The sequence below is a fragment of the Lolium rigidum genome, chromosome 5, assembly GCF_022539505.1.
Source record: "Lolium rigidum isolate FL_2022 chromosome 5, APGP_CSIRO_Lrig_0.1, whole genome shotgun sequence".
Classification (NCBI taxonomy): Eukaryota; Viridiplantae; Streptophyta; class Magnoliopsida; order Poales; family Poaceae; genus Lolium; species Lolium rigidum.
The window spans coordinates 241,883,991-241,956,079 of NC_061512.1; the positions used below are offsets into that span (position 1 = coordinate 241,883,991).

At 45.8% G+C, this 72,089-nt stretch overlaps 3 protein-coding genes across 3 annotated transcripts; all 3 read left to right on the forward strand.

Moving 5' to 3' along the window:
* Window positions 1-1,602: 1,602 nt before the first annotated feature.
* On the forward strand, window positions 1,603-2,436 carry LOC124652409 (dehydration-responsive element-binding protein 1H-like). Its single transcript, XM_047191419.1, has one exon. It carries the CDS (start codon window positions 1,603-1,605, stop codon window positions 2,356-2,358), a length of 756 nt encoding a protein of 251 aa, XP_047047375.1. The 3' UTR covers window positions 2,359-2,436.
* A 6,626-nt stretch (window positions 2,437-9,062) lies between these two features.
* On the forward strand, window positions 9,063-9,897 carry LOC124652410 (dehydration-responsive element-binding protein 1H-like). Its single transcript, XM_047191420.1, has one exon. It carries the CDS (start codon window positions 9,163-9,165, stop codon window positions 9,886-9,888), a length of 726 nt encoding a protein of 241 aa, XP_047047376.1. The 5' UTR covers window positions 9,063-9,162; the 3' UTR covers window positions 9,889-9,897.
* A 27,493-nt stretch (window positions 9,898-37,390) lies between these two features.
* LOC124654247 (dehydration-responsive element-binding protein 1H-like) lies at window positions 37,391-38,435 on the forward strand. Its single transcript, XM_047193263.1, has one exon. The coding sequence runs from the start codon at window positions 37,400-37,402 to the stop codon at window positions 38,153-38,155; it is 756 nt and encodes a 251-aa protein (XP_047049219.1). The 5' UTR covers window positions 37,391-37,399; the 3' UTR covers window positions 38,156-38,435.
* The last annotated feature ends 33,654 nt before the right edge of the window (window positions 38,436-72,089 follow it).

Below are 72,089 nucleotides of genomic sequence, written 5' to 3' on the forward strand. Positions count from 1 at the left end.
TTGCAAGATTTTAATTGATCCTGAAACTATAACTTAACTTCTAATTGCAAGCAATAAAATCTTAACTATCCTAATCTTAACGGAATATTTGCAGCTCATCAAGTATATATAGATACAGAAATGTTAGTGTTGCAAGCAATAGAACAAGAATTCTCTGACTATCCTGATAATCCGCATCTTCCCGTGAGGTTATCTCATGAACCATTTACTAGCCATACGAAGAGTCGATCCTTTTGAAGCAATAAAATCTTCGTGGCCTTGATTTTGCATATATAGATACAACTTCCGTGTATCACACAAAGATTTGGTTTGATGACTTCATATATACTAGATGATTCCGCGCGCGTTGCGGCGGACATAGTAGCAAAATGTTTGACTGCAATAAAATTTGAAACATATGTGAATCATATCACAAATGAGGTTAACCAAATTTCTCATCGCCGTAAGTAGGGATTACTTTACCATTTCACTGTGAAGTGAAGTATACACGTGGTTTCGATCATGTCTAGCTACGGATTCTGAACTTCGTCAGACATTTCATGCATGCATGGACTAAACAGATTAATTTGTAGAGAAAATGGTATGGGCCAGATACTCAAAACCATTGATTTGCTTGTTTTGGTCTTGATTCTGCAGCATATCACAGTCCTTGTCATCTGCAAAAGGGAAACAAAATACATGATTGTTTTTGAAAAAAAGACACTCGCTAGGGTATATCTATCAGTACAATATTTACTATTGCTGTTGTTGAGAAAATTAAATAAGCAGGCCTGGCTCATCCCCCGCTAATCTGCAAACGGAAAACACAACTATGATTAGAGCAACCCAAAAACTAATAGCAATGGTTTAGCTTGCGTTTGTTTCTCTAATAAATAGATCGGCCACGCTATGTACATGTGTATCCATTAAAACAAATAGGAGGCAGTATGTTTTATTTTGAACTCCTACAATGATTTAAAAAAATGATAATAAGTTTTAAAAACAATACGGAGCTGGGTTCTATATTTTAGAACATACTACAATGTCTAGCATAATTTTAAAAAGAAAAAATAAAATCAAGTGGTTTGGGGGTTTGAACTCAAGACCTATAGGTTTGCACCAAAGGGTTCATCCAACTAAGCTACCACTATGTTCTGTCAGCTCTAGACAACGTTTATTAATAAAGAGTAGTGTGGCGCCCTTGCCATGGGCGCCACACATGTTTCCACGTTGGCAGCTGTAGGCCACGCACGCTCATGCACGCCACGCAGGCAAGATGTGTGGCGCCCGTCTCATGGGCGCCACACAGTGCAGATGCGCTCCCTCGCATAGGCGCCACACAAAAGGGTTAGATGGGTGAAATAGTTTCGCCGGAGGGTCAGTCTGTGCTTTTCTTTCACTTTTGGGTTATTTTTGTGCAAATCGTCGCCGCCGCCCGCCGCCACGTATATGTTTGAGCGCGTGAGGCATAAACTATATAAGACCGCACCGATCACACAGCAATGAGTTACCCAACACACTCCGAGCTCGGCCTCAGCAAGATCGCCAGCAACCTCGCACTCTTCTCCAGACTCCACATCCAGCATAGCATACCTGACCAAGCTAAATCCAGCACCCAGCTACATGGACATGGCCAGTGAGCCGTCCTCCTCGTCAACCTCGTCATCGTCGCACGAGCACCCGGTGGCGTCGCGGGCGCCGGCGCCGCCCAAGCGTCCCGCGGGGCGCACCAAGTTCAAGGAGACGCGGCACCCGGTGTACCGCGGCGTGCGGCGCCGCGGCAGCGCCGGCCGGTGGGTCTGCGAGGTGCGCGTCCCCGGCGGCAAGCGCGGCGAGCGGCTCTGGCTCGGCACGCACGCCACCGCCGAGGCCGCCGCGCGCGCGCACGACGCCGGCATGCTCGCGCTGCTCGGCGGCCGCTCCGTCTCCGCCTCCGCCGCGCGCCTCAACTTCGCGGACTCCGCGTGGCTCCTCGCCGTCCCGTCCGCGCTCGCCGACCTCGCCGACGTCAGGCGCGCGGCGCTCGCCGCCGTCGCGGACTTGCAGCGCAGGGAGGCCGCCGATTGCGTCGCGACCGTCCCCGTTTACGAGGCTGACACCTCCAGCTCGTCCGCGTCGTCGTCCGTGGACGACGCCGGCTCGTCGGCGACGTCCCTGTCTTCTGAACTGGACGGATTGTTCGAGGTGCCGGCGGCTCCAGCACTTGGCATGCGAACCGACATGTTCGACTTCGAGTTCGGCTTGTCCGGGGAGATGGACCTGGGGTCGTACTACGCGGACCTCGCCGAGGGGATGCTCATCGAGCCGCCGCCGCCGGAATTCAGCGAGGTGTGCTGGGACAGCGGAGCTGATTACGCCGCGCTCTGGAGCTACAACTGAAACTGAAACACCGCCATCTGGAATGAATCTACTCAGCCTAGTAAAATGTGTGCAATCCTTATCTGAACTCATCAAAGAAACGCGAGCGGAATGACAGTGCTCCTGCCTGTCGATCGGTTGAAGGTCAACGGTTTCAGATTTCAGGCAGGTCGCAAAAAAGATTTGCTTCCAGAAAAGGCCAATAGAAAAGAAAAAAAAGATGGAGCAAGCACGATAATCCAGAAGAAGATGCGGCCGAGAACCCATCCCAGGTCAGCCGGTTGAAGCTTACCGAAGCTACTGGCCTTTTCCTCAAAGTTCAGGTAGCCACGCGAACTGACGCGGCGATTTGATGTGCCTCCCTCGCTCTTTGGTGGCGCCTTCCTGAATCCTATGGCCACCAGGGCAAGATGCCTAGATATAATGTGTCACCTTTTTTAGATGACATGCCACCTTAGATATTTAGTTTGGTGGAGTAGTGCAGTAGGTAAACACCGTTGCATTTGTTGTTTGTAAGCGTTAGAATTTTGATCCGGTGAAATGAAGGAAGGAAGTTCTTTTCTCATGTTGTTAACTCTTAAGTTTATAGCCTCTCAATAATAAGCAATTTCCATATATTAATTTAACTCAACTAGATATCATGACACCAAGATTCACGGGATTTGCCTAGACGGCATCTTCGGTGGCAAACTCGGTGCTTCTTAATTTCTCTTGTTTATCCGTGATCTAATTTCAAGAGGAATTCCTCATCAGTTTGTATCGGTTTGTCCGTTGGCATTTGTTTATAAAAGCGGTGCGAAAGCATGTTTCGACGAGACTAGATATACGATCAAAAAATATGCAATAACCTAGCACATATGTCTTAATTGCACATGCAGTAATCACAACGGGAATTAACAACTAAAATGAATAGATGTCCTTTCCCCGCTAGCGTCATCGCCCGTTCCGGTAGCCGTACGTGAGGGTCCCCATCCTCACCTCCAACTCCGCCACTCCACGCGTAGGCGCGCTCTCAGCTCCGACCTGTGGTATGGATGATCTGGGTGACCTCTTGATCTCGATGATTAGGGGATCAGGCGACCTAGTGCTCAGCATCGCAGGAAACCTGGGACTCTAGATTATCAGGGGATGAGCGACCTACGGCGGAAGATAGCACGGCCTAGGGCAGAGGGGATGAGGCAACTTGGAACGAATGAGAACATGCTACTTGGGGCGGATGGGATCGGGGGAGCTAGATGTCGCCGAGGAGTGCTCGATCTTTGCGGAAATGGAAGATGACCACCTGGGTCGAGGCGGAGATGGAAGACATGCGTAGCGATGTCATTTTGCCCGATTTTTCACCATGTCTGAAGCTTTCTTAAACGTCGTATATTTTGACATGGAGTGAGTATTAATTATTTTTACTGAGAAATTATGTTACTAAGGAAAGATAAATGATACAAAAAGAGAAAACAACAGTCTCTTATTCTTTATTAAGAGATCATCTCTTAGGTAAGAAAATACAACATCCTCATTTTTCTCTCTTTTAAATAAATATAATGTCTATGAGGCAACTGTAATAGATACTACGTCACATCATTATACTTGTCCTAAACCTTCACTGCATTAGCAAATATATACAATCAATTAGAAGTTTTGGCGGGAGTACTGCTACTTAAAAGTAGCAGAAGTACAACTTAAAATTTAGGGGACATGTCGTTTTGCCTCCATGTGCATTCCAAGCTAACCCTGCCATCCAAATATATTTTAGAAAGATATGGCCACCCTTATTACGGTCAAATGGAATAGGGTCACTGGTGGTATGGTTTCTGGTGATGTATCTGACAAGAAGCCAGAATTAGATGGTGAGAGTGAGGCTGAGGTGATTGGTTTAGACGATGATGATGACGAGGAGGAGGCAACTATGAATTGTGAGTCTGCTGACTCAGTGGATGATCCAGAACTGCCACAAGTACTCAGGGACGATAACGTCACCTTTCTGCTGACTGATGAAGATATCCAGCTCGTGGATGCTGCATTTCCTAATGAAGTACGGCGGTTTCAGGCCCAACAGGTGAGCAATTGTTACTTTCCTCCCTGTGATGTGAGTAGAACTGAAAAAGAGATGATGTCCTGGACATTATAATGAGCCACTGATGTATAAGCCGCCGGGAAGAATACGCAGGCCGAAGCGGGGCAGTCGTCGAAACCTGGCTCAGAAAAGCCTCGCCCGTAGACTTGAACAAAAAAATTTCCTAAGTCTGGGTTGGTTCCATTCCTGTGTTTGTGTTTTGTTGAAGAGTGGAATATGACTGATTCTAGAAATAGGGTACGTGGGTGTGTTTAGCAGAAAAGTTGTAAGAGAAGAGAGGTGGTGGATGAAGATGGGTGGCTTTAGCATACAAGAATGAGTTGAGAGGTGTTGGGTGAGCATGGGATGGCTTTACTCTTTAGCATAGAGGAACGGAGAGATTCCACCAATTTTAAGGTATGAGTGCATTCTAAATCTAGAGGGTATATTCTCTTTTGAGGAACCACCTCGTTTCATTCTATTTCTCAACTAAACATCGTAACGGATTGTAGGTGTGAAATCATTCTATTACATTCCACTTCATAGCCCCAAGCAAACACATCCTTGACAACCAGACATCGCTTTTGGTTGAAAATGATGGTTCCATTCTTTCAGACGACCTGCTGAAAGGATCATCAATGGAGAAGAGTGGACAAATGGAGGCCGAGCTACAAGTAGCACTTTATTTTTAAAAATTTAGAAATCATATTTTTAGATTTCAGAAAAGTTTGAAAAAAAATTCTCGATGAAGCCAATGATGAAATCTACTAATAAAGAAAATCTAATGTGAAATTCTTTATATTGTAGGCTACACAAAAATGACAAATGTGTAGATCTGAGCATAATGAATAGTGATCATTTCAAAACTGTAAAACTCGTCAGATTTTGTCATTTTTGTGTAGCTTAGAATACATAACTTTACATTGAGATCTTGCAGATTGCATCATTGGTTATAACCAATATTTTATTAGATTGTTTGAAAATTTTGAATATAATTGTGAAATTTTAAAATAAAAGGCTACATGTAGCTCGGCCTACATTTACGGTTTCTCAATACTACGTTCACGTGCGGTGACACGAGCCAAAAGGGCAACTGTCGTCATCAACGTATCATCATCCATTACGAGTAAACATGTGGTGCTTGCCCCCAGCTACTACCACATCCAAGTAGTCTTCCTGTTCCTGTCAAAATTGTCGTAGTCTCGTCTCGTAGATGCAAGCGTAGCGTGCTTTCTGCTGTCGCTTCGCTGGTTCAGTGGGCGCGCAAGTGGTTGTGGAGGAAGCAGCCGCAGAGCTCTCACGCGCTAGCTCAGTGAGCCGCTGTTTCTCCTACCGTTCCTGTCGTCGCTTCGCTGGTCCAGTGGGCGAGCGTGTGGTGGTGGAGGAAGCAGCCGCGCTACTCTAACGCGGTGAATGATCGACGCACAGTAACGCGCTAGCCCAGCTAGCGTCTCCTCATCCGATTAGCGTGTACTGCTGTGGCCAACATGGCATCGATGTGATGTGTCCCCAAATTACGTACATGCCCGGGCGATAGGGACTTGGCTTCTAGTTGCATTGATCTTTGCCTTGATGTGGGCAGGTGGTAGTGGCGCCCATGTTCTTTAATCTTGAAGATTCAGAAAACTGAGAGAAAAGCAACATATGGTAATCATGAAATATTAAGACAACATCGGAACGAATTCTCCTGCAGAATTTAAATCTCCGTTTTTCTTCTAGAAGAAAATAAATTAATGTAGCGTAGATATTAATTACACACAGTCTCTGCGCCAACAAGGATGCAATAACCAAGGAAAAAAAAAGCAGAAAACAAAGACCCGTCGCCGTGGTGACACACTGGCAACAACATCCCTCTAACCACCACCAAACAGAACACTCGGACTACGAAAGAGAGTCTCCAAAAGCAACGCCCCAAGAAGAAAACAATGCTCAAGCGTTCTCGTTGCTCGATCGAAGATCTTAGGTTTCACCATGGAGGATGTCCGAGTTCACAAAACAATGCCCTTGGAAAGGCCATTGCCAGGTACAACCAATAAAGACCAGACATTCCCTTCTCACTTGGAAAATCATGACTCGGGACTCGATCACCAAAAATGTAGTCCTCCTGAACTGCCAACCCCTTTTGCAAAGGCCGCCGCTGCAAGTCACCAAACTCCCGACACACCAAAAGATATTTTTCTCCATAATCTTCGATGAAAAATGTGCAAAGTTGATCAATTTTTACAAAATTTGAAACACCGGTTTTTTAAAGTTCAAATTCTGACAATTGTTGGCTCCCGTGCAGCTCCCCATGGCGGCACCGGGGCCAACCCTAGCCGCCACCAAAAGCTCATCTCCGTTGTAGATCCTCACCGCCGCTAACGCCGACCTCGTTTGCGACTGTGGCGGGCACTAGTGCCAAAGGAGATGGGGTAGGGGGTATATCACGAGGACACTGTTCAAGACGGCTGGGGCGGCGCGAGCACCTCGCGTCAAGCATGGCGGCCGAGGCGGAGTCATCTGGTTGATGCGACGACACTGATCTTCTTCCTCGATGATGCACTTCGGTACGATCCTAAGGAAGAGGCGATGTTGTGGGTGTTGGGTCCCATCTAGATCCTCCGTCCTCGATCTACTGGCCTAGTTCCAATGGGCCTGGCCGCCGCCGTTGGTGTGGGGACTACCTGCTCTCACGCCATGACGAATATCTACTTGATGTATTTTTTTTATTGATCTCGTCGGAGTGTCGAGTTTCGGAAGGCTCCGCTGGCGAACTCCAATGGGTGACATGCCTGGAGATTGCCTGATCAGATGTGATTCGGTCTTGCGCAGCTATGTTTTTTCTAACCGTTTGGTTTCAGTGAGCGATGCAAAACTTTGCAGTTTGTTGCCATGGCAATGCCTATTTTGAAGATAGTTATGGTGGTGTTTTGGTGGTGTTTGGTTCGGTGTTATAAGAAATAGATCCATGTATTAGGACTTTCCTTTTCTATAATTTTTTTTATCATGTGCATCCACATTGCTGTTAGGACATTGCGTTGTTGCAGAGCCTATGTATAATTGGTATCTTTACGATATTAATACTAATAAATTTTATTTTCAAAATAAAATAAAAAAAACTCTTCACCAAATTTTCAGAACTTCTTACAAAATACTCCCTCCGTCTATAAATAGATGTCTTGAATTTTTCTAAATTTGGATGTATCTATACTAAATAGTGTCTAGATCACTGGCGGACCTTAGTGGGGGCGAAATGGGCCATCACCCCCCCAGCCCATGAAGAAACAGATTATTTTTTACATGTATTTGGCCTTTTTGTTCACTAAAATCAGTTTGGGCCTCTATTTTTCGCCCCCCAGCCCATTTGCCCTCCTAGGAATTTGCCCCAAGGTCCGCCACTGGTCTAGATACATCCAAATTTTGACATATCTAAGACATCTATTTATGAACATAGGTAGTACAAAACTTCCAGTGCTCTGTTATCTTTCTCAGCGGTTTTGTTGAAGGTGGCACTTGGAAGATGGTGGAGAAGAAGAAGGAGACTACTAGACTACGAGATATCACAGGATTACAAAAGTACAGATATCACAGGCAGGGCCGGCTCAAAGATTTCGAAGGCCCCAGGGCAAACTCTATCAGTGGGCCCAGCGGAGAAAAAAATCGATTGCTATACATGGACAGATAATTTTTGTGTGAACTAATTAACACTGATCATTCTTCGGTCGTATCAAAAATCTGATACGCCTTTGTTTCAAACAAGGGATCCCTTCAAACAATGTTCATAGATGCTACAGTGAATAAAAAAGAGAAAATTGTGCCAACAAACCTTCAAACCTCGAGTAATCATGAGAAACTAGACTTACATCGGTGCATTTGTTGACACAGCAAGGTTGTCACCTCCACAAATGAGCTGAAAGGAATGAACTGCTGAACGGAAGCAGTTGTAGCCTGCTATTGTTGTACAAAGAAAGAACAAGCTGTCACAGATTGATAATTTGGATCAGCACAAAAACTATAGCCGGCCAGCTGCGTCTTGTTGAGTTTTCGAATCGAGATTTACTTGCCGATCTTGATCTCTCCAGCAATCCCGTGCTTCCGTCTCAGACTATCTATGACCGTATGTGATTAGCAAAACAGGGACTAGGGATTTCAGGGGTGGGGCGAGGGAGGCGAGATGACAGACGATGTTGAACTCCGTGCGATGATTCGATCGAGGGAAAGGAGTCGTCAATCGCGATCAATGAGTATGTTTCGTTTCCTGGACGGAGAGATCCTTACACTCTCTCGCTAGCTTATCGGCTGGCCTTGTTGTGTGCGATACGTAAGAAATGGGCCTTTTTACCATCTACTATACACTGTACCTAATACGTAGCAGATATGGGCCCCTGTATTGGATGGGTCCCGGGCCGTCGCACCTCTTGCCCTGGGCCAGAGCCGGCCCTGATCACAGGGACAAACGGAAATCCTGTCATGTCGTTTTATCCCCTGTGCTGCATGTGGCTTTACAGCGCAGAGCCCCTCGAAATATAATATGGGTCCCTGCTTTGCTTAACGCTGCAAAACAAGGACACGCGTCAGCTCCTCACCGGAACGGCGCCGCCGCCCGCCGCCACGTATATTTTTGAGCGCGTGAGGCATAAACTATATAAGACCGCACCCCGCGCACAGCAATGAGTTACCCAACACACTCCGAGCTCGACCTCAGCAAGATCGCCAGCAACCTCACACTCCACATCCCAACCATATCTGACGAAGCTAAAGCCAGCACCAAGCTAGTGATCGATCGGCAGCCAGCAATGGACATGAGCGGCTCATCTTCCTCTTCAACGTCGTCGCACGAGCACTCGGCGGCGACGTCGTGGGCGCCGCCGCCCAAGCGTCCCGCGGGCCGCACCAAGTTCAAGGAGACGCGGCACCCGGTGTACCGCGGCGTGCGGCGCCGCGGCAGCGCCGGCCGGTGGGTGTGCGAGGTGCGCGTGCCCGGCGGCAAGCGCGGCGAGCGGCTCTGGCTCGGCACGCACGCCACCGCCGAGGCCGCCGCGCGCGCGCACGACGCCGGCATGCTCGCGCTGCTCGGCGGCCGCTCCGCCGCGCGCCTCAACTTCGCGGACTCCGCGTGGCTCCTCGCCGTCCCGTCCGCGCTCGCCGACCTCGCCGACGTCAGGCGCGCGGCCCTCGCCGCCGTCGCGGACTTGCAGCGCCGGGAGGCCGCCGATTGCGTCGCGACCGTCCCCGTTTACGAGGCTGACACCTTAAGCTCGTCCGCGTCGTCGACCGAGGATGACGCCGGCTCGTCGGCGACGTCCCTGTCTTCTGAACTGGACGGGCTGTTCGAGGTGCCGGCGGCTGCGGTACTGGGCAGCGACATGTTCGACTTCGAGTTCGGCTTGTCCGGAGAGATGGACCTGGGATCGTACTACGCGGACCTCGCGGAGGGGATGCTCATCGAGCCGCCGCCGCCGGAATTCAGCGAGGTGTGCTGGGACAGCGGAGCTGATTACGCCGCGCTCTGGAGCTACTGATGAAACTGAAACACGCCCGGAACAAACTGAACCTGCACCTGCTTGCAGTCAGCATAGCAAAATCTGTGGAACCTTTAACCGAAGACGCCAAATTACATGACCCGAAGAGAAAGAAACACGATTAGAAGGACACTGCTGCTCCCCATCAATCGGTTCAAGGTCAACAGGTTTCAGATATTTCAGACAGATCGCAAAAAGATTACTCCGTCTACAAAAGGGCAATTAAGAGAAAAGATACGCTAATCCAGAAGCTGTGGCCGAGAATCCATCCAAGATATGGGTCTTCTCCCGGTTTCCTCAGAGTCCAGCCACGCGAACTTCTGACGCGCCTCGCTCTTTGGCGGCTCCTTCCTGAATCCTATGGCCAACAGGGCAAGATGCCTAGATATAATGTGTCACTTTAGATGACGTGCCACCTTATATATTTAGATATCTAGTTTGATGGAGTAGTGTAGTAGGTAAACGCTGTTGCATTTGTTGTTTGTAAGCGTTAGAATTTTGATCCGGTGAAATGAAGGAAGGAAGTTCTTTTCTCACGTTAATTAACTCTGGAAAGTTTATAGCCTCTTAGTCTTAATTATGGACAGATATTTCCTGCATATGGGCACTAGTGATCTCGTTTTCTAAATAAATTAAAAATCATATTTTTGAGTTTTAAAAATTCTGAAAAAATCTACATATAGCCAATAATGTATCCCACAAACGTGTAAAATATAAATTTCAAGTACTTTCTATTTTAAGCTACAAAAATGACAAAAGTGCAGATCTAAGTAGTCTATTTCAAATCTCTAAAAACATGTCAGGTTTTTTTTTATTTTTATCTAGCACAAAGTAAAACGAATTTTGGGTTGAGATTTTACATGGTTGTGAGATGTATCACTGAGAATCTCCAGAATTATTTTTCAATAACTTATAAACATTTTGTGTCTGTAATTACCTACTGTTGATGGTAATTTTGTATGGTGAGCTCGAATACAATAGACGTCTGACCGTAATAAAACCATGAAGTAAGAGCATGTAGTCTTTGGAACAGAAGAGGCTTTCAGTATAACAAATCCGTACTTGAACAGTTTAACACTTGACAACCAGACAGACACAATGATACATGGAGGGGCGTCGCTTTTTGGTGAAACTTGAAAATGATGGTTCCAGTCTTACAGACGTCCTGCCGAAAGGATCCTAAAAGAAGATAATATGGGTGTGTTTGGTAGCCTGGGTTACCCCAGAAAATCTCTCCTCATCCCACTTTTACCAACTCAGATTGTGTTTGTTACCCCGGTCGGACGAGTAGAGTTTAGCCCACATCGTGCGAATAAGGGCTCTCAGCCTGGCCAGGTTGTGAAGCTCAAATTGAGCTTCACAACCGAGCTTAGCCGAGTCCATCCCGCAAACTGCCTCAAGAATCCCGCGACGCACCCCCCAAACCCCAGCCCGTCCATCGCACCCGCTCCCGCATGTTCCATCGCAGCTCTCCCGCACTCTGTCCCGCTCCCACGCCCCTCCTCAGGTCGCCGGCCGCCGCCTCCGTGGACACCGGCCACCGCCGCCCCCGTGGCCGCCAGCCTCTACCACTCCCGCCATGGTCGCCGGCCTCCGCCGTCTCTCCCCTGGCGCCCCTCCCCTTGCGCATGACCGGCCGCCAGCGACCCGGCCGACCTTCCATGGATGCTCGCCGGCGACCAAACCCTTCCTTGGCCGCCGACCATCGCGGCTTCTCCACTGGCCGCCGGTCGGCTCCCAGATGTAGGCTGTAGATAAAAGGGACTTGATTGCATTCCGTTTTCTCTTCTCCAGGATCTTTTTTGCAAAATAGCTAGACTTCTTTGTAAAACTGCTATGTAGTACTATTCTCAGCTCAGCACAAATGCCGCCAAACAACATCTCATCAAAGCATATCTCAACATATACGAGCTGCCAAACACGTGATAAAATCTCACCTCAACTTGGCTAGGGTCAACATGTTGAGAGGAGATAGATATTCTATGTTGCCCCGGGCTACCAAACACACCCTATGTTTGACGTGTGGTGACACGAACAAGAAGACCAAGGGTAACTGCTCCGTCATCAACTTATCATCATCCAGTAGCAGTAGACACATGTGGCCCAGGTAGGTGCGTGCCCCCAGCTACCACATCCAAGTAGTCTAGAAATGGCAACTGGATCACTGAATCTTGTTGCTGTCAACATTGTCGTAGCGCAAGCGTAGCGTGCGTGCCTGCCGTCGCTTCGCTGGTCCAGTGGGCGCGCGAGTGGTTCTGGAGGAAGTAGCCGCAGAGCTCTCACGCGCTAGCTCAGTGCTGTCAAAATCGCGCTAGTGGCAAGCGTGCCCTGCCGTCGCTTCGCTGGTCCTGTGCGCGAGCGTGTGGTGGTGGAGGAAGCAGCCGCGCTACTCTCACGCGGTGAATGATCGATGCACAATCACGCGCTACCTCAGCTAGCGTCTCCTCTCCTCCCCAGTTAAGCGTGTGCTGTGGCCAACATGGCATCCATTTGATGTGTCCTCTTGTTACACTAGGGACTTGGCTTCTAGTTGCATTGATCTCTGCCTTGATGTGGGCAGGTGGTGGTGGCGTCCATGTTTGCCTGGGTCACAGTCGAGTGAGAAAATCTTAGAGCATCTCCACTCGCGTCCCCCAAACTATTTCCCAAACAGCGCCGGATTAAGCGTTTGGGGGATGCGTTTCTTTCTTGCCGTGTTTGGAGGACGTAGCTCCCCAGCTGCGTTCTCCAAACGCCCGCCCCCAAACATAAAAATACTCTTTTTTATGTTTTTTTGCATTTTTATTTTAATAAAGAGAAGAAATATTCCACAAACTAATACATAATTTGGAACGTGGTTTACATGAAGATATAGTTTGGAACATGGTTTTCCACAAACTAATACATAGTTTGAACCATGGTTGACACAAATATAAAACATTGCAAAAAAAACTAAACCTAACTAGGCCGGACATCGAAGGTTTCGTGTGTTCGCTGCCAAGAAAGAACACTCGAGGGCACACCTAGTCACCCAAACTGGAAAATCCAGCTGGTGAGGGTGCCCCTGTTGGTTCTTCCGAGGAAGAACAACCAGAGAACTTCGTGCATATATTCGCTGTGAAGAAATAACACTCTTCAGTCGTCATCATCCTCGTCGGTGTTGTCTCCGTGGTAGTTCCGACGGCAACGCGTCTCGTCGAACACCTTGACACTCATGTCCCTGTCGCCAAAGTAGGAAAACATGAGCACGAAGCCGGCTTGGAGGTTGTGGTGGCGCACGAACTTCTCCCGGCCGATGTGGAGGTACATCTTGCCGCGCGCGTTGTAGATCACGTCCACGATCCACCGGTAGTAGCCGCACGAATCCTCCCGCAGATGCAGCGCGCCAGGGCGGTCGTCGCCGGCGACAAAGTCGGCGAAGCTGTCCGATAGCCTCTGGATACCGCGTGGGTCGCCCTTGAGGACGAGGACGAACTCGAACAGCACGGGCCCCTCCGTGTCCATCTTCGACGATGAAGACAATGGCGTCGCAGGCGATGGCGTGCGTGCACCTCTGCCGCGACCGCGGCCACGGTCGCGAGCTCGACATTCGCCTCTACCAGTCATGGCGTCGACTCTTGAGATGGTGGTGGCTAGGGTTGGGGAGAGAGGCGCTAGGGTTTGTGTGTGAGAGGGACGATGAGAGGCGGCCCTTTTTATAGGCCGGAGGGAGGCGGGGGAGCGGTGGCGCTCATTAACGCTGGCACACAAAGCAAGGCGCGACGAGACGCTTCGCTGCGCGCCAATAACTTCGGTCGCGAGGTAGGCAACGGTTAGGTTAGTCCCGGCCTCGGTTTTCGCTGTGTCCGGCGTCCCCGGTTCGTCCCCTGTGGGGCGGGAACGGCGTCGGGGCGCCGGACACCGTATCGGGGCGCGCCGGACAAAAGCGGATTTGGGGGACGCGGCTGGGAACGTTTTTTCGTCCGGCGTCCCCCAAATCCCTTCGGGGGACGGTTTGGGGAACCACAGAGCCATTAGGGCGCCGCAGATCCGGCGTTTCCGGAACCATTGATGAGGACGAGGACGCGGAAGGGCGCCTCGTCGCCGAGATCTGGAGGCTCCCGAACCAGAAATCCTCCGGGAAACTTGCCAGCGAGTCAAAGCCTGGGGGAGATGCAATGAGGAGGAGGACGAGGCCTAGCCTACCTAGGCCGAGGGAGCGGAGGCGTGCGGGGAGGCGCGGGCGTGTCGCATGAGCTCCACCATTCTGTCTCTAGCTCGCAGAAGTATTGTGTTTGGGGCAATAGACCCCCCTAAGTTTCCCCTAAGTATGAAATACCGGACACATTACCCCCTCTAGCTACCGATGGTGGTTTTGCTAGCTGTTTTGGTGACTAATGAAACGCAGAGGACTGAAGCAGCGGAGCCCTCCAAATATATTTTACAGAGAAATGACGCGGTTAAGATACATAATATATCCAACTATTTGGGCCACCAATGGGCTGCGTGGAGCCCGATTAGTCGATCACCACCACTCGTTAACTCTTGAGCACGAAGCTGCCTTTTTGAACGCCACGCGTCAGCTTGGCACCGGCTGTTCCGTTCCAACGTGGCAGTCGGCAGTCGCCCCACGCAGATTTTGAACGCGTCACGCACAAACTATATAGGCGGGCGCTAGCCGTCGGTCGGCTGATACGGTGTCAAAAAATCGGTTGCTTCCAGAACGGTTGGATCATGATCGTACGACAGGCAATTAATCTATCTCTCCTAACGTCGCTTTCCTCCACTGCTGTGCTACAGTACGTCTGCAGGCCCTAGTCCTGCTGCTTTGCTTTTCACGTGAAGGTCATGGGCTTTTGCCTGTTGGGCATCTGGTAGAGCCTACGGTGATTACTGCTGAGTAAACAATGATTTCAATAGAAGGACAATTCCATAGCTTTACAATAAAATTGCTGGTGTGTTTACAACAATAATTAAATATAAATACAACAAAAAGTTACGTGTTCACAAAAAATCGTAAACAATGATTTCAATGATAAAGGCAACAATTTCATATCTTTACAACAAACCACTAATGTATTTACAACAACAATTAAAAACAAATTCCACATAAAATTTAGGTGTTTACAACAAATAGTAAACAATAATTTCAACAAAAAATCTCAAATTAATATTTTTTGTGCCAAGATATTTTTACAACAAATCGCTAATGTATTTACAACAACATTTAAAAACAAATTCCACATAAATTTAGGTGTTTACAACAAATGGTAAACAATAATTTCAACAACAAAAATCTCAAACTAATATTTCTGTTTTCATGATATTTTTACAACAAATCACTATTATATTTACAACAACACTTAAAAACAAATTCCACATAAAATTTAGGTGTTTACAACAAATAGTAAACTATAATTTCAACAAAATAATTTAGCAGCCAGCCAGCTATATATACGTGCATGCGTAGCAGCAGACCTAGCAAAGCCAGCAGCCGAGCTAGCAAGGTACTAGGAGTATTAGCGTGCCGCATGCAGACATATTTATTTTTTTCTTATTTTCTTCTTCTCTATTTAAACATAGTTCTAAATATTATATATTGGAACATGATTTTACACAAACTAATATATAATTGGGAACATGGTTTACACAAACTAATACATAGTTTGAACCATGGTTGACACAAATAAAACATTGCAAAATGAGAAAACCAGTTATGTTGATTTTCGTATGTTCGTTGCCAAGAAAGAATATTCGAGGGCACACTCAGTCACCCAAACTGGAAAATCCAGTGGGAGATGGTGCCCTTGTGGGTTCTACCGAGGGCGAACATCCAGAAACCTCCACTACTGGCTTCGTCTGGCCCGTAGCCAGATTCGCTGCAAAGAAAGAACACTCTAAGTTCTAACTATCGGTATCCGAGCCGGATTCGCCGGTGTGGTAGTGCCTGCGGCACGCCGTGTCGTCGAACACCTTGACGATCATCTCGCCATCACCCTCGTAGAGGAATGTGAGCTGGTAGCCGCGCTCGAGCTCGAAGTCGCAGGCGAACTTGTCCCACCCGTGTGCAGGTATATCTTGCCCTGCTCGTCGAACAAGACCTCCACGGTCCAGCAGCAGAAGTTGCAGCTGGCCTCCCGTAGCTGCAAATGCGACGGCTCGACGCCGTCGACGAACTCGGCGAACTTGTCCGGGAGCCGCTTGATGCCGAGTGGGTCGTCGTCGATGCAGAGGAGGAACTCGAAGCAGCAGTCCTCCTGCGAAGACGAGGAGGGCGCAGGCGACGGCGAGCGTGGGGTCGTAGCTGCTCCACCACGGCGGCCCCTTCCCCGGCCCCGGGGGAGCCAGGGGCCGCGGCCTCGGCCGCCTCGCCGGCCACCAGGACCGGCCATGGACTTCCTCGCGGGCCTAGCTGCGTCGCAGATACACCTAGGCGGCGCTACGGTCGAGCTTTGTGGCAGTTAGGGTTTCTTCGGAGGAGTGGATGAGGAAGAAGAACACGCACCCCTTTATATAGACGGAGGCATGCAGTGGCCACGGGACGTGTGGCGTCGCCATTAACGTGGTTGGCGGAGGTTGGCTGCGGCGGCTCGGCAGCCGAGGCATCGTCATTAACGTGACGCAGACTGCCGAAGCGACGCAGCGGCGCAGTCGCTAGTGCTTTTGAGAAGATGCATCGACGCATGGTATCTGCTAGGCGGGCCCGACGAAACGTCCGCCAGACGCGAGCGGACACTTTGCGCGTCCGCGTAGCGTCCGCAGAGACGCATCCGAGACGCATATTTGGACCAGGTTTGCGTTTCCGCGGACGGTCCGATCAGTTTACGTCACCCGGTGGAGGTGGTGTCAGACGCATTTCCGGTCATGGCTGACGGCAAACGGTCGCTTTGCGCGCCGCTGGAGATGCCCTCACGCTCACTCGGTAGCTGCTGGGAACGTCGCCCTCTGGGCGGGACCTCCTTCATCCTATGGCCAAGTGACAAGATGCCAATATATTTCTTTCCTGTTTTGGAAGCAAAGATTTGGGCGACGTCTCGCTTCAGCTAGATATTGCTGACTGTGATGCGGAAAAGGAAGCAAGGCCATGAAGCTGCCACGCTGCTCGCTTATGTCAGCGTGAGCGTGACGGGGCCTACCCTCGGGCTGGGCCTGTGGCGCTTGCGCTGGCACGGCCCGTGGGCCGTGGCGGACTAGCCGCGGGCTCGGGCGTGCGTGGATGCGCGCGAGGCGGCTGTGAGCGAGGCCTCGCCGTCGCCGAGGTGACGCTCGTGCGCCGGCGCGCATCGTGATCTACCTCGAACCACAAGTCCCAGTTGGGACTTGTGTCCCTGTAGGCGGGGTCCTCCCGGAGGTCCGCCGGTAGCTGATCATGCTGCCGCTGGATCTCCGCGATGCGGGCGCGGCCGAAGCCCAGGATCGGTGACACCGGAACTCGATATGGGCTCAGGTGCCAGCTGTGGGGGAGGTGCACGTCGCCCCACGTCATTGGGATGCCGGCCTCCCAGAACATCTGCGCCACCGCTAGGGTGACGTAGATCCAGTCGCGGATGGGAGCCGGCGGCCCCATGTCATTGATTATAAAGAGAGACACATTAATGCACAAGAATGCACTCACAATTTGCAGGAACCTGTGGAAGAGGAAATTGATGAACCTGAAAGCTCATTGGAAGAAAAAGAAGAGGAGAGCGACGAACAAAAGGAGGAAGAATGGATTAGCTACCCATGCCAACCTTCTAATGAGAGTAACTCTTTAATTATGGACAGAGATTTCGTGCATATGGGCAACAGTGATCTCATTTTTTAAATAAATTAAAATCATATTTTTGAGTTTTAAAAAATTCTGAAAGAAAATCCTCTCTAGATGACATGGCATACTAAGAGAAGACGTGCCTTTCCTACCATTGGCGGCACCTCCCACTTGCTACTAATGAGGAAGGCTCTATATCCTTTGATCATCATTATCTGGAAGAAAAAAAATTCAACTATTTCATGGGAAGTTGCAGTTCCTCATTTTGAAAGTACACAAAGTTATAGCCGAAAGGATTTTGAGAAAATTTTAGTCATTATTCCCAGATCACCTTTTTGAGTGTATGTACGTAATTGTGAGCATTGGAGTGATGTTATTTGCGGTTTCCTTGTACATACAATTATTTAATTTTTGTTCTATTTACATGTGCTCCATTTTTATCTTCCGAATCGCCTTTTTTATAGGAAATATGCAGTGCTTGAATAACAGAAATGAGAAATAACACATCATGCAACATCTCTCTGAAGGATTTTAGGATAATTTGAATTTGATGATTTTGGTAATTTGGGTTGTTGCGATCCCATTTCACTCCTATATTTGTGTTCAAAATTATATTCCCCAGGGATTCACTCTACCAGAGAAGCTGGGTAAATTCAGACAAACAAAGGCAGCCGAGAAGATTATAGAGGGGCAATGAGAGGAAAAGAGATTAATACGAGTCAATAGAAGAAAAAAGGGACGAATGATCTCACCTGGTCGTCCATGTTCGTGCAGCTAGCATGTGTCGTTCACGACCTCAAACTTCCGTCTGCAAGATTTGTTCAATAGCTGAGATGGGAACCAAGAGAAGGACGGTGCCTGTGGCGGCTGCAACCCGAGCTGTGGTCACACCTGCAGCACAGTTGGCCGCTGCTCTGCGGCTCCCCGCCGTCAAATCCAGTGCCCTATATTGTTTCCAGCAAAGGATGGATGGAGAGATGGATCAGAAAGCCAAACCAAAGGAGCTAGTTTCTTCCAACACCCGTCGATGCACACACAGATGGAATTAAAGCACCAAACCAAGCCAAACCACATACATACCTCATGGTCTCCAGCCTCTGACGGACAACACACCGCTCGACTAACAGATTGAGATGAATCTACCAGTCTTGCCGTCGGGCTCAAGCTGGTTGGCCATGGTGCCCTCTTTCCTCTCCTCTCCTCGACAAAGTCAAAGTCTAAGTCATAGTCACACGCGCAATCCGCACGCGGTGTGTGACGAGTGACTCGTATATATAGAACCAAGGGAGACTGAAACAAAATGTGAGGTACCGGTGGATGTGATTGAGCAGATGGATGAACGGTTCAGATCAACTGTTCCACGGATCGCTGACTTGGCAGTGGGTCTTGTTAATCAAACCGTCTCTTGGTAGACGATACGAGAGCATCTTAATTGTAGTTGTGGGCGGGATGGTACTTGGAAAACCGATCCCATTTGCTCCATTAATTGCACTTGTGGGTGGGCTGGTAGTGTTGCGTGCTGACTAGGGAAGTGGGAAGCTAGCCTTAATTAAAAAAGCATGCATGCAGACTTATGGGTGATTTCTCTTAAGAGATTCCTTCCGTACTAGTAGCCCCCTTAGCCTTAGTCATGCATCCCATGCATGCAGACTTACGGATCCTAAGTTCTTTGTGTCGTAGTCCTTTCCCTCATGACTCTAGCTCTGGCAAACCTGTGCCGTCTTCCCCGCGCCAAAGAGTTGCAACGCGAGCGTCGCCGTCGATAGCGAACTCTAGTATTGTTGGTCGGGGCGAAAGCATGTTTTCTTATATCGCAGTCCACTCCCCGAAGTCGCCTCTGGTCAGTGATACTCCTCACATTCAAGCTTTGTTGAACTTAAAAAATTCTAGCATTTTATTTTTGGAAGTTTTTAAACACCTCTATTTCAGAACTTGGCTTAGTGATGCTTAAAATTCCCTAAGACGCGGATATGTAGAGTCTAGAGACACATGTACTAGCTAGTACGTGATTGCCAGCCATGCATGCAACCAAGACCACTAGACCACCTAATGTTAGGAAATTTTGACATCAAGTTTACTATTTCTTTGACATTTGATCACACGACAGAATAATGGATAATAAAAGAGATAATGTGCAGAAAGCATAACTCTTGTGCTATTTTAAATATAGAATTCAACCACAAGTTTCGATCATGCCATTCAGCGCCTTCAAACACACAAGGTGTCTAAGTAGCTTGTCTCTCATAAGATGCTCCAGGCCAATTGATCTAGCAGTACTGGTAACGTAAGATGAAATAGAAGTGCAAATAACCCACTGTATCAGTCAATCCCTAAAAGCTCACATCGGTGGAAGAAATAAACAATGAAAGCATGATTGGCCGGACGAAACCGCATGGCTCCCTACATCCTTGCCACCACCTCCGATCCACTTCTCCCCTACACGACAGCTCGTGCTTCCCTGTGTACAACCTCCAACGCATTGGTCGGTGGAACCAAGGCTCGGCGGCTTGACCGTCTGTCCATCACCTCCATGACAGCTGACCAAGAAAAAATACATCAATATGAAAGAAGCAGGACAAGCAACAGGGCATGGCATCTCCTTGACAATTGGGACATGGAAAGGAGAAACAAAGGAGAATATATTCAGTATGTCATCCAAAAATCTTACATTGACATACAAATAGCTCAACCGGAGAATCACATAACATGCAATTTGTGTTCTTTTATGCTACTAACAGGAAAACATATATGTACGGCTTATCAAAATTTGTGTTATCCTACTATCACTACTACTTCAGCAAACTTCTATTTATCATCGTTAGATAGGACCATACATAAAAAAAAGACAATCCATGCTGAAATTCTAATACCAATTTACCATCATTACCATCATCTAAGTACAAGTGACAATAATGTCAACAATACTATTCTTCCAGGGAAGAATATTAGTTTCTAAATCAACACAACAATAAAGATACACCTATATATTCTTCTATTTATCAATCAAAAGAACAAAATGTTTATGCTCCAGGAAAACAACTTCATTGAAATATTCCAGACTTTCGTAACTAGCTACCATACTGGAGACACCTACAAGACCATCGTGCAAAGATAGGTGCCACTTAGCACACAGTTCAAAGAAGTTACGACCTGTTGCATCATAACCAGAGTTGGCATAATATGTATGGATAATATAGAGCTACTCACACAATTACACACTAGTATTACTACACGCAAATCCAGGAATCACCACGGGAAAAAAGATATGAAGCCATCAGCCACCCAAGAGCATATGTTTCGATATTTTAAAAAAAAGCATCATTTGGAGAAAATTGCGAACTGTTCTTTCTACTCTTGAAACATCAATCAAACAAGCTCTCCTACAGCCATAAAGTTGTGCTGGAAACAATGAGATCATCCATGAAATTAGGGAACTAGCATCTGTGTGTCTAAACGATGAATGTCAAGAAAGGAAGTTATTGTTGTGAAAAAAAGATTAACTCCGCGTAATCTATGGATACTAGTATGTTAAACCTTGTTGCTAAACGACTACCAGACAAGTGATAGACGGAGTGCAAAACTTCAAATACATAAAGGTAATAATGTTGGTAATAAGCATGGTTGCACAAGTTTATCAGATGGACCATTTAAAAGCCACTCTCACTCCACTTTACTCCTGGTCCATAACAGCTTAGAAAACGTTCTAAAAGAAGAAAAGGGCAGGGAATCTGACAATCCATCACAAAACAATCAATCAAGAGTCAACTCTTGATTCAACATACAATAATGAAAGAATTATATACCATGGCATGTCTTCTCTAATGGTTAGTAATCAACTGCAAATTCACTCCTTATTTATTAGACACCTTCAATGCGATGTGTTTAATAAGTTGCCATTACAGATATTGGTTGAAAAGCGCACCAAGTAGAAAACACTCTCAGCTAGTCAGAAAACAGCAACAACTTCTATACCAAAACATGATCCTTCTAGTAAACGGATCAGCGGAAAATACATAGCAAGAAACCGGCATGCTATCATCAATTCAAATGGATACATGTTGCTCTCATTTTTTAGCATATCATACGACTAACTATGAGTATTGTTGATACTGTGTAATGATTTGAAGAAGTAAAGGCCGTCGTGGCCTATTAGTTTGGCAAATAAAAAAGAGAGTTTCTATAACCAGCAACCGCAGATCACAAAACCTAATACTTATTATAGACACCAACACTAGAGCCAGTAGGTACCATAATAAGCCTAAATAATGTCATTGAACACAACAATCAATACAAGGCATACCAGTGAGCCAGTCAGCCTAGACATATCAGTGAGCCAGAAGCAGATACCTGCCTAAATCGTTAACTCGAAGAAGAGGCCAGCTCCAGCTCCACTTCTTCTGTGCTGCTGCTGCATTAGTGTCATGCTGCCTAATCTCCTCTTCTCAAATGCCACGGCAGTCAACTGCCGCTCCATGTACAGCCCTAGCGACTACCACGGGATGAAGAAGCTCAGCTCGTGCATAACCTGCACGACAACAAACAAAGATAGAATAACCTCCATGGCACAAGAAATGTCGCAGCAGCGAATTATATCAATATCACAAGTTATTGATGTCTGTGCATGAGTGGATTTCTCATCAAGAGAAGGAAATGATATTGCTACAAATGATTTCAGCAGTTTAAGGGAAGCAGCACAGACATCAATTAGGGAACATAATTCACCTTATGCAGCATTTTGTTGAAGCACAAAAAGGCAACCAACTAAGCCACTTGGACCCAGTCCAGATCGCTCCACACTATAGAAATACCCAATTTGTTGACTTACTATTTGAGAATCAAGAAACTGATTGAACAGACAACATCGAAACTGAATGAAGAACCTGCTGATTTCCGTTACATAAGAGAGGTATTTTTGACATTGAGGGTCTCGTGCACATCGAGTTAGAAAAATAGACAACAATTGCCTGGCTTTCCAGGCCCACGTGACAAAGTGTATGTTACATTGTTCTAACCCAATCATACAAAGTAAAAACAAAAAAACATTTCAAGCTGTACTTTCCTGGATAGCACAGTATAAATATGTTCTTGTACAACAAAAGATTTTATCACAATACCACATAAGCCATGAGCAATTCAAGCACAGAACAGAGAACAAGAAAACATTGATTAATGAGAAAGGTCGCAATAAATATGATAAATGTTCATCAAGGCGTATCAGAGTAAAGATATACTTACCAAATAACACAAAAACTCGTATTCAGACAGATTTGAGATTGATAAAATGGCACAACAACACAACTCGTATTCAGACATATTATCTAGCTAAAAATTGATTACTCCCTAGATATCAATAATATGCACGTAATCAAATGGCCAGCAACTAAAAAAGTAACTTTTGGTCCAGAAAATCCTCTACTCTAACAAAGAGAGGAATTACACTAAAGAATATTTCTAGAAGATGTAATAGATCTGATTGCTTGGTGTTTGAGTGACCTGGTTACTTGTTTGAGCGAGTAAAGTGTACAACAAAGAGAGCGCTAAAATGGATCAAGCTGGGTATAGACATTATCATTTGACAAATAAATTGCTCAACTTCAGTAGCATATATTTAGGTTTCATCAAACGAACTACAAGCAAGAGAACTTGTGTCATAGTCGTAAAAAAAGGTACCACAAAGCATGTACAGGATGAACAAAATCACCTAAGTTTCGCTTTCTAGCTTCAGTAGACTCTTAAGCATCACAGGAGGAGATGACCAGCCTCTTCTGGTTCCATTAGTTCTTCCAGGTGCAAGTACTGATCGCCATCATTCAGAAACAACACGTCACCCTGTCCACATTCCAGGCAGCATGTAAGATAAGTGTGTCTAGCCACGAACTCATCTACCACACATTCAGATTAGACAGTGGCAGATCTAAATTCCAACCCGAGCATTCTTGTTTCATTTAGCAAATGTTTCATACAACAAACTTTAGGATGCTCTGCTACATGACAAGTATACATTGAACATGAACTAAGACATAGAAGGTGGATAAGAGAAATACATTGAACATGAACATGAAACAAATAACATGCCCATTGAATGAAGGAAAACAACCTTTCTTCTTTTCTGAATTAAACTCTCGTACACATCTAACAGAATAGCGGAGCCCTGGAGTTTAAGTTAGATGATAAACATGATGAATTGTACAAACCCTCAAAATAAAACAGGAATACACAAAAAACTATGGATTACCAACTAATGTATTTTCGTGCATATATTACAAATTCTGAAATTTATGATGAAATGGAAGTACGTTATTACAGAGAAGAATAGTGTTTATATGTTCTCCCAGTCCTAGAATGCATAGATATTAACCGTGGTATAGTGTGAATACAAAATACAATTTCTACTTTATAAATATTACTAGATTCAATGAAAAATCATTATATCATCCAGCAAAGCAAGTCAACAATAATGTTAGTCTTTGGGAATAGTGATAGAACCATGCCAGTAACCCCATTCATAAGGGCATCTCCAGCGGCGCGACGCATTTCGGACGCCCAAATTGTCCGCGGGCGTCCGTTTGCGTCGCCGGGCGGACGCCAAAATGACCGTGAGGGGTGAAATGTCCGTTTGCGTTGGGGACTATCGGGGGCTACCTATAGCGGTCGGACGCATTTTGGACATCCCAGTGCTTTGTTTCCTTGCTCCTTTTTTTCTTTTTTGTTGAATGAGCAAGTTTAAACGGGTAAAACAAGTAGTATTGAATGTCTTGTTGCTCGAATCGAAACAATTCATCGGATAGATTACTTCAATCGAAAAAGTTCAAACATATTTAACGTACAAATAAGAACAAATTTTAAAACATATATAAACTAAAAACTAATTTTTGGCCTTCTTGTTAGAAGGCCCTGCCTCGTCGTCCAAACTCCTGCGCCTCTTGCTTGTCACCTCCTCGTCGAAAGAGGAACCGGAGGATGACGTGCCCGTCGAGGACTTGGAACTGGAAGAAATGTCGTCTTCGTCGTCGTCATCGGTGAACGGACCCTGGACTCCTTCCTTGCCGCCGCCTTGTCGTCCGCCGCCTCCTGCGCCTCCAGCCGGGCGAACTTGGCGTCAGAGTCCTCCTCCTGCTCCTCCTGCCCCTCCTCCTCATCCTCGGCGTCGCTGCCAGCGCCGCCTCCGTCCTCCTCCTAGCCTTCGCTGGCATTGCCGCCTCCGTCCTCCTCCTCCTCACTCGGCGTGGAGGCAGGGTCGCTGGGCGTGGAACCCGGATCGCTTGGCGTCGAAGGGGATTCCCACCAATGCAGAAATCCGGGCGACTTGCCCTCGCTCTCCGAGTCCGACAGCAGCGTGTAGTCGCTCATGGTGTGCTGGTGTTGGAGAAAAAGAAGAGGAAGAAGAAGGAGGCGGTTCGACTTGAATTACCGTGGACGCAGGGGTTATAATCTGCGGAGATTAACGGCGGCGCGTATAACGAAGAGGCCGGCGGTTGCTCTTCCGCGGCGGTTCCGCGCTCCATTGCGGCGGTTGGCGGGTTGATCGGCGCGGTTGCCACACCAGCGGTTGACATTCGCGCGCTTGATGTGAATTCGAGGCCGATCGAACCTGGGTCGCTGCCATGAGGGCCCGTGGGAAGCGAGCGGACGCTAGGCGCGACCGCGCAGCATCCGCGGAGACGTAAACCTGGCGCATATTTGCGTCGCGTTTGCGTCGCTGCGGACGCCCCGGACACGATGCGTCGCCCTGCTGGAGCAGGGTCCAGACGCATTTCCTGTCCGTGCGGACGCCCGTTTGCGTCGCGCCGCTGGAGATGCCCTACTATAGGGATTCACTAAATCGTGAAAGTGGAAAACATAGGTGACTGATACAAATATATAACCCCTTGCATACTCCAGCCTTAACCAGAATCATGTTGAGTAGGTAACAACGGTGAAGGAATTAAACTGGCCCATATCTACTATCTTCAAGGCTGATGTATGAATAAACTTCAGAAGCGCAACTCCTAACCCAGCAAGGCCTGCAAAATAAGTTCCTAAAATCATATGCACCAAATTTTCTACAGTTGTCAGAAACTGTAGCTTGTTTATCATGAGTTACCACTTTGCAGTTTTGCAAAATGTGAAGGTCATCCTATATGCCACCATTGCACTCAGTCATACGGTTTATTTGTAGTGACTACAACCACATCTGTTCAGTTATGACTGCATGTAAAAAAATCCTAATTTTCTATATCTCCGTTCCAATGACACCAAATTGATATTCTGTCGCATAGTGCTTAAGCGCTAGCCTTATGTGTAGCAAATCCTTCCATGACATACTGTCAAGTTACGATTGGGAATAGTCCTATCGCAGCCATAAGCATGGCATAACATACATCTCACAGATACATGGGAAATAATGGGGCACACGATCAGCAAGACGCAAACCTGACTTTCATGTTCATGCGTTTGATCCTCCTTGTCGTGGAAGCGGGTCAATCAACAACAGCTGGTCCCTAGCATTGTAGTTACCAGCAGATGAGAGCAACAGCAGGTCATCCTGCTTGTCTCCTTGTCATTATACTGGAAGACTCCATCTATTGCTTCGGGTTGAACCCGGCAGCAGATAGCTCAAGGAGGTCGGCACTGCAGAATGAGGTCCACGGTGGCGCTGCAAAGCTCTGTAGTCCTTCAACTTCCTGCACCCGAAGCACCCTAGAAAAATCAACAATCCACCGTCACTGGTACAACTAAGGACTAGATCAGGGCTGGAACTTACTGCAGACCGGCAAAGCGGCATCTTTCTCACTATCATTGTGCCCTTGTTGAGCTTCCAGATTCCTTCCTGTCGCCAAAGAGCACCGAGCAGCTGGAGCTTCGTTGGGGAAGCCGTGACAGCAGTCAGAATGACATCAAGGCAGAAACCCCAGATTTCAGTACACAACAAGCAGGCACCAGGAGCTGCAGCCACGGAGAGCTGCAATACGTTATTAAGCAAACCTTTATGCAAACAGAAATAGACTGACTAGTAAGTAGCATGACGAAACAAAACAGAAGATTCCAAGCACTATCACCGTCCAAATCATTTGCCTATATAAAAATTTATGCATGGGCGGAAATAATCCTATATGCTCTGAACCATATAATGCATAAGAAAACCCTACACTCTCTATGTATAATAAGCAGCAAACTATTCAAAAAAAATAGCAGATCAATTTCCTACAGATGTACTGCCTATGCACACAACGAATTTTAGTTCAGCGAGATAGATTTCTATCCATAAATGCATGATTCTCTTGGCAGCTACCCTGACAACAATGATCTTCATCTGGATTGCCACGATCTCTTTCACTAGAGAAAGCGGCTCAAATACAATGACCGCACCCAGTCTGTTCACAAGCTCGGCCTTCAACTGTTTCTGAACCTGCACAAGCAAACATATATGTAACAACCAGCTGAAAAATAACTACTTTATGCAACCGGTACAGGCACAGTTTTGGATTCACAAGCAAACCTGATTCATGACAAGGTTCCGTGCAGTTTGCATTGTATTTTCTCCGCGTATTCTGGCTAGAAGGTGCTCTGACCCCAGATTTGAGGTCATGTTGATAATGGTATTCTTGCAATCTACTGCCCGCCCTTTGCAATCGGTCAACATACCACCATCAAGGATCTGGAGAAAAATATTCAACTCCAAGGGATCTGCCTTCTACACCTCATTGAGACGGATGACACTATATGGGATGATCCGCACCTTCTCAGTCAGTTGTCCACCACCTTGATGGTCATATGAGCTTTAACATGTTCCAAACTTCCAATACAAGAGAAACATTAAGATCAGACAGACTAATTGAAGACTTCGAATGATATGGTACTGTAGTGGTGTTTAAATAGAGAAGACAAACCCTAGAGAGGCTCCAGTGAGACGCCACAGATCCAGCCCCAATGTATTCAGACGTTTCAATGTGCATCAACACATCTTCCCACTATAAAATAGCTATTCGGCAAGAGCTTTTGCTATCTCTCTTTTTCCAATATGAGTCGAGCCCAAAAAGAGTTATGATCCTACTGGCTTGCCAAGCTGATCTAGGCCAGTCCTAGAACGCCCTTATAAACAGCTTTAGCCTGGCCAACATCTCGCTCATGCAACCTGGCCGCAAGGTGGATCAACTTATCCTTCTCCCCTTGATCAAGCGTGGAGACAGGAATTCCATTACATCTGCTCACACCCTTCAAATCACAACAATGGGGCATGTGTGAAAATCACATCACACTGATTGACCAATGGACACAAGTATCAATAGGAAGAGAATGCCCGACAAATTCATCCGGGCTAACAATTGCTTTGTTCACTGCATTTGGAGAGGCAGTTAGCACAGTGTGATGTGATTTTCTTGTTTTCCAATCTGTACCATCCCTTTGGCTGCAGTGTCACATGCCTCATTGATCAGATCGATTGCCTTATCAGGAAATTGACGACCTACAATATAAACAGCAATAATATGCATTAATTTTACAAGATACATTCTTGCCACTCATGAATGCAACTCGGTAGAAAAGAAGCACTGCAGTGCATGTTGCCCGATTAATTTATACATATGACATTGTCATGAATTTTTTTGATCCTTCACCATGATTTATAATTTATTCCGAACTGACGTACTCAATGCAATAAGACTACTCCACAGGAGCCATGTAACACAAATTTATAATCATTTCATCTTAATGCATCTAATGCAGCATGGGACTCCAGAACGCCATAAATACAAGTTATAATCATTTGGACTTAGTTTATCCAATGTAACATGGGTACTCCACAACGCTTTAATGTGATCAGCTAATCATTCTTGACTTTCAAACTGCACAACAAAACCTTTACATGGATAGGCCTCTTACCATAAGCATGAACCTGAAATCAAAATGGAGTTCTGTAGATACCCAAATCTAAACTCCTATATCCCCATTTGAAACTAAAATAAAGTCGATAATTTTCAACTTGAAATTAACATCCACACTATGTTACATTCACAGTAGCACTAAGAAATGATCATGTAGCTAGAACTGCATATGCCCACAGACGATGAACCTCACACTAGGTTTCATAGGTGACTGAAAACTGACATGCATCTTTCTAGGTGCTAAACACATTTGTCCATCCCAAATTGCATAAACAATTATTAAGAACAAGTAGAACAGAACTCATGTTTCCTCTGAATTCACTCTTACACATCACACATACACATGGTTAATGAAGATATGACAAAACATAGTCGAGAATCGAGAAATTTACAGTAACAATAACAAAAGTGGACGAATTACACATTGAGTACTAGCTAGTATCCCTCCTGGACAAGAGAAGAGACCGAGTTATTATTTTTATTACTCAAAAGGGGTCCCCAGTTTCATTAAGAAACTGAGAGTCTCATAGATTTTTGTTACAAAGAAAGCTAGCAGTCATCAGCATGACTCGCCGGGGAGATGCTGCAGGAAAGCCCTTCCTGCCGCTGGTTCCAAATATGCTAATTTGAGATACAGTTTCGCTAGGAAATAGGATAGGGAGCAATGGAACCGATTCGAGCACGAGGGGAGGGTAAAAATTCGACCTTGATGTCGACGAGGTCCTCCAGAACGGCGGCCTTGGCGGTGGTGCTTAGGGGCGAGCTCCTGCAGGTCGCCGCCTAGAGGTGCCGCACTTACGGGCAAGTCCATAGAATCCCTGCCGTATGGCGACCCCGCGAACACGCCGGCCAAGCAGCGCACGGCCGAGTACCGGAGCTCGCGCGCGGCGGCGACCGGCGACTTCGGAGGCGGCCGGTGACAAGGGATTGCGAGGCCTCGACGCGCAAGGCAAGGCCCTTCCATGGCATGTGAATGGACGGCAAGGCCCAGCCAAGGGAGAGCCAAACAGCGAGAGGCCGGGGCCGGGCCCTGCCGTCCTCGATGGCAGCCAGCAGGCCCGGAGCTAGGGTTAGGCGGTTAGCTATAACCCAAGATTGAGGGGATGTGGCGTAGTCGACGAAATCGGCTGTGGGGACGAGGATCTGTAGCTTCGCCGGCGGGCTGCGAGGATGGGTTAGCCGAGAGGGCCAGAGCGGCGAGCGGCGCCGTAGAGGTTCTCGGCAAGGAAGGGGAGAAATGGCAGAAGAAGATGGATAGACAAGGGAGGATTTTTGAGACTTGGGGGTCTACGTATACACCATAAACCCAGCATTAATTACCTGCATGCTGCAGCCATAGAGGACATCAATTGAATTGGGAATGACTACGCATGAATCAATTCACTTGAATTGCGACTGCCTACGCATGGGTCTGACAAGGGAGTACTAGTGTTTGCAAAATATTGTTCAGGAGAATTGATTCATGCCTTGGATGTCATCGTCGATGTGCAGCATGCTATGGAGCTTGGATTAAATGATTTCGAACATGTGGAAATATTTCATCGTTTTTGCACGACCGACTTGGGCAATACTAGTAAGATTATTGTTGTCGTGCTAATCAACGTCCTAAACGCCCTCGTCTAGCTCAACGTCGATGTTATCATGCCTCTTGAAACGACGCATAGTCAAGTAAGTCCGAGGCTGTACCTGACCATGGTTGCCGACAAAAGGCTCCGTCGTTGGTGTGGTCATCATGATCAGTATGGGTGACATAGTGCACGAGCGTAGACTCCACCACCAATCTATATTAGCTCCTGACGGCTCGCAACCTGCACCGCTGGGAATCTTTTCTCTTGCAGCCGGTAGGTGCATTGGGATGCCTGGTATGCCTCGTCTTCATCTACCTTTATAACTCTTAAACATGCATGTGTGTATGCTACATGATGCGGGACACCCGGTACCAGCGTAACTACATCGTACTCCCGTGTGGCTTGCTCTCTCTTTTCTCGCACGAGCCGGATGTCATGATTCCGGTGGAAAATATCAATTAATATGCTCATTTTCATATTTAGAAGATAGTATATTTTTGTTGCTTTTCTTATGGTCATGATATTTTGGACACTCATAGCCCACTAAGTTGTCTTCCTCCTGCTCTGCTTGTCGTCGGCATCCTGTGACTGAGTACACTCGCCATCATAGATCATAGACAAGTCCACGGTCACGCCTACTCCTCCAACTCCACAAGATCGCCACCAACATATATTCTTGGTTGCGAACAGGTACGTACGCCTCATGCGAGGAGATCTCTAGACGATTAGGGCTCCTAGCCACCTCATGTCGCCGCCGACGTCCAGCCTCGCTTCTAGCCTTCGGGCCATGGAAGCGGATGGATCTCGGCCTCCGTCGACGAGAGGTCTGTTCCCCTGGTTTTTAGGGCTTTAGTTTGGCAGTGCAGCGCTCAGGTGGTGGCGGCGGCGTCTTCTCCAATAAAGTCTCTCCGAGTTCAGCCCTATCTCGGCGGCGTGTCAAGAAGGCTTGTGGGAGCGGTGTGGATCTTCATGGAGCTTCATCGGCGGTTAGTTCTCCTTGTTCGTCTCCGTGCCGGATGTGGTTTTCTTGACCCGTTCGGTGACTTCACATCCGCAACCAACAATGTCATGCCATCTCAGGGAGGAGCGGTGGCGCGTCGTCGACACGGTCTAGAGGTTGAGATGAAGGGCATCTCAATAATTTCTTTGTAATTTTCGTTTTTTGTTGAGGGTGCTTAATGCCATGGTTCTATTCGAAAAACATATTCTTGGTCCCAAGATGATTCTCGGCATGAATATGCTGAGTAAATTTTCAACTCACATAATAATAATAATAATAAATTTTAACTAGCAAAAGAGAATTTGCCACAAATTTGACTTCTACCATGTACGCATTTTTAAGTTTCAACTAGTAGCAAAAGAAAAATTAATTGGCCATGCCCAACTAATACTCCTACTTCATGTACCGACAAGACACCCGTTCATAGTGGTAATGCGAAAAAAATGGATGAACTAACTTTGAGAAACACCACTACTCCAATTAAATAGCATTTTGTTGAACGGGTAAGGTCCCGAAGGACCGAGATACTTCATTAATTCAGAGCGGTGGAGGTACAAAATACAGTAAGGACCCTGACAAGATGGGAAATTAAACAACAGTCCCTAGCTTTTGCACAAAGGACCCTAGATCTAGGATGAGGAACGCGATCCAGTCCAGCTCCATCTCCACGAAGCTCAAACAGCATCCAGCCATGCTCAACTGCGGCGACGCCGGGGACGTGACCACTTGGATCACCGCAGTGGGAGCCAAGCACGGTGGATCAAGCATACCTCCGAAGTTGGAGGTTGATGTATTCCCTGTGCTGCCTCTCAGGAACCAACATATCAGGGGGGGAGTGGCCGCCTTTCAGCCTGCAGAGTCGACGACAAAGTTGTCGTCGATGATGAACTCCCCATAGATGCGTCGCCATGGTAGCAACAACAACCATATGTTGTTGCATGTCTTCGTCTTGGCCTTGTTGACACTGTAAGAAGATCTCTCCCGCCTCCTCCAGAACTAGGCAGATCCAGTCAGATCCCATCGCTAGAGATTCTTCCCGTCACCATGACGGTAAGAAAAAAAGCTTGGGATCTCCAGATCTTGAAGCTCTGGAGCCTTACCAGGCTTATTCATCGTGTAGGGGGAAGCGCCGCTAGATGTCACCTTCAGCTCCGTCCATCGGAGCACCGTGAGCAGCAGAAGCATCGCCCCCGGTCGCTGAGCGCCGCCCGCAGACGTCGGCCACCAAAACGCCATCGGCACTAAGCCAAACCAGGACATAGCCCAAACACAACTAGTACTTAACCTAAAGCTACTATATACAGACCGACCTCCTTCCTCGCGCCACCTCCGACCGGCGAAGCCGCCGGAGAGGAGGGAGGGAGGAGCCGCGAGCCGAAGAAAGACTCTCAAGGGGATGGGAGAAGAGAGAGAGAGGAGAAAGGGAGGAAAATGAGAGAGTTGAACTGCAGTAGCTCGAATGCCGCTTGTGCCAATCGGAGTAGAAAGCATGGACGTATAATTAAGTAACACTGGCGTATGCACATGCATAACTATCAATGACTGCATAGTTATGTCGAGCGGGTCCTACATCAATTGATTTATAATTTTGCTGCGAGTGCATGCATCCATATAATCACGTGGTCATTAGCTAGTACTTCATGAAAAAACCAGGTATACTCACTCATATTGCTCCAGCACCCACGTGATGTGTTGTATAAACTACTAGGAATACACTCTAATGCTTACATAATCATTTATATACACATCGGTAGTATACACGTATATGTGTGTATATATAATTATTTATTATTATTAAAAAAGGAGAGAAGAAGGCGTTTACAACCATAATCCGTATTCTTTTAAGTATCCTTCGCCTTTGACGACCATGGCTGCACCCGGACCCGAGCTCATATGTGTTGACGTCTTACGCTATGATACTCGACGCTATGTCCAACACGGATAGTAGGGAGGCAGTAACATAAGGGCATCTGAGCTTTTTATCACGTGTCATTTTCTCCACCTCTCCTGGATTCCATTTGGTTGGGGTTCGAGAGGGGAAACTCAATCTTCAGCAACAACATATAACATGAGATCGGCATCCCTATATCCAAAGAGGTTAGGTCTCAGCGTCAAAAATATTCCGCAACGGGCGATGAGATGCGCTGCCACTTTTATTACCTCCTCCATTTGATATAGTGTGGCTCAATTACTGCTTTTCGGCGATCTCGAATTCACATCAATCTTGTTTTTCTTTTCCTGAACCCCTACATGGTCATAGTTTGAAATTAATCTTATTTTTCTAATCGTCATTAGGGCCCTTATATTATATGTGGATATATCCATTACCTTTTATTTAAAATGCCTTCTCGGTGTCATTGAACATTGGTTTATGCTAGGTGTTCAAAGAATTCACCTCGTACATAGTTCATAGGAAACTTGGCCCACATCTAAGTCTTCATATTTTAGGTTCAGAACATCTTTATTGATTATTTTGTGTGATCAGGTGACAATCATATCCAAGTGTCCCATATATGTGATCTTGTGTAGTTTATTTGGTTTTATTTCATTTCGACATGTCAATATCTCATGATGTAACCTAGAAAAATGTCGAACCTTATCCCTTGTCAACACACTATGGATGACATAGTGCACGAGCGTAGGCTTCACCACCAATCTATATTAGCTCTTGACGGCTGGCAGCTTGCGCCGCCGAGAATTGTTTCTCTTGCACCCGGACCGAGCTCATATTTTGTTGATGTCGTACGCTATGATACTCGACGCTATGTCCAACATGGATGGTAGGGAGGCAGTAACACAAGGGCGTCTGAGAATTTTTATCACGTGTCATTTTCTCCAACTCTCCTGGATCCCATTTGGTTGGAGTCGAGAGGGGCAACTCAATCTTCAGCAACAATAGATAACATGAGATCGACATCCCTATATCCAAAGAGGTTAGGTCAGCATCAAAAATATTGCGCAACGGGCGATGAGATGCGATGCTACTTTTATTACCTCCTCCATTTGATGTAATGTGGCTCAATTACTGCTTTTCGGCGATCTCGAATGCACATCAATCTTGTTTTTCTTTTCCGGAACCCCTACATGGTCATAGTTTGAAATTAATATTATTTTCTAATCATCATTAGGGCACCTATATATTATATGTGGATATATCCATTACCTTTTATTTAAAATGCCTTCTCGGTGTCATTGCAGCATTGGGTTTATGCTAGGTGTCCAAAGAATTCACCGTCCATAGGAAACTTGGACCACATCCAAGTCTTCATATTTTAGGTTCAAAACATGTTTATATATTATTTTATGTGATCAGGTGGCATTCATATCCAAGTGTCCCATATATGTGATCTTGTGTATTTTCTTTGGTTTTATTTCATTTTTACGTGTCAATATCTCATGGTGTAACTAAAATAATGTCGAACCGTATCCCTTATCAACACTACTTTAATTTAGTGCCTCTCTTTGAAGGTGCGAGAGTTAGGTCCATATTGCACACCATCATCATCGGTCTAAGAATTGCCTTTTAGACTACCACACGACATCATCTTGACAAGTGTTTTACTTAACCAATTTAATTTATACCGTAATTGCCATCACATGTTATTTATGTGAAGATAAAAGCACTGTCAATGGTGAATGCTTGGAAGCAATCTTGTCTACCTTACGTGAGAAATTCATAAAATCTGCATATGTTTATACGGACTAGATGACCGAGAGAAGTGCACATGGGATCGCATTACTTAGATAGATGTATGTGGGGTCGGATAACCAATACGGGTGTATGTGGGTCAAAGCATCGAAGGATGGTGGTCAAGAGTAAAATCTAATAAACAACAATGAAGTAGCACCCTCCTTCACACACTTGAATATCTCGAAAAAAAACTTGAGTTAGAGTATAAATCTCTCACTTCAAAGCAACTGAGGCATATTTTGTAACAACGCGGCATCTTTTTGAGTCGTATTGTTTCTATGACCAATTATATTACTAATAAGGAGGAAAGTCACATGAAATCACCACTTTGTATGAAAAGTTCGCATATTTCTATTCCAGGGACCGGAGAATAGGGGGACAAATAAAATCGCCCATGGTCGAAAACCCTAGATCTTTGGTATGGAGTCCTTATTTTGATATATAAAGTTGGTGGTAAAGAGGAAAAAATAAATGCACAACTTTTAAGCATAACCTCCTTTATAAATTGGAGAACTTGTAGTAAGTTTTCGGACTTAGACTTGAATATTCCCATTTTGAATAAACTAAACAAATACCAACCTGGCCTCTATTTTTTTTTAGCTAGTATTGTTCCTATTCCCTACCACTCACCACATAGCTCCGTACCTACCCTCATCTAGGGAGCCATTGCCTTCACACCATTGCTTAGCTCCACACCATTTGCGTCGCCCACCTAAACTCGGCCTAGCCATGTATTGACACATAAAATAATAGGCCCAGAACATATTATATCATGAAATAACAACCTCATGATCCATGCTCTAGTGCGTTGAAGCTCCACAATTGGCACTAGTCGTCGTCTCCTACCACATGCAATGCTACCCAATTCAATCGTTCCGCCCGAGCCAAATTTTCAAATCAAGTTTGAACTTGTGAGACACAAATCTACAAAAGTACTAAAATCACAACAAGTAGGGAGCCAAGCACGACATTTATTATTAGGTTGGTCCCACCTAATATTTTTTTTTACATGAAAGGTCCCGAAGGACAAAGCATCTAAACTACTTCGTCCGTGGGTGGGCAATTACGAAAGGACCTTACAGAACGAAAGAATTACAACATAGTCGAGAGCACTTCCGTGGAGAACACCCTAAAAGATTATGGAAAACACGATCGAATCCAAGCTCGCCGACGGTGAACCACATCCAGCCATGACCACTCCTGCTACCGTCGGGGCTCGGCCACTTGGGAGAGCACGAGCGTGAGACGCGCCCAAGTAGTGCAGGTAGATCGATCTTCTTCAGCAGGAAGAAAAATCTCGCGCAGCAGCTGCTGCCGAGAATGGCGAGGCCAACCTTTTGACCGAGGATATTAACAGCCAAACTATGCCGCCGCCGAGGAACCTCCACATGGAGCACAGATTCCAGAAGCTCCTCATGCCATCTCCCACGGCCCGCCCGCTACAAAGCTCCCTTCTTTCTCTCCCTCGCCACCACATGGTCGGCCAATAGAAGGAAGGTCGCATGCAGATCATAGTGGAGGGGCTAGTGACGCTTGCTACAAGAGCTCGAAATGCATAGCTCCTCGTCCTCCTCCCACCTCGGGAGCAGATTGAAGAAGCTCGACACCGACTACCCCGTGCAACACCATGGTAGCAGGGCGGAGCAGCTCGATGGCACAACTTTATTGATGAAGATGCGTGCGCCCGACTTCTCCTCAGACAACAGCGCACCACAGTGCCCACCAGCAACGAGAAGCGGCCACAAGACACCAGATCTCTGGCCGACAAGATCAAGAGATCTACTCCCACACGCCATACAAGACAAACCTCTACTCAACCTAGACCTGCATGTCTATATATACGTCTGTATGTAGATAAAGTTTGGTAAATTTGGGTAGCTTTTTTTAGAATAAAAAAGAATAATGCTTTGATTATAGATATAGTAGATTGAAATTTAGATAAAGTGGAGGCATCTTGTATTCTAAGTACTACGTACTGTATCTTGAATCCAAGGAGTTATCATTAAAGAAAAGAAGCTCTGACGTAGTACTCCAAGGAGTATTGTTATTTGTAGTCAAATTAAATAGGCGCAGCGGCGGAATCTAATCCAGTGGCCGGCTTGTGTATGCAGTCAACGCATTTGTTTTGTTTGATGCGTTGGGTATTTTATTTGTGAATCTCGTGCGTAGTGCTATATAATGTGGGGGAGATGGAGCGAGCGAAACGAAGAATTCAGCCGAGCGTGAGGCAAGCGAGCGGGCCGGGTGAATCGCGCGAAACGCTCCAGCCTTTTTGAAGACAAGAAGAAAGAGAGAAGCGAGGCGAGAAATAAATGCGTCCGAAGCGCCCTCTGCGACTCAAGCCCGGATGTCTTTTCCTTTGACGTCATCAAACTCCTCGCTGCCGCTCCCGACTCCCCGCGCGACGGGCCCACTTCTCCACCTTAACGCACGACACTTTCTTTGCTTAACGCCACGCGTCAGCTCCTCACCGGAAACGCGCCGCCGCCCGCCGCCACGTATATTTTTGAGCGCGTCAGGCACAAACTATATAAGACCGCACCCCGCGCACAGCAATGAGTTACCCAACACACTCCGACCTCGACCTCACCAACATCGCCGGCAACCTCAGTCACACTCCACATCCCAACCATACCTGACGAAGCTAAAGCCAGCACCCAGCTAGTGATCAATCGGCAGCCAGCAATGGACATGAGCGGCTCATCTTCCTCTTCAACGTCATCGCACGAGCACTCGGCGGCGACGTCGTGGGCGCCGCCGCCCAAGCGTCCCGCGGGGCGCACCAAGTTCAAGGAGACGCGGCACCCGGTGTACCGCGGCGTGCGGCGCCGCGGCAGCGCCGGCCGGTGGGTCTGCGAGGTGCGCGTCCCCGGCGGCAAGCGCGGCGAGCGGCTCTGGCTCGGCACGCACGCCACCGCCGAGGCCGCCGCGCGCGCGCACGACGCCGGCATGCTCGCGCTGCTCGGCGGCCGCCCCGTGTCCGTCTCCGCCTCCGCCGCGCGCCTCAACTTCGCGGACTCCGCGTGGCTCCTCGCCGTCCCGTCCGCGCTCGCCGACCTCGCCGACGTCCGGCGCGCGGCGCTCGCCGCCGTCGCGGACTTGCAGCGCAGGGAGGCCGCCGATTGCGTCGCGACCGTCCCCATTTACGAGGCCGACGCCTCTAGCGCGTCGGAATCCTCGTCCGCGGAAGACGCCGGCTCGTCGGCCACGTCCCTGTCTTCTGAGCTGGATGGATTATTCGAGGTGCCGGCAGCTGCAGCACTTGGCATGGGAAATGACATGTTCGACTTTGAGCTCGGCATGTCCGGGGAGATGGACCTCGGATCGTACTACGCGGACCTCGCGGAGGGGATGCTCCTCGAGCCGCCGCCGGCGGCAGAATTCACCGAGGAGTGCTGGGAGGACAGCGGAGCTGATTACGCCGCGCTCTGGAGCTACTGATGAAACTGAAACACCCGGCGGACCCTGCTCCGTGAAACCACATGGAACGAACTGAGCCTGCTCCTGCTTCCAGCCAGCATAGGAGCAAAATCTGTGGAAATCTGAACTGAGCTCGTCAAAGTACATGACACCAACCAAGAGAAGAAACACGAGAGGAAGGACGCTGCTGCTCCCTGTCAATCGGTTTCAGATTTTTCAGACAGATCGCAAAAAGATTGCGTCAGAAAAGGGTAATTAAAAAAAGATTGTCCAAGTAATCTAATCCAGATTCCAGAAGATGTGTCCAAGAAAGCGACAACCCATCGGAGGTCTTTCCCCGGTTTCCTCAGAGTCCTGCTAGCCACGCGAATTGACGCGATGTGCCTCGATCGCTCTTTGGCGGCGTCTTCCTGAATCCTATGGCCACCAGCACCAGGGCAAGATGCCTAGATATAATGTGTCACTTTTTTCCGATGCCACCTTAGATATTAAGTTTGGAGTAGTGCAGTAGGTAAACACTGTTGCATTTGTTGATGTAAGCGTTAGAATTCTGATCCGGTGAAATGAAGGAAGTTCTTTTCTCATGTTTTTTTACGAAAACCACCGACTTATTAATAATCATCAATAGCAGTACAAACTGATCTAAAAGTAATAAAAATTACAAATAGGTCTTTCGACCACCTAGCGACGACTACAAACACTGACGCGAGCCGAAGGGGCGCCGCTGTCCACACCCCTCCATCACCGGAGCAGGGCAAAGCTTGTCGTAGTAGAGTTTGTTGTAGTAGACAGACGGGAACTCATCGTGCTAAGGTCCCAAAGGACAAGCACACCAGAGCAACAACCGTCGCCAAAGATGACAACTGTAGATCGGAAGAGACTGACCTGAAACCACACAATGAACACGAAAACCGATCGGATCCCGCGAGATCCGCCGGGCACATGACTCCACGCGCCCTCCGCCAATGCTAGACGCACCACCAGAGCGAGGATAGAGCGGGGAGGACCTTATTCTGACATCAAGATGGTGCTGCCGCCTCACCATCCCGAAGAAGACACTGATAATAACCTAACAAATAACGAAAACCCTCTCGCCGACGAGAGGCCGTGGTCCGCCACACCTCCAAGGTCCTAAGGCCACTAGAGGCGGAGCGGACCAGACGGCGTCGCCGGCGAGGGGAAAGAACCCTAGATGGGTTTTTTTTTTTTGGCCTCTTCCCGATCGTTTCTCCTAGGAGTCCCGCATGTAAGTTCTTTTCTCATGTTAACTCTGAAGTTTATAGCCTCTCAATAATAATCAATTTTCATATATTAACTTAACTCAACCAAATACCATGACACCAAGATTCACAAGATTTGCCTAGACGGCATCTTCGGTGGCAAGCTCGGTGCTTTTAGTTTTTCTTTTTATCCATTATATGCTTTTAAGAGGATTTCATCATCACTTTGTATCGGTTTGGCCGTTTGCCTTTATTTATAAAGTGGTGCGAAAGCATGTTTCGAGGGCAAATTAGATATGTGTTCAAAGAATAGGCAATAACCAAGCACATCTATCTTAATCGCACATCCGGTAATCAACGGCTACTGCCACCGCACGTTCCCACAACCGTTCTCACCTGCCTCTGCCGCTCCCCGCGCGGGCACCCTCTTAGCTCCAACCAAGGCTCTGGATGATGCGGGCGACCTCTTGCTCTCGACGATCGGGGGATCGGGCGACTTGGTCCTCGGAATCGCAGGTGCATTGGCTCTAGACTATCGGGTGATGAGGTGACCAGGGGTGGAGGGGATGATGTTATGTTGTGATCCAAACTCATATTAAAGGGAGATTAATTTCGACGAGCGGAGCAAGTCCCGTCGTCGAAGGCTTGTAAGATCGCTGCCACGGTCAATATATATCTCTTGTAAGCTGATACGTCTCCAACGTATCTATAATTTCCGATGTTCCATGCTTGTTTTATGACAATACCTACATGTTTTGTTCACACTTTATATCTTTTTGATGCGTTTTCCGGAACTAACCTATTGACGAGATGCCGAAGTGCCAGTTCCTATTTTCTGCTATTTTTGCTTTCAGAAATCCTAGTAAGGAAATATTCTCGGAATTGAACGAAATCAACGCCCAGCATCTTAGAAATCCACGAAGCTTCCAGAACACCCGAGAGGGACCAGAGGGGGGCCACATGGGCCCCACACACTAAGGCGGCGCGGCCAGAGGGGCGCCGGCCTGTTGTGTGGCCCCACGTAGCCCTTCCGACTCCGCCTCTTCGCCTATTTAAAGCCTCGTGACCTAAATCTTCGATACAAATAAGCCACGGTACGAGAAAAGGTCCAGAGCCGCCGCCATCGCGAAGCCAAGATCTGGGGGACAGGAGTCTCTGTTCCGGCACACCGCCGGGACGGGGAAGTGCCCACGGAAGGCTCCTCCATCGACACCACCGCCATCTTCATCACCGCTGCTGTCTCCCATGAGGAGGGAGTAGTTCTCCATCAAGGCTAAGGGCTGTACCGGTAGCTATGTGGTTAATCTCTCTCCTATATACTTCAATACAATGATCTCATGAGTTGTTTACATGATTGAGATCCATATGATGAGCTTTGTATCGCTACTAGTCTATGTGCTACTCATGTGATGTTATTAAAGTAGTCTATTCCTCCTGCATGGTGTAATGGTGACGAGTGTGTGCATCGTGTGGTTCTTGTCGTAGATTATGATCATAATCTCTTGTAGGTTATGGAGTTGATTATCGCTATGATAGTATTGATGTGATCTATTCCCCCTTTCATAGTGTAATGGTGATAGTGTGTATGCTATGTTAGTACTCGGTTTATTTTGCAAAGATCTATTATGCTCTAAGGTTATTTAAATATGAACATCGAATGTTGTGGAGCTTGTTAACTCCGGCATTGAGGTGCTCTTGTAGCCCTACACAATGAATGGTGTTTATCATCCAACAAAGAGTGTATGTAGCACAAATGAGAGAAGTTATTATTTATTATGCGATCAATGTTGAGAGTGTCCACTAATGAAAGTATGATCCCTAGGCCTTGTTTCCAATACTGCAAACACCGCTTATTTATTGTTCCGTTGCATGTTTACTCGCTGCCATATTTTATTCAAATTACTATTACCACTCATATACATCCATACAACTTGTATTTCACTATCTCTTCGCCGAACTAGTGCACCTATACATCCGACAAGTGTATTAGGTGTGTTGGGGACACAAGAGACTTCTTGTATCGTGATTGCGGTGGTTGCTTGAGAGGGATATCTTTGACCTCTTCCTCCCCGAGTTCGATAAACCTTGGGTGATCCACTTAAGGGAAAACTTGTCTGCTGTTCTACAAACCTCTGCTCTTGGAGGCCCAACACTGTCTACAGGAAAAGAAGCGTGAGTAGACATAAAGCTATTTTCTGGCGCCGTTGTCGGGGAGGAAAGGTAAAAGGCCCTCATACTCCGGTCCCAGGTAACTAAGTTATTTTCTGTTGCCGTTGTAAGTGCTCGAAGCTATTTCCTTTAGATCCTGCAATTGCATCTTTTGGTTTCTTGTTTACACTAGTTAGGCATAATGGAAAGCAACGGTGAGCTTCTTATTCTATTTTCTCGAGTTAAGACATGGATTGTTTGCTGCGAAAATTAAAAAACCTATGGAATCTTATTTGCATGCTAGTCGCAATGATATTAGTATGAACGCTTTGAACACCATTGTTGCTAATGATATGGAAAATTCTAAGCTTGGGGAAGCTGGTTTTGATGAGCATGACATTTTTAGTCCCCCAAGCATTGAGGAGAAAATTTTCTTTGATGATACTTTGCCTCCTATTTATGATGATTATAATGATAGTGGTCTTTTGGTGCCGCCTACTATGGAGAGTAAATTTTATTATGATTATACTATGCCTCCTACACTTGATGAGAATGATAATGATAGCTACTTTGTTGAATTTGCTCCCACTACAAATAATAAAATTGATTATGCTTATGTGGAGAGTAATAATTTTATGCATGTGGCTCATGACAAGAATGCTTTATGTGGTAGTTATATTGTTGAGTTTGTTCATGATGCTACTTGAAAGTTATTATTAGAGAGGGAAACATGGTTATATGCATCTTAATAATATTAAGTTTCCCTCTTTATGTTGAGAATCTTGAAATTGCGCTTGTGTTGCTTTTCTATGCTTGCCACTTTGTTCTTCATGAATTTATTTGTGTACAAGATTCCTTTTCATAGGAAGTGGGTTAGGCTTAAATGTGTTTTGAATTTGCTTCTTGATGTTCTCTTTTGCTTCAAATCTTATTTCTTGCGAGAGTGTCATTGAAATTACTGAGCCCATCTTAATGGCTATAAAGAAAGAACTTCTTGGGAGATAATTGATGTCTACGGGTGCTTCTATTCTTGTAGACAGTGTTGGGCCTCCAAGAGCAGAGGTTTGTAGAACAACAGCAAGTTTTCCCTTAAGTGGATCACCCAAGGTTTATCGAACTCAGGGAGGAAGAGGTCAAAGATATCCCTCTCAAGCAACCCCGCAACCACAAAGCAAGAAGTCTCTTGTGTCCCCAACACACCTAATACACTTGTCAGATGTATAGGTGCACTAGTTCGGCGAAGAGATAGTGAAATACAAGTAGTATGGATGGATATGAGTGGTAATAGCAATCTGAATAAAATATGGCAGCAAGTAAACATGCAGTAGAACAGTAAATCAACGTTGTTTGCGTATTGGAAACAAGGCCTAGGGATCATACTTTCACTAGTGGACACTCTCAACATTGATCGCATAATAAATAATAACTTCTCTCATTTGTGCTACATATACTCTTGTTTGATAATGAACACCACTAATTGTGTAGGATTACACGAACCCTCAATGCCGGAGTTAACAAGCTCCACAACATTCGATATTCATGTTTAAGTAACCTTAGAGCATAATAGATCTTTGCAAAATAGACCGAGTACTAACATAGCATACACACTCGTCACCATTACACTATGAAAGGGGGAATAAATCACATCAATACTATCATAGCGATAATCAACTCCATAACCTACAAGAGATTATGATCATAATCTACGACAAGAACCACACTATGCACACACCGTCACCATTACACCATGCAGGAGGAATAGACTACTTTAATAACATCACATGAGTAGCACATAACTAGTAGCGATACAAAGCACATTGCAATCATAAAGGGATATAAATAAGCACTTCACTATGCCATTCATAACAAGTGAATAAGTATTCTCATGAAATATAGCCTAAGAGACCCACACGGTGCACACACTCGTCACCTTTACACACGTGGGACAAGGAGTCTCCGGAGATCACATAAGTAAAACCCACTTGACTAGCATAATGACATCTAGATTACAAGCATCATCATATGAATCTCAATCATGTAAAGCAGCTCATGAGATTATTGTATTGAAGTACATAGGAGAGAGATGAACCACATAGCTACCGGTACAGTCCCGAGCCTCGATGGAGAACTACTCCCTCCTCATGGGAGACAAGCAGCGGTGATGAAGATGGCGGTGGTGTCGATGGAGGAGCCTTCCGGGGGCACTTCCCCGTCCCGGCGGCGTGCCGGAACAGAGACTCCTGTCCCCCAGATCTTGGCTTCACGATGGCGGTGGCTCTGGAACTTTTCTCGTACCGTGGCTTATTCGTCTCGGGGTTTTAGGTCAGGGAGCTTATATAGGCGAAAGGGGAGCCTCGGAGGGGCCCTGGTGGGGCCAGACACTAGGCCGGCGCGCCCCCCCTCAGGCCGCGCCGCCTTAGTGTGTGGGACCCCTGTGGCCCCCCTCTGGTCCCTCTCGGGTGTTCTGGAGGCTTCCGGTGAAAATAGGGTACTGGGCGTTGATTTCGTCCGATTCCGAGAATATTTCCTTACTAGGATTTCGAAACCAAAAACAGCAGAAAACGAGAACTGGCACTTCGGCATCTCGTCAATAGGTTAGTTCCGGAAAACGCATCAAAACGATATAAAGTGTGAACAAAACATGTAGGTATTGTCATAAAACAAGCATGGAACATCAGAAATTATAGATACGTTTGAGACGTATCAGCATCCCCAAGCTTAGTTCCTACTCGTCCTCGAGTAGGTAAACGATAACACAAATAATTTCTGAGGTGACATGCTACCATCATATTCTTGATCAACATTATTGTAAAGCATATGACATGAATGGAGTGATCTGAAGCAAAAGATTGCTAACAAAAATGATGACTAAACAAATGAATCATATAGCAAAACTTTTCATGAATAGTACTTTCAAGACAAGCATCAAAAAGTCTTGCATAAGAGTTAACTCATAAGGCAATAAATTCAAAGTAAAGGCATCGAAGCAACACAAAGGAAGATATAAGTTTCAGCAGTTGCTTTCAACTTTCACATGCATATCTCATGGATAATTGTCAACATAGAGTAATATGATGAATGCAAATAAGCAAGTATGTAAGAATCAATGCACAGTTGACACAAGTGTTTGCTTCTAAGATGGAAGGAAGTGGGTAAACTGACTCAACAATAAAGTAAAAGATAGGCCCTTCACAGAGGGAAGCAGGGATTAAATCATGTGCTAGAGCTTTTCAAGTTTTGAAATCATATAGAGAGCATAAAAGTAAAATTTTGAGAGGTGTTTGTTGTTGTCAACGAATGGTAATGGGTACTCTAACTACCTTATCAACCAGACTTTCAAGAGCGGCTCCCATGAAGGACATTATCTCTACCAGCAAGGTAGATCATCCCTCTTCTCTTTTGTTTACACATGTACTTTAGTTTTATTTATTAGGTGACACTCCCCCCAACCTTTTGCTTACACAAGCCATGGCTAACCGAATCCTCGGGTGCCTTCCAACATTCACATACCATGGAGGAGTGTCCATTTGCAAATTTAAGTTGCTTACTGATAAGTCAGAGCAAAACATGTGAAGAGAATTATTAATGCAAGTTAATTAATTGAGGTTGGGAACCTCATTGCCAGCTCTTTTTGCAAAATTATTGGATAAGCGGATGAAGCCACTAGTCCATTGTGAAAGTCTCGTCGAAGTAAATGACAAGATCGAAAGATAAAACACCACATACTTCCTCATGAGCTATAAAACATTGACACAAATAAGAGATAATAACTTTTGAATTGTTTAAAGGTAGCACATGAAGTATTTACTTGGAATGGCAGGAAATACCACATAGTAGGTAGATATGGTGGACACAAATGGCATAGGTTTTGGCTCAAGGTTTTGGATGCACGAGAAGTGTTCCCTCTCGAGTACAAGGCTTTGGCTAGCAAGGTTGTTTGAAGCAAACACAAGTATGAACCGGTACAACAGAAACTTACATAAGAACATATTGCAAGCATTATAAAACTGTACATTGTCTTCCTTGTTGCTCAAACACTCTTACAAGAAAATATCTAGACCTTAGAGAGACCAATCATGCAAACCAAATTTCAACAAGCTCTACAGTAGTTCTCCACTACTAGGTTTAAACTACATGATGCAAGAGCTTAAACATGATATATGAGAGCTCAAAACAGTTGCCAAGTATCAAATTATTCAAGACCATATGAAGCATTTTCTTATTCCAACCAAATAGCAACAAGTGAAGCGATCAACTTTCGCCCTTGAACATTAAAAGCTAAGAACACATGTGTTCATATGAACCAGCAGAGCGTGTCTCTCTCCCACACAAGGATGAACTTATTCAGAGAATGAAAATAACAAAATGAAAATAAAATCACACAGACGCTCCAAGTAAAGTACATAAGATGTGACTGAATAAAAATATAGTTTCAATAGAAGAAACCCGATAAGTTGATGAAGAAGGGATGCCTTGGGCATCCCCAAGCTTAGACGCTTGATTCTTCTTGAAATATGCAGGGATGAACCACGGGGGCATCCCCAAGCTTAGGCTTTTCACTCTTCTTGATCATATATCATCCTCCTCTCTTGACCCTTGAAAACTTCTGCCACACCAAACTTCAAGCAAACTCATTAGAGGGTTAGTGCATAATCAAAATTCACATGTTCAGAGGTGACACAATCATTCTTATCACTTCTGGACATTGCACAAAGCTTCTGAAAGTTAATGGAACAAAGAAACTCATTCAACATAGCAAAAGCGGCAATGCGAAATAAAAGGCAGAATCTGTCAAAAACAGAACAGTCCGTAAAGATGCATCTGGAAGGGGAACTTAACTTGCTCAAATGAAAAAACTCAAAACTAATGAAAGTTGCGTACATATCTGAGGATCACACACGTAAATTTGCAGATTTTTTTGATTTTTTTACAGAGACTTCTGCTCAAATTCGTGACAGACAGCAATGCTGTTTCTGCGCAGCAATCCCAAATATAGCATCAACTTTAACATAGAGACTTTACTTGGCACAAAAACATGATAAGGAGAGGTTGCTACAGTAGTAAACAACTTCCAAGAATCAACAAAACAAAAATTGCTGTAGTAGAATAAACACATGGGTTATCTCCCAAGAAGTTCTTTCTTTATAGCCATTAAGATGGGCTCAGCAGTTTTAATGATGCACTCACAAGAAATTGTATTTGAAGCAAAAGAGAGCATCAAGAGGCAAATTCAAAACACATTTAAGTCTAACATGCTTCCTATGCATAGGAATCTTGTAAATAAACAAGTTCATGAAGAGTATAGTGGCAAGCATAGGAAGACAAAACAAGTGTAGCTTCAAAAATTTCAGCACATAGAGAGGTGTTTTAGTAACATGAAAATTTCTACAACCATATTTTCCTCTCTCATAATAACTTTCAGTAGCATCATGAGCAAACTCAACAATATAACTATCACATAAAGCATTCTTATCATGAGTCTCATGCATAAAATTATTACTCTCCACATAAGCATAATCAATTTTATTAGTTGTAGTGGGAGCAAATTCAATAAAGTAGCTATCATTATTATTCTCATCAAGTGTAGGAGGCATAGTATAATCATAATAAAATTTACTCTCCATAGTAGGCGGCACCAAAAGACCACTATCATTATAATCATCATAAATAGGAGGCAAAGTATCATCAAAGAAAATTTTCTCCTCAATGCTTGGGGGACTAAAAATATCATGCTCATCAAAACCAGCTTCCCCAAGCTTAGAATTTTCCATATCATTAACAACAATGGTGTTCAAAGCGTTCATACTAATATCATTGCTACTAGCATGCAAATAAGATTCCATAGGTTTTTTAATTTTCGCAGACAAACAATCCATGTCTTAACTCAGGAAATAGAATAAGAAGCTCATTGTTACTTTCCATTATGCCTAACTAGTGTAAACAAGAAACCAAAAGATGCAATTGCAGGATCTAAAGGAAATAGCTTTGAGTACTTACAACGGCGCCGGAAAATAGCTTAGTAGCCGAGATCCGGAGTGTGAGTACCTTTTTCCTTTCCTCCCCGGCAACGGCGCCAGAAAATAGCTTGAAGTCTACGGGTGCTTCTATTCTTGTAGACAGTGTTGGGCCTCCAAGAGCAGAGGTTTGTAGAACAGCAGCAAGTTTTCCCTTAAGTGGATCACCCAAGGTTTATCGAACTCAGGGAGGAAGAGGTCAAAGATATCCCTCTCAAGCAACCCTGCAACCACAAAGCAAGAAGTCTCTTGTGTCCCCAACAAACCTAATACACTTGTCAGATGTATAGGTGCACTAGTTCGGCGAAGAGATAGTGAAATACAAGTAGTATGGATGGATATGAGTGGTAATAGCAATCTGAATAAAATATGGCAGCAAGTAAACATGCAAGTAGAACAAGTAAATCAACGTTGTTTGCAGTATTGGAAACAAGGCCTAGGGATCATACTTTCACTAGTGGACACTCTCAACATTGATCGCATAATAAATAATAACTTCTCTCATTTGTGCTACATATACTATTGTTTGATAATGAACACCACTAATTGTGTAGGATTACACGAACCCTCAATGCCGGAGTTAACAAGCTCCACAACATTCGATATTCATGTTTAAGTAACCTTAGAGCATAATAGATCTTTGCAAAATAGACCGAGTACTAACATAGCATACACACCTGTCACCATTACACTATGAAAGGGGGAATAAATCACATCAATACTATCATAGCGATAATCAACTCCATAACCTACAAGAGATTATGATCATAATCTACGACAAGAACCACACGATGCACACACTCGTCACCATTACACCATGCAGGAGGAATAGACTACTTTAATAACATCACATGAGTAGCACATAACTAGTAGCGATACAAAGCACATTGCAATCATAAAGGGATATAAATAAGCACTTCACTATGCCATTCATAACAGTGAATAAGTATTCTATGAAATATAGCCTAAGAGACCCACACGGTGCACACACTGTCACCTTTACACACGTGGGACAAGGAGTCTCCGGGAGATCACATAAGTAAAACCCACTTGACTAGCATAATGACATCTAGATTACAAGCATCATCATATGAATCTCAATCATGTAAAGCAGCTCATGAGATTATTGTATTGAAGTACATAGGAGAGAGATGAACCACATAGCTACCGGTACAGCCCCGAGCCTCGATGGAGAACTACTCCCTCCTCATGGGAGACATCAGGCGGTGATGAAGATGGCGGTGGTGTCGATGGAGGAGCCTTCCGGGGCACTTCCCCGTCCCGGCGGCGTGCCGGAACGAGACTCCTGTCCCCCGGATCTTGGCTTCGCGATGGCGGCGGCTCTGGAACTTTTCTCGTACCGTGGCTTATTCGTCTCGGGGTTTTAGGTCAGGGAGCTTATATAGGCGAAAGGGGAGCCTCGGAGGGGCCCTGGTGGGGCCAGACACCAGGCCGGCGTGCCCCCCTCAGGCCGCGCCGCCTTAGTGTGTGGGGCCCCTGTGGCCCCCCTCTGGTCCCTCTCGGGTGTTCTGGAGGCTTCCGGTGAAAATAGGGTACTGGGCGTTGATTTCGTCCGATTCCGAGAATATTTCCTTACTAGGATTTCTGAAACCAAAAACAAGCAGAAAACGAGAATTGGCACTTCGGCATCTCGTCAATAGGTTAGTTCCGGAAAACGCATCAAAACGATATAAAGTGTGAACAAAACATGTAGGTATTGTCATAAAACAAGCATGGAACATCGTAAATTATAGATACGTTTGAGACGTATCAATAACCCATGTGTTTATTTTGCTACTCGTTTTGTTGAGTCTTGGAAGTTGTTTACTACTGTAGCAACCTCTCCTCTGGTTGATAAGGTAGTTAGAGTACCCATTACCATTCGTTGACAACAACAAACACCTCTCAAAATTTTACTTTTATGCTCTCTATATGATTTCAAAATTTGAAAAGCTCTAGCACATGATTTAATCCTCGCTTCCTCTCGCGAAGGGCCTATCTTTTACTTTATTGTTGAGTCGGCTTACCCATTTCCTTCCATCTTAGAAGCAAACACTTGTGTCAATCTGTGCATTGATTCTTACATACTTGCTTATTTGCATTCATCATATTACTCTATGTTGACAATTATCCATGAGATATACATGTTACAAGTTGAAAGCAACCGCTGAAACTTAATCATCCTTTGTGTTGCTTCGATGCTTTTACCTTGAATTTATTGCTTTATGAGTTAACTCTTATGAAAGACTTTTTGATGATTGTCTTGAAAGTACTATTCATGAAAAGTTTTGCTATATGTTATCTATTTGTTAGCAAGCTATAGATCATTGCTTTGAATCACTTCATTCATGTCATATGCTTTACACTAATGTTGATCAAGATTATGATGGTAGCATGTCACTTCAGAAATTATTTGTGTTATCGTTTACCTACTCGAGGGCGAGTAGGAACTAAGCTTGGGGATGCTGATACGTCTCCAACGTATCTATAATTTCGATGTTCCATGCTTGTTTTATGACAATACCTACATGTTTTGTTCACACTTTATATCGTTTTGATGCGTTTTCCGGAACTAACCTATTGACGAGATGCCAAAGTGCCGTTCTCGTTTTCTGCTGTTTTTGGTTTCGTAAATCCTAGTAAGGAAATATTCTCGTAATTGGACGAAATCAACGCCCAAGCATCTTAGAAATCCACGAAGCTTCCGGAACACCCGAGAGGGACCCGGAGGGGGCCACAGGGGCCCCACACACTAAGGCGGCGCGGCCAGAGGGGGGGCGCGCCGGCCTGTTGTGTGGGTGACAAGGGATTAACTTGTCAATGCCTACAGATTGTAGACTAGGGTTTTGTTAGAAGTAGAGGGCAAGTAGATCTCGAAGGTTTCAGCCGAAAAGTACTCGAAGATTATGAAAACTAGGGTTATGTTGACAATAGATTCGATCCTTTCTTTGTCCCTCGACTCCCCCTTATATAGGAGGTGGAGCCGAGGGTTTCGTAATACACAAGTTACAGAATTCGGGAGGGTTTCATACTCAACCCGTGAGATTACAAAACTCTATCTTTCCTAAAACAAACTATCTTTCCTTAATACTAAATGGGCTTCCGAATCTTCTTATTCTTCGAGTAGTGGGCCTCCAGTAAACCCCGGGTACTATCTTCGGCAGGCCCATTTGGGATGCCTATGTCAGTAGCCCCCGAGATTTTGCTTGAATCGTAGAATCAGGGAAAATCTCGACTGTTTATTTTTATTCGAGAGCTTTAACTTTTTTATTTATACTTCTTCACATAAAATTCTATATTGTACAGGGATAATGGTAGTTGGGGCTAGTTCATCTGACGGATCAGGTACTAGTTAACTGCTCTAGTGGCAATCCGCAAAAACCTACTTCAAGATCACGTCCCTGGACATGATCTCGGGATATCGGTGCAAACTTCGACAGTGCCGCTTAAGGTCTTACCATTCCGTCGAGTCCCGATCAAATTTATCGAGTACCTAACGCGTCCGTTAGGATTTTTCTTCGTATCCGTTGATACGGATAAAAGTAGCAGAGCGCAGTCTTCGGCGATGCCACGCCCAGCAGAACGGATCTGGGGTCTTACCTTCGCAAATTTGCGGCATTCAGAAATTGATCGCAACTTTGGCGTTCTGAGAATATATTGTCGAGTGCTTTTCAGCTTTGGAATAGCACATTTTATCGAGTCATATTTGATGACTTTATTTTGTCTTCCCGATGGGAGTATATGTAGAGTTATCTGTGTAACTCGAAATATACTCACTTCTGTTTCTTTATTTTGATAAAAATTCATCGGGCACGCGAACAGCGTTCCTGATGGGAGTAGCCCCCGAGGCTACATCCAAGGACTTGTGCTTGGGTATAGGCTCCATAGATTAGTATCTGTTGCCGCTATATTTATAATCCTTCTCGACAGTTTTATATTTATCAGGTGCGCGACCAGCGCTCCCGATGGGAGTAGCCCCCGAGGCTATGAACAAATGCTTGCATTTGGTCATAGGCTTTTGCCATTTCTATCTTGTCATACTCGAAGTTTCTATTTTTCCAGAGTAGCCCCCGAGCATTTGGGCAAAAACTTGTATTTGAACAAAGGCTCCCGAAATATCCTTGCGTCTCGATAATCTCTGCAAACTTCGTAGTCGAGCTTTTCTTTCATTTTGACGACGTCATTGCTGATGATAGCCACGATTTCTTATTTTGGAAACCGACCATTGCCGCCTCTTTCACCGCCTTGTGGGTCCCAATTCTCGATCTAACGGACACGTCGTGCAAGTGGGGGACACATGTTCTCCACTTTTTTCGGCACACGCTCCGTAACCTCGTCAATGTTAAAGTACTTTTTACCCTTGTATACACGTGGTTATCATCTCGCCACACATATTTTCCATCCAACGATCCGCCGCTTCACCGCACCTCTATATAAGATCCCCTTCTTCTACCTCGAGCACTTCCGCTCGCGCCGTTCCCCGCTTTCCTCTCGCAAAACTTCCTCTTGCGCTCCTCAGCTCTCGAAGCTCTTCTCTTCGTAACTACACTTCTCCGCCATTGTTGATGCCACCGCGTCGCTTGACCAGGCACAGCACACCCGATTCATCGATGGCTGCCGTGGATCTAGGAGCCGTGGAGTGGGAGCGGTCCAAGATCACGAACCAGGATCTGAACCTCCTGAAGAAGCTAGGGATCAGCACAAAACCCCAGGCATTACACTTCCCCAGTGAGGAGAGCTACCCAACCCCTCCAATGGGGTACCGGGTAAGTTTTGTTGATCACCTTATCCGTGGTCTTTCCGTCCCCATTCACCCTTTTCTTCGGGGATTGCTTTTTGTGTATGGTCTCCAACTTCATCACCCCACGCCCAACTCTATCCTTCACATTTCCATCTTCATCACCCTCTGCGAAGCCTTCCTTGGTGTCCAGCCTAACTGGGCATTATGGAAGCGCATTTTCTTCTGTCGCCGTAATGGCTCTGCCAATGTCGCCTATAATATAGGCGGCGTTGTTATTTCTGTTCGCTCCTCCGTCAACTACTTCGACGTCAAACTCCCTGACTCCGTTCAAGGGTGGCGCAAGAAGTGGTTATATATTCGTGAAGAAAACCATGGATGCGCCGAAGACAACATTCCTCCTTTTGACGGTGCCGAGAAAATCCTTCGCCGCCGTTCTTGGGACGCAGAAGCTACCGAGGAAGAAAGAACTTCGACGGAGGCCCTGATGACCCGCATCCATGAGTTGCGGAATACTCGTGGAAAAGAATTATCGAGCATCCAAATTATGGCGTATTTCCTTAGGACTAGAGTGCAGCCTCTTCGAGCTCGCAAAAACCCTTTCCGGAATTATGCTGGCGATGAAGATGCAGATCGCTTGTCGACGAATCTGGAAGTCAAAGATTTGGATAGGCTTATCCGAAAAATTTCTTCTCTCAAGAAGAAAGATTCTATCCCTTCCACTTATCGCGTGCGACCATACAGTGCCGCCAATGCGCTTCCTAAGGTAAAAATTGTCGCCGTAATTTGTTATTGTCTTGCTATTTGTGTTGTTACTCCTTTCTGACATCCTTCCTTCTTTTATACAGGACCACCCAAATCTTGTTTCACTTCCTCCTCTTCCTGAAGGTGGGGAAGTCAAAGAAAGGGCTGTTATCTCCGACGATAACCAAGATGCCCCCTCTTTTGCAAATGAACCCGCAGAATCTCGAAAATCTGCGGGATCTGACGAAAAGGAGGATGCCTCTGAAGCCACTACGTCGGCACAATCTCCTCCTCCTGCTGTTTCTCCAAAGAACAAGAGGAAAAGGAATGATGCCGAAGATTCCGGCACCTCAAAGCCCGAAGAAGCTGTTCCTTCTCGCCAGAAGGCAGCTTATGATCCATACCTCGAGACTCTCATCAGTTCGTAAGTACCCTTTCTCTATTTATTTGTACTTGAAGATTTTTGTCTATCTTGCTTTTTATATTGTCGACATTTACTCGTAGTGATTGACAAGGGATTAACTTGTCAATGCCTACAGATTGTAGACTAGGGTTTTGTTAGAAGTAGAGGGCAAGTAGATCTCGAAGGTTTCAGCCGAAAAGTACTCGACGATTATGAAAACTAGGGTTATGTTGACAATAGATTCGATCCTTTCTTTGTCCCTCGACTCCCCCTTATATAGGAGGTGGAGCCGAGGGTTTCGTAATACACAAGTTACAGAATTCGGGAGGGTTTCATACTCAACCCGTGAGATTACAAAACTCTATCTTTCCTAAAACAAACTATCTTTCCTTAATACTAAATGGGCTTCCGAATCTTCTTATTCTTCGAGTAGTGGGCCTCCAGTAAACCCCGGGTACTATCTTCGGCAGGCCCATTTGGGATGCCTATGTCAGTGATGATGAAGAAGAAGTACCAACTGCTGATGTGGCTGCTCGAACGAGTACGTCACATACATTAGTCGCCTCGGAGACGCCGAGTTGAAGGAGAAGAAAATTCGCCTCCTCAACGAACGTCGGCGCTGCTACTCCTCCTTCAAGCCCCCGTGTCCCTTCACCAAAAAGGGCAAGGGTTGAATCAATTCCGGAACCTACTCTTCAATCGAGTAGCTCTTCTAACCCTCTCTTGGATGATGTAAGTTCTTAATGCGCTTGTTGCTGTCTATATTTTCTCCATTTGCTTCTACGTGCCATCATTTTTCCCATACCGACATTTTCTTTATTTGTCCTTCTTTGATAGCCTACGATCAAAGAGCTTCTTCGTATTGGTGCTCAATTCCTTGGGTACCGTGATTATGCCAGCAAAACTGAAGGTAATGCTTCGTCACTTCTTTTTTGCTTGTACTGTCTTGCTATCTTGTTGTCGACGTTTTTAACTTTCTTGACAGAGAAACTCGCGGAGGTTAATGAACATGACAATACACTTGCTCGAAAATTAGAGCAAAGTGAGGAGGCTCGTAAGAAGGCCGAGTCGGATGCTGTTGAAGCTAGGCAAGAAGCTGACAAAGCTAAGGCTGATGCTGCTGGTGTCGAAGATCTTCGGAAACGTTTGCATGGTGCCGAGACTTCGCTGAGCGATCACATAGCTGCACAAATCGCTCGTGAAGAAGCGATTACTAAACGTATAAGGACGCAAAATCGTTGCTTTGTCAGTAAGTATCTGAACCACTTCATATCCTTTGGATTTTTCCTATCTGCACTCTTTTGCTAACCGGGTGTTTATATTGGCGAGATAAAACCTCTCAAGAATTTGAACTTGAGGATCCCGACAATGATCCTCTTCTTGACGCCGTTTCGTTCCTTGAATTTCATGGGACGGAAGCGCGTGAGGGCATTGATGAAGCTAGGACAGGGTTGTCGAAGCTTTTCCCCTACTTCTTCCCGAAGAAAGAGGAGCCCGCGACTTTCCTTGGTCTTGCCAAGTGCTTTAATCCTCCCGAAGATCTTGGGCTGAAGATGCGCCATGAGAACATGAAGGTTGCCGTTGAAAGCACCTTCGCCCTAGTTGCTCGACAGTCAACGTGACTATTGATCGGGCCAAAGTTGGCGACACGGAGCGGATAGAGCAAGCAAGATGGCGATCATTGGTCAAGGCGGAAAAGCTGAACACGAAGAAAATCCCGGCCTATCTCGGGATCAAGCCATCTTCGACTCCCAGCTCATCAAGGCCGGAGGTCTAGTTTAATGCTCTTTTGCTTTGTTTTTAGTTTGCCTCCTCCTTTTGGTACTGTCGCCATAGTGTTCCTGGCGATGATTAGATCTTCTAGAGGTCCTTCTTCTGTAATAGACATGTATATATTATGAGAATGAATGGAAGTCTATCTTTGTCTCAATGATTGATGTCGACGTTTTTCTATTTTTCAGTTGATTTTTGACAACTATACGCCAGTTCCTGGTCCTTCCGAAGTTTTTCCTTCGTCTTTGCCGAAGAAATCCTCTGTCCCCGTTGATTTTGTTGATGATTCTGCGAGTAAGGATCTGACAGAAAAAGTGAAAGAACTTCGAGTACAACTCCAGTCCGTGAAGAAGCAATCGCTTATGCTTATGGAGCAATCTCGAGAATCTTCTGAAAGGGAGAAAATTGCACTCCAACAAGCTCGAGATGCTATGACTGAGAAGGACGCCGCTGTTGCTGAAGTTGCTGCAGCCATTTCTCGCGAAAGTGCTATGCTTCAACTGCTGACAGATGCTAGCTTGGATATGGCAGGTATGCTTTATTGTCGTGCTTTTCTTTTCCTTTTTGCTTGTCTTCTTATTGCGCACTGGTTTTTGGAAAAAATAGGTTCTTTTTTGGATGCTACTTCTGAGGATGAACGTGTCGAAGCTCGGTCCAATGTACTTCTTCGTCTTGCCAAAGAGCATGGAGTACTATTTCGGGGTACGCTCGAACGAACTCGCCGGATTGTCGGATTTCAAGATCGCGCGCTTCGAGTTCGCGGTATCTTGACTTCCGTACCAAGACCGTGTCTATGGTTTATAACTCTATGTTTCCTCGGAACATTCAACCAAAAACTCTTCCCGAGTTAATGGAGAAGTTTAAGGATGCCCACAGGATCCATAACTTTGTCGAGCTCAACCGGTGGTCGGCGCCGGATTTGCCCTTATCATGCTTCGGATCCGCCACTCAAAGCTTGATCTGACCCAAGTTGTTGCAAAAGTTCACGAGAAGGTACGGCGCCGAAGAGTTGGTGTTGATCGTATTAACACGAAGGTTACACCTATAGCCGAAGAAATGATTGAAGACCTTCTTCGGATGGATGCCGACTTTTTTGCAGATGGTCATTATGCTGATTTTCTTGGCGCTGCTCCTGAAGAAAACAGAATTACCCTTGATGATATATTGAATCAAGACTAATTATTTTCTTTTGGTAGATAATCCTTCCTTGTAAATCATGATTGTGATTATATTGTGAAGCAAACATCATATTTCTATATTTGTCCGGCCCCGAGTGTTTTCGGTGGCTATTCGCTGTATTTGTAAAATGCGAGATTTTGAACCAAGGCATTTATTCAATATGTAGTTTCGGCTAATATCAGCCCCCGAGCTACTTTGTTGAGTACTATTTTGTATTTTTTATTGACTCACGAGGTATTTTAATACCAAGGCAAGGCTTTTCTTTTTTCGAGGGACTATATTGGAATTCGTCGGGTCGGGGACTTTGAACATGTCGATGAAGAAGTTATATTGACACTATCTTTATTATATTGCAGCACCGCGAGCCCGCCTCATTAAAAACCTTCTCCGGCCCCACTCGGTGCCCCGAAAAAGGAAAAGAGTGCGTCTGAAAACTCGCGGGCGTTTCAGTACATTGTATGTTTACAGAGGAGACTATATTTCGTTATCTAAGCGTAAAAACGCCTGAGCTGCGCCACGTTCCAAGGATTTGGCTCGACGTTCCCCGTCTTCTTGTCCTTGATTCTGTATGCTCCTCCTTCGATTACTTCTGTGACGATGTAGGGTCCAAGCCATGGTGACTCGAGTTTTTCGTGACTTTTTTGGTTGAGTCGCGGAACTAAGTCACCAACTTGAAAAGACCTTGGGCGCAATCGTTGAGTGTGGTAATTCTTCAGGTCCTGTTGATATTTGGCGACTCGTGACAGGACTTCATCTCGAGCTTCGTCAAGTGCATCGACGTCATCCTCCAAAGCTTTTCTCGAGGTTTCTTCATCATATTCTGTGACTCTTGGAGAATCGTGCTCTATTTCTATCGGCAGGACTGCTTCGGCGCCATGGACCAGAAAAAACGGCGTCTCTTGTGTCGCCGTATTTGGTGTTGTTCGGATGCTCCACAACACACTTGGCAGCTCATCTGGCCAGGTATGCCGAGCTTTTTCCAATGGACCTAGTAGGCGTTTCTTGATACCATTGCATATGATGCCGTTGGCCTTCTCGACTTGACCGTTGGTCTGTGGATGCGCAACAGACGCAAAACTCAATTTGATGCCCACTTCTGCGCAATATGCTTTGAACTCCTTGGATGTAAAGTTACTGCCGTTGTCTGTGACAATGCTATGAGGAACTCCAAATCTGAAGACGATGCTTTTGACGAACTTAATCGCCGACGCACCGTCCGGTGAATTTATCGGCTTTTCTTCGATCCACTTTGTAAATTTGTCGACAGCGACAAGCATATACTCATAACCTCCTGGCGAAGCTTTGTGTAGTTTTCCCACCATGTCGAGACCCCATTGAGCAAAGGGCCAAGATAGTGGGATTGGCATAAGTTCTGCTGCGGGAGAGTGAGGTTTGGCGGCAAATCTTTGGCACGCGTCGCAGGTTCTCACTATTTCCTTCGCGTCCTCTATTGCCGTTAACCAGTAAAATCCTGCTCTGAAAACTTTGGCCGCGATAGCTCGACTACTCGCGTGGTGACCGCATATTCCTTCATGCACATCTTTCAGGATGATTCTTCCTTCTTCGGGTGTAACACATCTCTGTAGCACGCCCGAGATACTTCGTTTGTACAGCTCCCCTTTTATCACAGTAAAAGCTTTTGATCTCCTAATTATTCGCCTTGCTTCAACTGGATCGTCGGGTATCGTTTTCCTTAGGATGTATGATATGTAAACCTGCATCCATGGAGTTTGCACCATCATGACTAGCTCTTGCTCTTCTTCTTCTTCTGCTGTGTCTTTGGTGATACTCGAGGGTTTCTCTTTCTTCTCCTTCTTTGTTTTTGCTGGCTTTGTTGATCTCTCGCTTATCTCTTCCCAGAATACGCCTGGAGGAATCGCGAGACACTGTGACCCGATGTTTGCAAGAACATCGGCTTCATCGTTACTCATCCTGCTGATGTGGTTTACCTCGCAACCATCAAATAATTTCTCCAGCTCATTGTACACCTCTTTGTATGCTATCATACTTTCATTGACTGCATCACATTGGTTCATAACTTGCTGTGCCACCAATTGTGAGTCGCCGAAAATTTTCAGTCGGGTTGCACCGCACGCTTTCGCCATCTTCATCCCGTGTATGAGAGCTTCATATTCTGCTTCATTGTTAGACGCGTTTGGGAACGTCATCCGCAGAACATATTTCAACTTATCGCCTTCAGGTGATACCAATATTACGCCTCGCTCCAGACACCTTCCAACCTTTTGGACCCGTCGAAGTTCATGGTCCAAGTTCTCGATAAATCTGGAGGCCCCGTGTTTTGTAGTTCCATCCACTCGCAATGAAATCTGGTAAAACCTGCGATTTTATTGCTTTTCTTTTTTCATACGTGATGTCCCGAGGAGAAAGTTCTATTCCCCAAAGGGAGACACGACCCGTAGCTTCTGGGTTGTTCAGTATATTTGACAAGGGAGCCTCATTAACTACTATTATCGGGTGCGCCGAAAAATAGTGTCGCAATTTTCTTGCTGTCGTGAATACTCCATATGCCAGTTTCTGATATTGTGGGTACCACTGTTTTGAAGGTGAAAGTACTTCGCTGATGAAATATACTGGCCTCTGAACTCCATGAAGCTTGCCTTCTTCTTCTCTCTCGACTACTAGGGCCGTGCTGACCACCTGAGGTGTGGCTGCAATGTACAAGAGGAGAGGTTCTTTCTCTTTAGGCGCCTGATGGCGTGTAACTCACACGTTCGTTGGGAAACCCCAAGAGGAAGGTATGATGCGCACAGTAGCAAGTTTTCCCTCAGAAAGAAACCAAGGTTTAATCGAACCAGTAGGAGCCAAGAAGCACGTTGAAGGTTGATGGTCGCGAAATGTGATGCGGCGCAACACCAGGGGATTCCGGCGCCAACTAGGAACCTGCACAACACAACCAAAGTACTTTGCCCCAACGAAACAGTGAGGTTGTCAATCTCACCGGCTTGCTGTAACAAAGGATTAAACGTATCGAGTGGAAGATGTTTGCAAAGAAAACAAGTAAAACAAGTAGATTGTACGCTATGTAAAGAATAGGACCGGGGTCCACAGCTCACTAGAGGTGTCTCTCCCATAAGATATAAGCATGTTGGGTGAACAAATTACAGTCGGGCAATTGACAAATAGAGAAAGGCATAACAATGCATATACATGACATGGTAAATATAGTGAGATTTAATTGGGCATTACGACAAAGTACATAGACCGCCATCCAACCGCATCTATGCCTAAAAAGTCCACCTTCGAAGTTATCGTCCGAACCCCTCCAGTATTAAGTTGCAAAGCAACAGTACAATTGCATTAAGTATGGTGCGTAATGTAATCAACAACTACATCCTTAGACATAGCATCAATGTTTTATCCCTAGTGGCAACAGCACAACACAACCTTAGAACTTTCTCATCACTCGTCCCGTGTGTAAATGCAGGCATGAACCCACTATCGAGCATAAATACTCCCTCTTGGAGTTAAGAGTAAAAACTTGGCCGGAGCCTCTACTAGTAACGGAGAGCATGCAAGATCATAAACAACACATGAACAATAGATTGATAATCACCATAATCATAGTACTCTCTATCCATCGGATCCCGACAAACACAACATATAGAATTACATATAGATGATCTTGATCATGTTAGGCAGCTCACAAGATCTAACAATGAAGCACAACAAGGAGAAGACGACCATCTAGCTACCGCTATGGACCCATGGTCCAGGGGTGAACTACTCACTCATCACTCCGGAGGCGACCATGGCGGTGTAGAGTCCTCCGGGAGATGAATCCCCTCTCCGGCAGGGTGCCGGAGGCGATCTCCGAATCCCCCGAGATGGGATTCGCGGCGGCGGCGTCTCCGTAAGGTTTTCCGTATCGTGGCTCTCGGTATCGGGGGTTTCGCGACGGAAGCTTTAAGTAGGCGGAGGGTCAACGCGAGGGGCCACACGAGGGGCCCAGGGGATAGGTCGGCGCGGCCGTGGCCTGGGCCGCGCCGGCCACCCCCCGGCCTCCTCGTGGCCCCACTTCGTTAGGTCTTCGGTCTTCCGGAAGCTTCGTGCAAAAATAGGACCCCGGGCGAAAGTTTCGTCCAATTCCGAGAATATTTCTTTACTAGGATTTCTGAAACCAAAAACAGCAGAAAACAAAGAATCGGCTCTTCGGCATCTTGTTAATAGGTTAGTTCCGTAAAATGCATAAATATGACATATAATGTGCATAAAACATGTAGGTATCATCAATAAAGTAGCATGGAACATAAGAAATTATCGATACGTTGGAGACGTATCAGCATCCCCAAGCTTAGTTCTCGCTCGTCCCGAGCAGGTAAAACGATAACAAAGATAATTTCCGAAGTGACATGCCATCATAATCTTGATCATACTATTTGTAAACATATGTAATGAATGCAGCGATCAAAGCAAAGGTAATGACATGAGTAAACAAGTGAATCATATGACAAAGACTTTTCATGAATAGTACTTCAAGACAAGCATCAATAAGTCTTGCATAAGAGTTAACTCATAAAGCAATAAATCAAAGTAAAGGTGTTGAAGCAACACATAGGAAGATTAAGTTTCAGCGGTTGCTTTCAACTTGTAACATGTATATCTCATGGATAATTGTCAACATAAAGTAATATAACAAGTGCAATATGCAAATATGTAGGAATCAATGCACAGTTCACACAAGTGTTTGCTTCTTAAGGTGGAAGGAGATAGGTAAACTGACTCAACAATAAAAGTAAAAGAAATGGTCCTTCAACGAGGAAAGCATCGATTGCTGTATTTGTGCTAGAGCTTTTATTTTGAAAACATGAAACAATTTTGTCAACGGTAGTAATAAAGCATATGAGTTATGAAAATTATATCTTACAAGTTGCAAGCCTCATGCATAGTGTACTAATAGTGCCCGCACCTCGTCCTACTTAACTTGGACTACCGGATCTTTGCATGCCATGTTTCAACCAAGTGTCACAAAGGGGTACCTCCATGCCGCCTGTACAAAGGTCTAAGGAGAAAGCTCGCATTTTGGATTTCTCGCTTTTGATTATTCTCAACTTAGACATCCATACCGGGACAACATGGACAACAGATAATGGACTCCTCTTAAATGCATAAGCATGTAGCAAAGTTATTATTCTCATATGAGATTGAGGATATATGTCCAAAACTGAAACTTCCACCATGGTTCATGGCTTTAGTTAGCGGCCCAATGTTCTTCTCTAACAATTTTGCATGCTCCAACCACTAAAATGATAGACCTTCGTACAAGACGGACATGCATAGCAACTCACATGATATTCAACAATAGTTGATGGCGTTCCCGTAAACATGGTTATCGCACAACAAGCAACTTAATAAAATATAAAGTGCATAAGTACATATTCAATACTACGATAGTTTTTAAGGCTATTTTGTCCCATGAGCTATATATTGCATAGGTGAATGATGGAATTTTAAAGGTAGCACTCAAGCAATTTACTTTGGAATGGCGGAGAAATACCATGTAGTAGGTAGGTATGGTGGACACAAATGGCATAGTAGTTGGCTCAAGGATTTTGGATGCATGAGAAGTATTCCCTCTCGATACAAGGTTTAGGCTAGCAAGGTTATTTGAAGCAAACTCAAGGATGAACAAGTGCAGCAAGACTCACATAAAAGACATATTGTAAACATTATAAGACTCTACACCGTCTTCCTTGTTGTTCAAAACTCAATACTAGATATTATCTAGACCTTAGAGAAACCAAATATGCAAATCAAATTTTAGCAAGCTCTATGTATTTCTTCATTAATGGGTGCAAAGCATATGATGCAAGAGCTTAATCATGAGCACAACAATTACCAAGTATCACATTATCCAAGACATTTTAGAATTACTACATGTAGCATTTTCCAATTCCAACCATATAACAATTTAACGAAGAAGAAACTTCGCCTTGAACATTATGAGTAAAGCCTAAGGACACATGTGTCCATATGCAACAGCGGAGCGTGTCTCTCTCCCACAAAGTGAATGCTAGGATCCATCTTATTCAAACAAAAACAAAAACGAAAACAAACCGACGCTCCAAGCAAAGAATACAAGATGTGATTGAATAAAAATATAGTTTCAGGGGAGGAACTCGATGATGTTGTCGATGAAGAAGGGGATGCCTTGGGCATCCCCAAGCTTAGACGCTTGAGTCTTCTTAAAATATGCAGGGGTGAACCACGGGGGCATCCCCAAGCTTAGAGCTTTCACTCCTCTTGATCATAGTATATCATTCTCCTCTCTTGACCCTTGAAAACTTCCTTCACACCAAACTTCAAGCAAACTCATTAGAGGGTTAGTGCACAATTAATAATTCACTCATTCAGAGGTGACACAATCATTATTTTCACTTCTGGACATTGCATAATGCTACTGGACATTAATGGATCAAAGAAATAAATCCAACATAGCAAAAGAGGCAATGCGAAATAAAAGGCAGAATCTGTCAAAAACAGAACAGTCCGTAAAGACGAATTTTAAGATGGCACCAGACTTGCTCAAATGGAAAAACTCAAAACTAATGAAAGTTGCGTACATATCTGAGGATCACGCTCGTAAATTGGCAGATTTTTTCGAATTTTCTACAGAGGACTGTGCCCAGATTCGTGACAGACAGCAATGCTGTTTCTGCGCAGCGATCCCAAATATAACATCAACTTTGACATAGAAACTTTACTTGGCACAAAAACATGATAAGGAGAGGTTGCTACAGTAGTAAACAACTTCCAAGACTCAACAAAACAAAAAATTGCTGTAGGTAAAAACATGGGTTGTCTCCCATAAGCGCTTTTCTTTAACGCCTTTCAGCTAGGCGCAGAAAGTGCAAATCAAGTAACATCGAGAGTAGAAGCATCAACATCATAGCTTGTTCTAATAATAGAATCAAAAGGCAACTTCATTCTCTTTCTAGGGAAGTGTTCCATACCTTTCTTGAGAGGAAATTGATATTTAATATTACCTTCCCTCATATCAATAACAAGCACCAACAGTTCGAAGAAAAGGTCTTCCCAACACAATTGGACAAGATGCATTGCATTCGATATCCAAGACAACAAAATCAACGGGGACAAGGTTATTGTTAACCGTAATATGCACATTATCAATCCTCCCCAAAGGTTTCTTTTTAACATTATCGGCAAGATTAACATCCAAATAACAATTCTTCAATGGTGGCAAGTCAAGCATATCATAAATCTTTTTAGGCATAACGTAAATACTTGCACCAAGATCACATAAAGCATTACATTCAAAGTCATTGAATTTCATTTTAATGATGGGCTCCCAACCATCTTCTAACTTTCTAGGAATAGAAGTTTCAAGTTTTAGTTTCTCTTCTCTAGCTTTTATGAGAGCATTTGTAATATGTTTTGTAAAGGCTAAATTTATAGCACTAGCATTAGGACTTTTAGCAAGTTTTTGTAAGAACTTTATAACTTCAGAGATGTGGCAATCATCAAAATCTAAATCATTATGAGCTACAGCAATGGGATCATTGTTCCCAAGGTTGGAAAAAATTTCAGCAGCTTTATCACAAGCAGCTTCAGTAGCTTTAGCAATTTCAGTGAGCTTTTGTACGCTTTGCACTAGGAGTAGAAACATTGCCAACACCAATTATTTTACCATTGATAGTAGGAGGTGCAGCAACATGTGAAGAATTAGCATTACTAGTGGTGGTAATAGTCCAAACTTTAGCTACATTATTCTCTTTAGCTAGTTTTTCATTTTCTTCTCTATCCCACCTAGCACGCAGCTCAGCCATTAATCTTATATTCTCATTAATTCTAACTTGGATGGCATTTGCTGTAGTAGTAATCTTATTATCAATATCATTATTAGGCATAACTTTCAATTTTAAAAGATTAACATCAGAGGCAAGCCTATCAACTCTAGAAGCGATAGTATCAATTTTATCAAGCTTTTCCTCAACAGATTTGTTAAAAGCAGTTTGTGTACTAATAAATTCTTTAAGCATGGCTTCAAGACCAGAGGGTACATTCCTATTATTATTGTAAGAATTCCCATAAGAATTACCATAACCATTACCATTAGCAGAAGGATATGGCCTATAGTTATTACCGGAGTTGTTCCTATAAGCATTGTTGTTGAAATTATTATTTTTAATGAAATTCACATCAACATTTTCTTCTTGAGCAACCAATGAAGCTAAAGGAACATTATTTGGATCAACATTAGATCTACCATTCACAAGCATAGACATAATCACATCAATCTTATCATTCAAGGAAGAGGTTTCTTCAACAGAATTTACCTTCTTACCTTGTGGAGCTCTTTCCGTGTGCCATTCTGAGTAATTTATCATCATATTATCAAGAAGTTTTGTAGCCGCCCCCAATGTGATGGACATAAAGGTACCTCCAAGCAGCTGAATCCAATAAATTCCGCGAAGAAAAATTTAGTCCCGCATAGAAGGTTTGGATGATCATCCAAGTAGTCGATCCATGGGTTGGGCAATTCTTTACCAAAGTTTTCATTCTCTCCCAAGCTTGAGCAACATGTTCAGTATCTAATTGTTTAAAATTCATTATGCTACTTCTCAAAGATATAATTTTAGCGGGAGGATAATATCTACCAATAAAAGCATCCTTGCATTTAGTCCATGAATCAATACTATTCTTAGGCAAAGATAGCAACCAATCTTTAGCTCTTCCTCTTAATGAGAAAGGAAACACTTTCAATTTAATAATATCACCATCTACATCTTTATACTTTTGCATTTCACAAAGTTCAACAAAATTATTGAGATGGGCAGCAAGCATCATCGTAACTAGCACCGTGAAAATTGTTCTCTCATAACAAGATTTAGTAAAGCAGGTTTAATTTCAAAGAATTCTCGCTGTAGTAGCAGGTGGAGCAATAGGTGTGCATAGGAAATCATTATTATTTGCATTTGTGAAGTCACACAATTTAGTATTTTCAGGGGTATTCATTTTAGCAACGGTAAATAAAACAAACTAGATAAAGTAAATGCAAGTAACTAATTTTTTTGTGTTTTTGATATAGAGAGCAAGACAGTAAATAAAGTAAAACTAGCAACTAATTTTTTTGTGTTTTGATTTAGGTGCAGCAAACAAAGTAGTAAATAAAATAAAGCAAGACAAAAACAAAGTAAAGAGATTGAGAAGTGGAGACTCCCCTTGCAGCGTGTCTTGATCTCCCGGCAACGGCGCCGAAAAATTATGCTTGATGGCGTGTAACTCACACGTTCGTTGGGAAACCCCAAGAGGAAGGTATGATGCGCACAGTAGCAAGTTTTCCCTCGGAAAGAAACCAAGGTTTAATCGAACCAAGAGGGAGCCAAGAAGCACGTTGAAGGTTGATGGTCGCGAAATGTGATGCGGCGCAACACCAGGGATTCCGGCGCCAACTAGGAACCCGCACAACACAACCAAAGTACTTTGCCCCAACGAAACAGGTGAGGTTGTCAATCTCACCGGCTTGCCGTAACAAAGGATTAAACGTATCGAGTGGAAGATGTTTGCAAAGAAAACAAGTAAAACAAGTAGATTGTATGCTATGTAAAGAATAGGACCGGGGTCCACAGCTCACTAGAGGTGTCTCTCCCATAAGATATAAGCATGTTGGGTGAACAAATTACAGTCGGGCAATTGACAAATAGAGAAAGGCATAACAATGCATATACATGACATGGTAAATATAGTGAGATTTAATTGGGCATTACGACAAAGTACATAGACCGCCATCCAACCGCATCTATGCCTAAAAAGTCCACCTTCGAGGTTATCGTCCGAACCCCTCCAGTATTAAGTTGCAAAGCAACAGACAATTGCATTAAGTATGGTGCGTAATGTAATCAACAACTACATCCTTAGACATAGCATCAATGTTTTATCCCTAGTGGCAACAAGCACAACACAACCTTAGAACTTTCCGTCACTCGTCCCGGTGTAAATGCAGGCATGAACCCACTATCGAGCATAAATACTCCCTCTTGGAGTTAAGAGTAAAAACTTGGCCAGAGCCTCTACTAGTAACGGAGAGCATGCAAGATCATAAACAACACATGAACAATAGATTGATAATCACCATAATCATAGTACTCTCTATCCATCGGATCCCGACAAACACAACATATAGAATTACATATAGATGATCTTGATCATGTTAGGCAGCTCACAAGATCTAACAATGAAGCACAACAAGGAGAAGACGACCATCTAGCTACTGCTATGGACCCATGGTCCAGGGGTGAACTACTCACTCATCACTCCGGAGGCGACCATGGCGGTGTAGAGTCCTCCGGGAGATGAATCCCCTCTCCGGCAGGGTGCCGGAGGCGATCTCCCGAATCCCCCGAGATGGGATTCGCGGCGGCGGCGTCTCCGTAAGGTTTTCCGTATCGTGGCTCTCGCATCGGGGGTTTCGCGACGGAAGCTTTAAGTAGGCGGAGGGTCAACGCGAGGGGCCACACGAGGGGCCCGGGGGATAGGTCGGCGCGGCCGGGGCCTGGGCCGCGCCGGCCACCCCCCGGCCTCCTCGTGGCCCCACTTCGTTAGGTCTTCGGTCTTCCGGAAGCTTCGTGCAAAAATAGGACCCCGGGCGAAAGTTTCGTCCAATTCCGAGAATATTTCTTTACTAGGATTTCGAAACCAAAAACAGCAGTAAAACAAAGAATCGGCTCTTCGGCATCTTGTTAATAGGTTAGTTCCAGAAAATGCATAAATATGACATATAATGTGCATAAAACATGTAGGTATCATCAATAAAGTAGCATGGAACATAAGAAATTATCGATACGTTGGAGACGTATCAGCGCCACCAATATCGGTGGTGTCGAAATTGCTCGTTTGAGGTTCTCGAAGGCTCTATCTGCTTCCTCGTTCCATTGAAATTTTCCCCCCTGTTTGATCAATGCATAGAACGGTAGCGCCTTTTCTCCTAGCCTGGCGACGAATCTGCTTAAAGCTGCTGTTATCACCAGAATTTGACCAAGTCAGAGGTGGGCCGCGATCGAGATGGACGCGAAGATTATACATGGAAGGAAATGCGTGAATCGGCCTTGTTTACCAAGTTGGGCTAAACTGCCCGTGTATCTGTAACATATTAGATCGCATCTTAGTTTAGAAGTTAGAGTTTTATCCGTGCACGGTTTGGTGCACGCCCACATTAGAAAGTCCCCTGGACTATAAATATGTATCTAGGGTTTATGGAATAAACAACAACCAACGTTCAACACAAACCAATCTCGGCGCATCGCCAACTCCTTCGTCTCGAGGGTTCCTCCGGTAAGCATCATGCTCGCCTAGATCGCATCTCGTGATCTAGGCAGCACAAGCCTGCCTAGTTGTTCATGCGTTGCTCGTGCTCGAAGCGCTTTTGATGGCGAGCAACGTAGTTATCGTAGACGCGTTAGGGTTAGCATCGTTCTTAGCATCATATGCTTGCGTAGTGCAACCCTTGCGCGTCTAGCCGTCCTTGTGCCTCATCATGGGTGCGGGGGCGGCACCCCGCTTGATCTGTGTTTAGTAGATCTGATCCGTTATGGTCGATCCTTGATTCATCAAGGATTAGTTTAATATCTGCAATAGTTAGGCCTTACAAAGGGTTGGAGGATCCAGCGGCATGCAGGGTGTAGTTTGCTGCCCCTAGACAGGACGTTCCGAGGATCAACCTAGTGTTGGTTTTTAGGCCTTGTCTAGGGCTGGCTTACGTTTACCGTGCGTGAGTGCGAGGCCCAATCGTGAGTAGGACGATCCGATTATGCGGTGAAAACCCTAGATCGTCGTGGATCTCATACGCTTTATGTTGATCAAGCAGGACCACCATATATTCGGCCACCTTGGACGAATCATGGGTGAATCGGCTCCCTGAGCCGATTCTACAGGACAACCCGAGAGCCGATCGAGGCTCGTATTTAACGTGTACGTGTGTGCCCCTGCAGGAAACTAAGCGAGGCATCATCCACACCTTCCCGACCAGGTATAGGTCGGTGGCACGCCCTTGCGACCCAGCATCGGCGCGCGACCGAGGAGGCTTTGCGGGCCGTCGCTCCGAGGGACCGGGGCCAGCCGCAGCCCTAGTCATTCCCGGCTCTACGCGTGTTGGCCGATCGCTGCCCGCCGGTGGGTTTCGACGCCAACACATTCTGGCACGCCCGGTGGGACGAATCTTCAACGACAAATCTTCAACGAACAACCCTCTCGCTATCCACATCGGAGATGGCGAAAGACACCATACCGTCTTCATCAGAAGCGGCAGAAGAAACTCCGGTCACGTACGGGGATCTCACTGGCGAGCTCAAGAAGAAGTACGACGAGATCAAGTCTGCCCTCGAAGCCGACCTAATCGGCTCTTTCCACAGGACCCGCTCCCATGGCATCAGATGGAAGGGGTTCACACCTGAAGGCGCGCTTGATGGAGTGGACCTGTCCACCCCGTCCGAAGAACGCACCAGGTCGCTGCGTCAGGAGATCAACTTCATGGTGGCTCATTCGCTGCACCGCCATCTCGAGAGCCTCGGTGAACACGTTGGAGCGCGTCGCTCTTCGCGTGATCCAGGAAATCATGAGCCATCGGTACTCTCCGTCGGGACCAGCTCTCGGGACGTCATCGAGGAGAGTTGCCACTCCGAGTCCCGTCCTCCGCTGCCACATGCGTTGGCAGCACCAGCTGAAGTGCCGAGCACACCGGCATTCGTCGTCTACAAGATCGGTGGTGACCCTAGTGACTACCAGTTCTTGGCTGAGGCGCCCAAGGAGATCCCGCACGGATACGCATGTGCATACGTGCCAGACTGCAGCACCTGGGCACCCTCGAACCAGGTTACAACAGCGGGGACTTCTGGAACAACAGGAGGAACGTCGGAGACAGAGCTCGAGAAGCAAACGTGGCTAGCTAAATACGCCACCCCGACAAAGCTCCCGAGCCCAGCTCCTGCAGTTGGCTCAGAACCGGAAAAACAAGCATGGCTGGTTAAGTACGCCACTCCGGCGAACCTTCAGGGTTCGGCACCTGCAGCCATCACCGCGGATCAGGTTTGTACGATCCTGAAAGATCAGTTCGGTATGATGCCGAAAAGAAAGGCGATCGGCTATACCAAGCCGTACCCCAACGAGTACGAATTGATCCCGCTACCACCCAAATATCGGCTCCCGGACTTCACAAAGTTCAGCGGATCAGATGGTTCCAGCTCCATCGAGCATGTGAGCCGATATTTGGCGCAGCTGGGCATGATCTCAGCATCAGACGAGCTGCGCGTGAGGTACTTCTCACAGTCCCTCACAGGATCGGCTTTCGGTTGGTACACTTCGTTGCCGCCGAACTCAGTCCAGACTTGGAAGCAGCTGGAAGAACGGTTCCATGAGCAATATCACTCAGAGGCTTCCGAGGCTGGCATTGCCGATCTAGCACAAGTACGACAGAAGCGCGGGGAAACAGTGTCAGAATACATCCAGCGCTTCGAGACCGTTAGGAACCGATGCTATTCGGTTCACGTAAGCGAAAAAGAAGCGATCGAGTTGGCGGTGGTGGGTCTATCATCATCGATCAAGGACGTGGCCGCCCAAGCGGACTACCCTTCATTAGCACACATGGTGCGAAGCCGTCGGCGTATGAACAGCGCCACCCGGATGTCTACCAGGACAAATTCAAACGCGTGGTTACCATGGTGGACGCAGGCGAAGATGAAGGCGCTACGGGAGAACAAGAGGTTGCAGTGGCTGAGTGGACTCGAGCGGCAGGCCCAGTAACCTGCAAATGGGTGAAGCCGCCAGGGCCTCCAAGAGGGTTCGACTTCGACGTGACTAAAACGGAGCAGATTTTCGATCTATTACTCACGGAGAAGCACATAAAGGTACCCGAAGGCCACAAAATTCCTACGGTGCAGGAGCTGAACGGAAAGCCATACCGCAAATGGCATAACACGTACTCCCATACCACCAACGACTGCAGGGTGTGGCGTCAGCACATCCAAGCGGCGATAGAAAATGGGCGACTAATTTTTAACCAGTACGCCATGAAGGTCGACACACACCCCTTCCCCGCCGTCAACATGGTGGAGTTCGCCCACCTCAGAGGGTGCCAGCCTGATTTCTCAGCCAACATCAACATGGTAGAGCTTGGACACCGCTCTGAGAAGGACGGGGATGAGGATAGCTGCTCTCAGAGCAAGGACGCAGAGGGGGCCGCTCCATGCGATCGGCTCCGTCAAGATGGCAAGCGCTACGTCACGGAGGGGGAAGTGAAGAACATAAGATATCAACGACCCTCTCTGATCACCTCCTCAACAAATATGTGAGTCAGTACGACCAACGCCGGCAACACGGCGGCGACGATGAGAGAGACCGTCTGGCTGGAGGAGCCAGAAGATATCGTCGGCACGATCACAACGAGGAGGAGCACGAGCACCTTGCCACGGAAAAGCCAGGGGAGCAAGATGACAACGCCAGGCACTGGGACTGCCCCTTCTTCAGATATTGCTGGGATTCGGGAATGAGCCGATTGCCAACAATCGGCAAGCGCCCGAATGCAACCGGAAGAAGAAGGAGGCAGCCAACGTGTCCGTATTCGAGCGTTTAGGGCCTCTCCCACCACAGAGCAAACGCGCCGAGTCCCCTCGCCGGGCGGATCTCGAGGATTCAGAAGATGAGGGACAAGAAGACAGGTACCACCGTCCAAGGTGGTGCCCTGACGGACTCAGCCATTCTCAAAAGCGCAGGGTTCAGCGATTGCGCGGCTTGGAGGAAGCCGAAAGGTTATACTTGCATACGCTAAGGAAGGCACGACCTGATCTGGCTACAAAAGTTCGGCGAACCCTGGATGAGGAGGGACTGCCGCAACGAAAAGAGTGGCGCCCCAAGCACAGGAAAGCCGATGATGAAACATCGGCTGGCACAAACATGGTGTTCATTCGTCCGGCGGGGTGTGGTGCTCCACGATTACACAGTGCACCCGACATGGATAACAGCAAGCACACCAACATGCTAAAATCAGAGATTGGGCTGGTTTTATCCGCCAACATGGACGAGTAGCAAGACTACGTCAATAAGCAGCATGGCGAGGCCGATCCTTGCGATCGGCCCTCCGAAACTGATGAAGGGATATTACAAAACCTTCACCGAGCAAGCAACGTGGAGGCCGATTCCAGCAATCGGCCAAAATTATCCTCACCATCCATTTTGCCTGGGATCAACATTTGGCCCAACAGGGGCTACCTAAAGAGCCGATACCATCAATTCTTGACAGAATCGGCTCGGGGGGGCACCTAGATGGGTGAAACATGAGGGTATGAAGTGACACTATCATATATGGGGGCCGACACACAAATCGGCCTAGAAAATTCAAAAAATTCAAAAAAAAATTGAGAGAAAGCCGATGCAGGGCCATCGACTCAAGAAATACAACTGTCAACCAGAAGGTCAGCCCTAGTAAATTATGAAGAGAAGCCACAATGGAAGAACTCCTCAAGAGAGAGGTTTAACAGCTCAGATCTTCTCTTCAAGAACAATGCTAAGGGCAGCTTGGGCGTCCAGATCAGGTTAAAGGTGGGTCGCATTAGATCCACCAAAGGAAGGGAGCCGATCTGACTTGCAAGGGCAAAGAGGCGCACTGAGGAAACTCGGGGGGCAGCCCACCTTGAAGGTTCTCTGCAAACCGATTTACGTGCAAATCGGCTGGCTCTGCATGATCAAGCCCAGGCTAATTCGGCTGAGT

Excerpts from the sequence above, each read along its gene's own strand:
- LOC124652409 (XM_047191419.1), top strand. The coding sequence starts at position 1,603 with ATGGACATGGCCAGTGAGCCGTCCTCCTCGTCAACCTCGTCATCGTCG.
- LOC124652410 (XM_047191420.1), top strand. The coding sequence starts at position 9,163 with ATGGACATGAGCGGCTCATCTTCCTCTTCAACGTCGTCGCACGAGCAC.
- LOC124654247 (XM_047193263.1), top strand. The coding sequence starts at position 37,400 with ATGGACATGAGCGGCTCATCTTCCTCTTCAACGTCATCGCACGAGCAC.